General features: G+C 46.6%; 1 protein-coding gene and 2 pseudogenes across 1 annotated transcript; 1 reads left to right on the top strand and 2 right to left on the bottom strand.

The window, feature by feature from the left end:
• Positions 1 to 16,958: 16,958 nt before the first annotated feature.
• LOC149356434 (uncharacterized) lies at positions 16,959 to 27,023 on the bottom strand. The gene is made up of 6 exons (XM_089576342.1): positions 27,017 to 27,023; positions 25,704 to 25,778; positions 24,299 to 24,355; positions 21,116 to 21,207; positions 20,124 to 20,319; positions 16,959 to 17,119 (listed from the first exon to the last, which is right to left on the bottom strand). Exons 1-6 carry the CDS (start codon positions 27,021 to 27,023, stop codon positions 16,959 to 16,961), a joined length of 588 nt encoding a protein of 195 aa, XP_089432468.1.
• Positions 27,024 to 31,357: 4,334 nt separating this feature from the next.
• On the bottom strand, positions 31,358 to 34,204 carry LOC149356435 (uncharacterized; annotated as a pseudogene).
• Positions 34,205 to 41,071: 6,867 nt separating this feature from the next.
• Positions 41,072 to 42,099, top strand: LOC149356436 (uncharacterized; annotated as a pseudogene).
• Positions 42,100 to 72,089: the final 29,990 nt, after the last annotated feature.

The following is a 72,089-nucleotide window of genomic DNA, read 5'->3' on the forward strand; positions in this document are numbered from 1 at the left end:
TTGTCTACAAGGTATTTACTAAGGTAATCACTCATAGACACAGGACAACCTTCGAATTCAATCAACCAAGTGATCAGGCAGGCTTTCGTAAAGGATACTCAACAAGAGACCACATTCATGCAATCAATCAGGTGATAGAGAAATGGGCAGAATATAACCAACCCCAATATATAGCCTTCATTGACTACCAGACAGCAATTTACTCGGCGGAACCACAGCTGTCATGCAGGCATTGTGAAATCAGGGTGTAGAAGAGTGTTATGTGAAATTATTGGAAGATATTCATAACGACTGCAAAGCTACCATAGTTTTCCATAAGGTCAGCAGTAAAATTCCAATAAGGCAAGGTGTCAGCCAGGGAGACACGATTTCACCAATGCTATTCACCACCTGTTTACACGAGGTGTTCCGGGGCCTGAAATGGGAACAGTTGGGGACAAGAGTTACTGGAGATTACCTAAGTAATTTGTGATTCCCTGATGACATTGCCTGGCTAATCCACTCAGGATATGAACTGCAAAGCATGATGAATGAGTTATACAGGCAGAGCAGAATTGTGGGGCTAGAAATGAACATGCAGAAAACCAAAGTAATGCTCAACAGTCTAGCAAGGGAACAGCAGTTCACAATTGGTAGCGAGGTGCTAGAAGTAGTAAGAGGATATGTATACTTAGGGCAGATAGTGACCGCTGATCCAGATCATGAGAGGGAAATAACTAGAAAAATAAGAACGGGGTGGAGCGCATATGGCAGGTTCTCTCAGAGCGTGAAAGGCAGTTTGCCAAATCCCCCAAGAGAAAAGTCTAACACAGCTGTATCTTACTGGTACTCACCTATGGGGCAGAAATGTGGAGGCTAACAATGAGGGTTCAGCTTAATTCAAGGAGAACGCAGCGAGATATGGAAAGAAAAATGATAGGTGTAACGTTAAGAGACCGGAAGTGGGCGGAGTGGGTGAGGGAAAAACACGGGTTAATGACATCCTATTTGAAATCAAGAGGAAGAAATGGGCTCGGGCAGGGAATGTAAGGCGAAGGCAAGATAACCGCTGGTCCTTGAGGGTAACAGATTGGATTCCATGAGAAGGTAAATGTAACAGGGGGCGGCAGAAAATTAGGTGGGCGGATGAGATTAAGAAGTTTGCGGGGATACGGTGGCCACAATTGGCACAGGACAGGGTTAATTGGAGAGACATGGGAGATGCCTTTGCCCTGCAGTGGGTGTAGTCAGGCTGATGACGATGAATTTTAACTAATGTATGCAGCACTCTATGCATTACAGTTATATGTATCTGGCCTGCTACAGCCTAGAAATCTTCAATTACAAAATAGGGAAGTGGATAGCACAACTACAGCACAACGTGGCCATGAAAACAGATATGGCACAGCTGCAGGTAGTAGTCCTGGAAAGTGCAAGTTTCTCAGTCAGAGCCAATAAAACACTAAATTCATAGATGCCATCTCTCGTGTATGTCAACAGGCTATGACAGAAGCTCAGACCAGGAAGACTATCAAGAAGGAGTAGCACCCAGAGATGAGGGGCAAAGGAAGTACACAGCATGAGCAATGACTCACAACTGAATTTACTGCCAGAAACCTCATTGCAATCGTAATTACAATTGTAATCATGTAGGAAGGTTGATGCTTGCATTGCGCATGACACTGTTTTTAGCTGAGCGGTCGGGAGCTTGGCAGTCCCCTGCATCTGCTAGACATGGTGCCGAAAAACAAAGGCAGCATTGGAAAAATTCCCCTGTCCAGATGGACAAGTTACAACTACCCACAAGATTGTGGAGATGAGGCAGCTCGGTATGCAAGCTCTACTCCATTAATATTGGGTTGATGCAACAGCCGGCCTGGACAAAGTACACCTGCCTTGAAATCATAATGTGCGAAATTTACTGGTGCACTATATAATTTGCACAATCTAAATTAGGCTATGAAATCAAAAATTTTCGCCGCCGCGGTGGCTGAGTGGTTATGGTGCTCGGCTGCTGACCCGAAAGACGCGGGTTCGATCCCGGCCGCGGCGGTTGAATTTCTTTGGAGGAGAAATTCTAGAGGCCCGTGTACTGTGCGATGTCAGTGCACGTTAAAGAACCACAGGTGGTCGAAATTTCCGGAGCCCTTCACTACGGCGTCTCTCATAGCCTTAGTTGCTTTGGGACGTTAAACCCCATAAAACCAAACCAACCAAAAATTTTCACTAATACTGCCTTCCATTTACTTTCATTTACTTCGATAGCACCTTTATCTTCAGTCATGTAGCAAAGGAATGAGAAAAACACAACCGAGCATAGTTTACATTTGTTAAGCTGTGCTTGACATTGTGCTTTTTTCACTTACTAATGCCTGTCTTCCATTAGTCAATGAGTAGGCAAATGTGCTCGAGCTTATTAGGGGCCAAAAGGCCCTCACAACCTTGCACCTGTCTCCAGCATTCTTCAAAGAATGAGATAACTGGTGTATGCATGGAATGATCGCAATCCTATGCCACTTTTCTTCCAATGGACGCATTTCCTGATAGCTATTTTTTGGCAAGGCTTTTGCATACTGAGGTTAAAACAGATGTCAAAACATCAGCACCTTGAAGGCCGGCTACAAGTCACAAAAACCTTTCGTTTACAAAATATATGCACGAAGGCAACAGAGCTGCAGAGGCAAGACATGTTATCGTAGCAGTAGCTGCAGTACAAGCACCACTACTGTCAAAAATCTAAAAAAGTTGTACTGCTGTTTTTTGCCCACCTGTCTCACTGTTGCATTCGTGAGTATATTTGGCAGGTCAAAATTTCTGGCGGTTATCAGCCAGGCTTCAATTTTTTTTTCGTATGTTCTAACATTTTCGAGCACAAGCTTTGTAAAAAATGTAAAGGACAAATAAATGTGATCACGGTTAAAAGAATGCAGTGCGAAAAGACCAAAACAAACGAAGAAATGGACATCCGCCAGTCCTGTCCACTTTTTCATTTGTCCTTGTTTTTTCACACTGCATTCTTTAACCATGATCACTGACCAACAAGTCCCAACAGCCGCTTTGGTTGAAAAGAAATGTGGCATTTCAATTGTGGTCATTCCATACTTACACAAGTTATATTATTCTGTAAGAACTCTACTGCTATACACGAGGTCGAAGTGCCTTTCTGATGCCTACTCAGCTTATTGAGCACTTTTGGCCACTTTTTAACAAATGAAAGATGGGACCATGTAAGTGAAACGAGCGCAATGTCGAGCACGCTGCGACTTGTATAGATAAGTGCTATTGGTGCTCTGTATCTAACTTGTACTCGAAGGTGTATAACAAGAACAGCTGCTGCATCAGCCAGACATGAAAGGTGTACGAACTTAGTTCGTGGAACACTGGCCTCACGTGTCGCTGCTGATTGTAAGACATTCCTCTGTATTCCGAGTTTTCTAATACCACCATCATTTTTTGGCACCGCGACCATATCATACAAGAATATGACACCTACTGCATACCTAAAGAAAATATGTCTGTAAGCCAAGCATCAGCCGTTCTATGCAATAAGAAGTCTAAGTGAAAAAGATTCAATGTAAATTAGAGAAAGCCTTGCCATTTTTGTACTTCTGCTTCTATGACTGCTTGCTGGATTTTTTTCTTTAGTTGGAAGCATTCTTCCATCCCTTATCTCTACACACTATTCCTCTGCCAAATGACTGAGTAACCCAAATAGCAATTCCTAAGTAGGGAGGGGGCCTTCCACAGTGACCAAACAGGGGCCTTCAAGTTCTTGCAGCAATCAAAACATCCCTTTGTAACACTGGCCCTGAATGCACCACTATACTTTTGTGGCAGGCCAAATACTTATACAATTTTTGTTTCAAAACCACACAGAAATCCACAACTGCCATTATGAAAACAACCTAGTAATGTAACCATAAGCGTACCTGGCCAGATTGATCAGCATGGAAAGGCGCACAGCTTGTGTGCAGCTCCTAAAATGAAAGCAAATTCACATGATTAATTGCAATTTCCACAAAGACATTCTTGAAAAATCATGTTTTCGCACCTCTCAGCCTCATGCCTGCCTCATTGCTCCTGCAGCAATGAGGCAAATCTGAGCACAGCTTGGGGTGAGCAGGTGGTATCACATTACGCACCTGACTCTACGTGCATCAATCCATTTGTATGAGCTTGGTAAAAGATAATGGTGGGCGGATGAGATTAAGAAGTTTGTGGGGATACAGTGGCCGCAACTGGCAAAAGGCAGGGTTAATTGGAGAGACATGGGAGAGGCTTTGCCCTGCAGTGGGTGTAGTCAGGCTGCTGCTGCTGCTGCTGATCATGACAGCCTGAGCACACCTACAAAGTAAAACTGTGAACTCAACCCAGCAGCGCTTTACTGTGTTGAAAGAGAACAGGTACAATTGAATTGCTGCATTACCTTGTTATTATCATTAAAAAGTAGAGGGCTCTAAGGACTTTCTAATTTACATCGAAACGAATGGGTTACAGTGAACTTTCACGGATTACACTAAGAGGCACTGAAAATCCAACACAGCTGCCCAAGAGAATATTAGGCAGCCGCGCTAGCCTTCTTTTGCGCTATGCTACCTGATACCAGATTAAAATTCCAGAGCAATTTACTCATACTCTAGCACTGAAAACGTTATGTCCCAGACTAATGCAGCTGTCTTACTAAATGCAGAGAAGCTTTCAGTGTGGGTCATGTGTGCTGTGGCGTGAACACATGCACAGGATCACCTGCTACCATTCAAGTCCTCTGTGTACACAAATGCAGGTGCAATAGAAAACCCACATCACAAATTTGGCTAGTCTGGTCGGCCAAACATGGGCCAGCTGATAGCACGAAGCAGCAGGCGCGACACCTACCATCATCATCAGCCTGACTACGACCACTGCAGGGCAAAGGGCTCACCCATGTCTCCACATTAACCCTGTCCTTTGCTAGGTGTGGCCACCATATCCCCGTAAACTTCTTAATCTCATCCGCCCATCTAACTTTCTGCCACCCCCCTGCTATGCTTACATTCTTTTAGAATCCACTCCGTTACCCTTAAGGACCAGTGGTTATCTTGTCTTCGCATTACAAGCCCCGCCCAAGCCCATTTCTTCCTCTCAATTTCAAGTAGCATGTCATTAACCCGCGTTTGTTCCCTCACCCACTCCGCCCCATTTTGGTCTCTTAATGTTAGACTTATCATTTTTCTTTCCATAGCTCACTTTAATGTCCTTATCGTTTTGCACGTGTTTTTTTCTTTGTAATAAGTCATAAAGTATTATACACGGATTACCACATGGCATCCTCCTATGACCGCTAAATAATTTATAATCAAATTTCTTGAACGAAAACATCTTCGACGGAGGTCCGTCTGGTTGGGTTTTTGGGATAGTTGAGAGAAATAACTGACGCCAACCAATATTTTAATTTAGCCCAACGCTTCGGGACCAACTCGGTCCCTTCTTCAGGGGTGACTAAAGTGTGCCAGCAGCAGCGGGGTGTTTCCTTCGCTCTCCCTTTGTTAGCACGTGGCGGAGTCCACTAAGGTACGCAGAGGGGACCGTTCCTGGAGTCCTATTCATCGCCGGCTTTGTGAGCCGGATGTGCCATGACTCTACATGTCGCCTCTTGAACAGGTTTGGCTCCACGTCCAAGACGCTCACCTCCTCAAAGGCTATTGGATGGTCGGCGCGCTCGCAGTGTTCGGCGAGGAGGTTGGCTTCCGAATTCATTAGCCGGACGTCATTCTTGTGTTGCCTTATTCTTTGGGGCAGGTTTTTCGTCTCGCCGACGCATGAAGCCGGACACCTGGAAAACGGGATTTTATAAATGACACCAGGTTGTTTTTCTTTGGGGACGCGGTCTTTCAGTCGTGGCAAGAAGCGACTTATTGTTGAAGCAGGTTTGTGAGCAACATAGATTCCATATTTTCCCAGAATGCGTGCAAGTGCTTCGCTGGTTCCCCTCACGTAGGGAAGCACCACGCGCGCGCGTTTCGTTGTTTCATTGTTGGCTGTTATTCCCCCTGTCCTCTGAGCCTGACGGCGACCAACACGTTGAATGAAGCCATGTGTGTAGCCATTCCTTCGTAGGTCGGCGAGAACGGTGGCCTCTTCTGCACTTTTTTCTGCTTCTGAGGAGCAGATTGCATTTGACCTTCTCAGAAGAGAGGAGACGACGGATTCCTTGTGGCTAGTAGGGTGGTTGGAATTAAAATTTAGGTGGCGGCCGGTGTGGGTTGGCTTCCTATAGGCTCCGAACTTGAGATCTGCCCCTTCTCTTCTTATGAAGACTTCCAGGAATGGCAATGTGTTGTTCACTTTTCGTTCAATTGTAAACTTAATTGAAGGTTCGACTGAGTTGAGGTGTGCCAGGAATTTTTCTACCTGCGACGTCTTCAGAATGCAGAAGCAGTCGTCAATGTAACGAATGAAAACTTTTCGTTTTCCTTGAAAGGTCTTTTGTGCCTCCTATTCGATGGCCTCCATCGTCAGGTTGGCAGCAGTCACCGAGATCACGGCGCCCATGGCGGTGCCGCTGGTCTGCTTGTAAAATTCTCCTTTGAAGGAAAAAGCTGTACTGTTTACGCAAAACTCCAAAAGCTGGCAAAGTTCCTCTGGGCTCAGGCTCGTCCTTGTGGCTAGGCCAGCGTCCGCTTCGAGGGCTTCCTTCGCTTCGGAAACGGCAAAGGGCACAGGAACGCTGGTAAGGAGCGAGACCACGTCGAACGAAACCATGCACTTGTCCGCTTCCAGTTGAACGTGGGACAGACGCTTGACAAAGTGGCTGGAGTTTCGCACGTGCGTTGATGTTTTGCCTGTTAGGGGCGATAGGACACGGTGGAGGTAGGCTGAGAGTGCCTTAAGCGGTGAGGTGGTGAAGTCGACGATGGGGCGCAGCGGAACGCCAGGTTTATGGATTTTTGGTAGTCCGTAAAAGGCCGGTGCTGAGTCGTTCCAGCAGATCAAGCGTAAGTAGAGATGATTTGATTCCGGGTGGTGCTTGAAGATGCATGCTAGAAGTTTGTTCATTCTGGTCTGAAATTGGGAAGTTGGGTCCTTTCTTCGCAACTTCACCACCTCACCGCTTAAGGTACTCTCAGCCTACCTCCACCGCGTCCTATCGCCCCTAACAGGCAAAACATCAACGCACGTGCGAAACTCCAGCCACTTTCTCGAGCGTCTGTCCCACGTTCAACTGGAAGCAGACAAGTGCATGGTTTCGTTCGGCGTGGTCTCGCTCCTTACCAGCCTTCCTGTGCCCTTTGCCGTTTCCGCAGCGAAGGAAGCCCTCGAAGCGGACGCTGGCCTAGCCACAAGGACGAGTCTGAGCCCAGAGGAACTTTGCCAGCTTTTGGAGTTTTGCCTAAGCAGCACAGCTTTTTCCTTCAAAGGAGAATTTTACAAGCAGACCAGCGGCACTGCCATGAGCGCCGCGATCTCGGTGACTGCTGCCAACCTGACGATGAAGGCCATCGAAGAGGAGGCACTCAAGACCTTTCAAGGAAAACCAAAAGTTTTCCTTCGTTACAGTGACCACTGCTTCTGCATTCTGAAGACGTCGCAGGTCGAACATTTCCTTGCACACCTCAACTCAGTCGAACCTTCAATTCAGTTTACAATGGAACAAGAAGTGAACAACACATTGCCATTCCTGGACGTCTTCATAAGAAGAGAAGGGGCAGATCTAATGTTCGGTGTCTATAGGAAGCCAACCCACACCGTCCGCTACCTAAATTTTAATTTCAACCACCCTACTAGCCACAAGGAATCCGTCATCTCCTCTCTTCTGAGAAGGTCAAAGGCAATCTGCTCCTCGGAAGCAGAAAAAAGTGCAGAAGAGGCCACCGTTCTCGCCGACCTGCAAAGTAATGGCTACACACGCGGCTTCATTCAACGTGTTGGTCGCCGTCAGGCTCAGAGGACAGGGGGAACAAAAGCCAACAATGAAACAACGAAACGCGCGCGTGGTGCTTCCCTACGTGAGGGGAACCAGCGAAGCACTTGCACACATTCTGGGAAAATACGGAATCTACATTGCTCACAAACCTGTTTCAACAATAAGCCACTTCTTGCCACGACCGAAAGACCGCGTCTCCAAAGAAAAAAAACCTGGTGTCATTTACAAAACCCCGTGCTCCAGGTGTCCGGCTTCATACGTCGGCGAGACGAAAAACCTGCCCCAAAGAATAAGGCAACACAAGAATGACGTCCGGCTAATGAATTTGGAAGCCAACCCCCTCGCCGAACACTGCGAGCGCGCCGACCATCCAATAGCCTTCGAGGAGGTGAGCGTCTTGGCCGTGGAGCCAAACCTGTTCAAGAGGCGACATGTGGAGTCAATGCACATCCGGCTCACAAAGGCGGCGATGAATACAACTCCAGGAACGGTCCCCTCTGCATACGTTAGTGGACTCCGCCACGTGCTAACAAAGGGAGAGCGAAGGCAACACCCCGCTGCTGCTGGCACACTTTAGTCACCCCTGAAGAAGGGACCGAGTTGGTCCCGAAACGTTGGGCTAAATTAAAATATTGGTTGGCGTCAGTTTTTTATCTCAAACAAATTTCTTTCTCCTGCTGTATTTGTTTCGGTTTCAACAGCTGAATGATGGCTGTGACGTCAAAGCGAGGTTATTGGTCGCGTGAGGCATGAAAAACTGCAATAAAATTGGTACTTCTGGCTCTTAAGGAATGCTGGCGTCAGCGCTGTAGCGAATTAAAATGATGAAGCAGTGATTATAAGTGCGGTTTTTCCACGCCTCACGTGACCTATAACCTCTCTTTGATGTCATAGCCATAGTCAAATTGTTCACCGAAACAGGACGGCAGAAAAATTTGATTATAAATTATTTAGCGGTCGCACACGAATGCAGATGGTGATTCATGCATGGTAGTGTCTTCCGCATCATTATAGAGAAGAAAACATGCCACCAAGATTAGGTGTCTATACTCTTTTAAGCTGAACTCTTTTCATTACCCTCCACGTTTCTGTCCCAAAAGTGAGAAACATGCAGGCTAAAGAAATGATTTCAGCTTAAGTACCAAAGTGTCTCTAATCACACGATGAAGCGGAAAAACTCTCCACACTTGAACAGAGAACAAATAGGAATTCCAACAAAATTTCAGATTCTTGTACGGCTATCAAGCATTACTTAATATTGTAAACTGCACTTTCACACATACAGTACGCATGTATGCCAAGCTCACATTCAGTAACCCTGTTTTCTGGCTGTAATTATCACGGTCTGAGCTCAGTTACAGATTTAAAACCAGCCAAAAGAAGCAACACAGGAAAAGAGAAGAAAACAGGTTGGACTATCAATTAATTTTTTGTGAAGGAAAAGAAGGCTCGCATGAAGATGCGCACACACATGACCCACACCAGCGAAAGGCAGGTCAACAAATAACTGTCACTGATATACAAGCACGTCATCTAAAAGAGAAAATTCTTTCTGTTGAAGATTGACTAATGGCTTCGCTACTCATGCAGCCGTTGCCTTGGAGATATGCATGAAATACCTTACAGATTTGTTTCCCACTTCTATACACCACTGAAGTGTCACAGAAATCAGGCGTTCACCCTGACGGGTTATCTTATGATTTACACTCACGACATTGACACTGTAGTGCCAGATTAGAAGCTGCCTTCCCCCTAATGAGTTAGTGCTCACTCAGGAACACATTAAAGACACCTGCACATATCCCTGAAGTAGTTTCTTGCACAAGCTAGCGGAATGTGATAAACCACTTCTTGCAAGTCCTGAACCTAGTTTTATGAGATATCATACTGCTATCCCGGTTTTTAACAGCAGCGCAAAGGCCACCAACACAATGCTTGGCGCAAAAATTACATTTAAAAGTTTTCCCGCCACTCGATTTGAACTCGAAGTCTACACAAGGACTTCATGATAACCGTTTTGAGGTGATTGGCAGTTCAGCCTAGCCTCTGGAATCTGTGCCAAAAAAAAAACGGAGTCAACGCATCGCAATTTACTTCCGAAATCAGCCGGTGCTGATGACAATTGTATTTTTTTGCTTTCTCTGGCTTATAAAGCTCCACTTTCAGAAAAAGTGACGTCTTTGTGGTTAGAATGAGGAAATCCATCATCACAGGTCAACTTAAGTTTGCCATCAGTGTCCCTTTAATGCCTCAAAGTTGAACATTAGCTCCATCCATAGAGGAGGGCTGTGCATAAATTTCGACAACCAAAGATTCTTTAACATGCCCTGACATTGCATAACACACGAGCAAATATGCATTTCGCCTTGTCGAAACGAAGCCACCGCAATTCAATCCCGCGTCTATGGGCTCAGCAGCCGAACACCAATGCAGTAGGCCACAGCATCAGGTGAAAAACAAAAGAGAGCCCTTAATAGGCAACCTAACTTGCCAAAATCAACATAACGAGGGGTCACACAAGTACCAGTGGACTAGGAAAATAAAAGCTACTTGTGTCGGAAGATGTCTTCAGTGCTGACCTCAAAAGCCTGCTTGCTTGCTGGGCATCCTAGCACCAAGTGAAAGGCTGGCACAGCCATACTGGAGAGCTTGGAAGAGGCATTGCTGGTAAAGCTATGTGGAGCTTGCTGCAAGGTAAAAAGACACATTTAACAGCAGCGCAGTGCAAAAAATGGACTAGAATCAAGCATGTAAGGCAAAATGCAAGGCACAAAAAGGAGCCGGTCACAGAATAGAACACGACTGTTTAACCACATTTCGAAGTGGGCCTGGCAACAAGAAATTCATAACCACGGCAGTCATTCACAAGCTAGCCTCAGACGAGACATCGCTTGCATATCGATATCCAGCATCGTTTCTACAATACATGCCACCATTCAAAAGAACAGACCTCCACATAACGATATTTTCAGTAGAAGTCTGGTTTGCTTCAAATTCTGCATGCGTCCCTCAATTTGAAATCTGCATGATTAGCACTGATTTCACATTCTCACAGGTATGATGAATTAATAGTGCCAATTGCAGAAAAAGCACACTTTTTCCTTTAACAACAAATAAGGTATTGGAGAGGTACCTCAGCATATTTAAGTCAGCCAGATTTATTTGCGCCTTTGGTTATAACCAAGAAACAATCAAGTTTATTCTTCGTACATATTAAAGGGTCAATTACCCTTAAATTTCACTGCAACTTCGGGATTTAGGGCAAATGGAGCTAGGGCACCTGTGTGCATTTTGCAGTTGTTTGTACCATTTCAGCTCCCAGCCAAAGTATGAAAAAGCGAATGCCAAAATAGAGGCGAAAAACTTCAGAGCAATTTGTTTTTATCTCACCGTTCTGCTATTCAAGGCTAGACTACACTGGCTCGGCTATAAGTACGAACGCAGCTGGATCATACGGAGCTTCATACCTTAAATACACAATTTATAAAAGTACAAGTGAAATACAAGTGAAAGAGGAGGAAGCTCAATCCTAACGCATAAAGGTGAATCGCAGTCTATGTAGTTAAACTGCTCGAGTGCTGTTACTTCAATTACAGCGTAACATGCGGCGAGAATGTCAAGCCCGGGCCGAAGATCTATTGGCGGGCACATATTCCATTCTCGGCGAGAGAGGAATGGCAGTACGGCGGCAGTACGGCGCCGATATCGTGCACCCCGCGATCGGATCAGCTGTGCATATTTGCATGGCATAATGACCATGACCGTGTGACCACTGACACTACACGCGCATTCATGCCCGCGTGCCGCCAGCAAACAACCTTTCAGCGCTGCGTGCTGCCGCGATAGGCACTGCGTCTTCGCGTCTCTGTACTAGCTGTGTTGACGTGGCCAGTTGTGCGCAAAGGCTTTGAAATAATGTACAGGTTCAAAGAAAAATAACTTACCCCCAAGATGCGAGATGTCACCCGGGTAGTGGTCTCCCACCAGCTGCTCCGCCATGGAGGAAATGAGCCCCACCGTCAGCATAGCGTTTCCAGTGAAGGCGCGCAAAGGACGACGCGCTATCCGTCGAGCCCGCTGACGCACGCTATACACACAGGTTGACTCAGCACCTTACCACGTTTTCGTACATTGCACCAGCGAATTTCACTGCTGTCGGCACATCACGTATCGGAAGAGTGACAAATGGCCATGCCACCGATGGTTCATGCCCTCGGCACCACAAAGTAGGACCACGACAAACGTAACGCTGACCGCCATGCAGTCCCCAGACGCTGCGTTTGTTGGCTAGCGCTTCGGCCAGTTCCGGCTTCCTTCGGCCCGTTTAGAAAGGCATCGCCTCCAGGCATTCCTCCAGGTCGTCTCTTTCGGGCTCTATGCTTTTGGGCAGTGCGATAGCAAAGGACTAAAACCAAATGAAACTTTCGTTACAAAAATAATTAAGTTGTTGTGCACATATTAGCATTAAAAATTTGAGAAATTTGTGACGCGTGGACGCATGAATATGCGTGTCGGTACATGCGTGCGTGCGTGCGTGAGTGGGCATAGTCTAGCGCGTCAAATCCAAAGCCTATCCGGCATGCTGCATGGTTTCTGAGATAACCGCCGTGAGCTTCGCTTGTTTTCTCGTACTGCTGCTTGGCGGTCTCGCGCGCCGCTGTTACTGTGCTGGAATCGCAAAAGAACGATTACCGGTGTTTGCTTCCGGTGGGCGCGCTGTCATCCAAGAGTGGTAGCAGCTCCCAATTAAGCGATCCGTCGGGGCATATGTGTTATGGATGTCTGCTCGACAACGATATTGAGGTCAGCAGTGCGGTGCCGTCGTTTGATGAGTCGAACCTTTCGGCCTATTGCACTGCTAACTTCGTTGCAAAAATGCCTGGCTCATAAGCAGCGACAGTGGCCATTGTTTCTGTGGTGTGTTTCGATTAAAAGACGGCGCCCTTCTACAGTGTGGCTTCCTTAGTCGGCGGTGTGCTTATTGTGCCTGCGAGCGCTGCCTTCTTTTGCGATGTGAACGGTGACGGGACACTTACTGCCTGTGGCCAGAGCTTATAGCAAAAGCGAAGAGTGTTTTGTGTGAAGGTTTGACGAAGTGCGTGTGTCAGTCTGGACCGAAAAGAGGTGTCATACGAGATGCGACATGCAAAAGTGGTCCACCAGTCGGTTCAGCAGAAAGGAGTGCGGAGGTTTTTTACGTTACTTCAATCGAGAACTGCCCATGCAAATATTTCAACTCGTCTCTTGCCTAAACAGCATAGTAAAGAAGCTAAAGCAACAAAACTGCTGTTTCCATGCTGTATATTGATTCCGCACTCGTGAAGAGCTGGGAAATATGTAGCAGTTATTGGCGGAGTTACAGCCTATGAAGCACGTGCAGCTTCATGTAATTGCAGGTTAGGATATGCGCCTTACTTGGTATTGACTTTGTGACCAGACATAGACATCTGTCAACTAAAAGAAATTTTCTTGCTATAGGATTCTGCAGCATTATGTATGCTTCTGGACACTGAATACCGGGCGCGTCACCTCTCTCGAAAGCACTCAGATTTGTGTACTTATCAGTACTTTTGAGAAAAGAAAATTTTATCAGCTTCTTTTCTTTATTTTATAATTAGCTATACGGCATGTTGCAAAAAAAATGTTTTAAGGAAAAGTATTTCAGTTTAGAGTAGAACAGTTCAACAAAGTTGTTTTGGGCATTCTGATAACTTCAAGATGGTATCTGATGGTTGCATACAGACGCGCAAGTCAAACCTCAGAGGACATCAAACTTGACAGTACCGCTGAGCTTATCCTTTCATGCTTTTTATGTGTGTGTAGATCACCTGGGGAAGTTCAGTATTGGATGTTGGATTTCATAGTTTTGCTACAATTTTTATCTTCCTTTCTACACATGAAACATGACTGAACTTGATTACATTCCCCAAGCAAATACCTGACGCCTTACAAGCGTTCCTTACTGTGTACAGTTGTCCCAGTGCATTATATCCACTCATGTGCAGCACACTGTTGTGTTGCTCTTGGTCTCCGAATGTGACTCTCAGCAATATGATGGAATCATAGTCCATCCAGATGGTCTTTGTGATAGCGCAAATTTCAAAACAGATTGAAGAAGAATGAAGAGTGTGATACTTCGTCATGCATCATGCAATGCTGGTGCTAATCAGGCAACATGTGTGATATATATACTTGGCACATTTGAGATTCATTGGATTTGTTCTGGAGCCATACTGGGAATTAATTAATCGATCTGTGATTTGCCACTGAAATTGAGAGAGGGCACTAATTTCTGAACTTTTAACACCAACTGTGAATTCAAAACTGTATTTTCATGTAAGCTTACATGGCCTTTTTACGTGTATGTAAATTTATGCTAATGACTTTGGAAATTGCTTTGGAAATGGTTTTGGAAATTGCCTCGTAACATTCCTGTTACAGCTCACAATTCGCTTTCTGCACGTCTTGTTTGATTGAACCTGATTATATTCCTAAGCTTGTTTGTTGCACCTAACAAACACTGTTGCCCTTTCAGAGTTATTCCATTGATTGACTCCTTTCGAGTGCAAGCAACAAATGGTTGTGTTGGTTTTGATTTCAAAATATGGCTGTCTGCATGACGGGCAACAAAATAAGTGCTCTGGATGGCTTTCATCATGCATCTATAAGATATCTGTAAGTTTCAGAATTGGTTAAAGGAAGAACTGAAGGATGCTGTAAGAGTCATTAGCAGCTTGTTTTTTTACATTATTTTACAATGAACTTGCAATGATGACAAGTTCTTGCTCAGTGTGCATGTTGTCAGTCTCACTGAGTTAGCTCAGTATGCACAGAAGCACGCACAGCTTTGGCAAGCCCCCCTATCAGCACGCAGATGTCCACGCACAGAGAGTTGTCCACGAGAGTCCACGATTTTTTACACGCAAAGAGTGTGCGTGGACGTCTATCAGCTCACAGTACGTGCACATGTACACACAGGACGCACAGAATGCGCACAGGTAACGCACAATTTCTGCGCATTCGTGTGCAAAATGATAGTGATCGTACAAAAATCACTGTTCTCGTGCAAACTCACGCAGAGTTTTTTCAATAGGGTAGGCCTCTGTAATCTCACGCGTGCGCGGCAACGGATGCTGAAAAGAACGTTTCTTATTTGAACTGCGCCATGCTAAGCATTTGCGGGCATTGGAGGAGAGGCGGTAGGAACAGCCTCCCTTTTGTGCTTAACGGTGCACTATTGGGCGTGTTTTAACAAATCAACGCCTTCCAGTGTTAAGCTGCTGTTGCCGTTTAAATTCGCGCACTCTAAAGAGCTCAAGAGCGCAATAGTTTCGTCTTCTCAAGGAGAACATTACTTACAACTTACCACAAGGCCGAAAGTATTTTCCATCGGGAGAGGTGTATCTGCGGCTGTTGATTCCGAGAAGCCTCTGACCAGTTTAAGGTTCGAAGGTTTGTTTTATTTCTGCAACTGGGTGTTGCGAGGACAGCCAGGAAAAAAGCTGTACAGACAGCTTGAGAGCTCCTATCTTCCTCTCACAGTGCAGCATTGACCGCGGCGAAGTACGACATCAAAGAAAATGTAAGGAGAAAAAACACGTATGTTCGGTACAGAGAATGAGACGTGTACACATTCAGTGCGCAGTACATTGTGCTTGTAAAGGAAAAAAAGAACTACATTAGTCAAAAAGCCTATAAAGGCAAAGAGGGGCAGGAGAAAATAAAGGATAGCAAAACTGACAGGTGCGCTGAAAATGGTAATAGCAAGAAAAAAAAACTATGCGAACATTTGGGGCAATTCTTTCAGAGTAATAATGGATACTTCAAGATTCTTGTGGCAGTACAACTGGTTCAGAAGTGTCGGTAAGGTATACTGAAACATTGGTTTGCCATAGTTTGTGCGGCATTTCTTAACATTCCAAGGCTCTGCTGCGTGGGTATCATACACAGTTCTGCTTTGACAATAATCTTCGGAAGCCTAAAAGAGATGACTTTGGCCCTCACAAAAGTCAGAAGTATCGCAGTCATTCCGTACGTTCATCACATCACACTTCTCAAGAAGGTGGAGGGAAGATACGTTGTTTTTCTACCCTCGGTAAACTTGCACATTTGTACCTAGTGTTTCAGTGACTGGAGTAGTAAGTACCGTTTTTACGCCAGGTGTTTATTCTCTGAGAAATTACACACAGTACGTGAGCCAAGTTGACTATCGCTTAAGCACAGATACCGTTTTCGTGGGCAGAACACAGATCGACCAGGTAGGCAATTGCATGAACACACGCCTCAACGAGCATGAATATGCACACGTGTTTTCTCCACTGCGCCTAGTTTGCAGCGTGTCGAAGCTCGTAGACACGAGTGGTTTTTCGAGCCAAACCATTGCGCACTAGTGAGCCCACGACAGCATCAAGGCTTCGCCAGTGTGTCCAAGCTATCCACCTATCTCACTGTGGGATAATGGGTCATACTGCGGTCGTCTATACAAAAATTTGAAAGAAGTTTGAAAAAGCAGTCATCCTCCCACTCTGGCCCCAACCAAAGTCTAAGACGAGCCAAAATACAAGCACTTTCGAGACGCTGGCAGGCAAAGCGACCCCTCAAGTAAACATAACTCCTCCAACAGCCAAAATATGTGAGGCCACAGCGCCGAGGGCAACTTCGTTTTCGAAATTCGAATTACTCAGATAGATATTATCTAAGGCGAGCTACCCCTTTTGGAAAAAAAGGCAACGATGGGAATATTGGAAACCAGCATACATCACCTTGGTGGATTATGGTAATGGAAAATACGTTGGGACGCTGAATGGTGGGATGATTGGGCATGTTGGAATGATCGGGATTGCCAGCGTAATAAACAAATGATGACGACGTGAAAACAGTTGGTGTCGGTACGCTGGATGTTCAAAAGTTAAGCTTGTACACGTTGGTATATGACAGCCCCAAAAATTGACTGGAATCTTAGAATGGCAGTAGTCCTTCATTATTTTTGGCAATCTGAACATTGTCTGTAGCTGGCATGCACTGCTTATGTTAAAAAAAACACCATCGCGTGTGAATTACATTAAGTGAAGCCGCTTTATTCGGGGCTTCCAGATCCCTCTGGCTTCCTCTTAGTGCGCTTTCCAAGCCGGGCGGCTTCCACAAAGAAGCTGCGCAAGTACTTCCGGACGGCAGCCACTCGCGCTTCCGCTGGTTCTGCTGGTGCTGGATGCTTCTCGACAAACCTGGTGAAGTAGTCTGAAAGACAAATAAAAAATTTATATGCTTCTTTGTTTGTCTCAATGGTAATGCCAACATTACAGATTTAAAAACCTGTTGAATATTTAACTGGAACAAACTATTTAGAATTAAATACTTTAAGGAGTACAGTCACCAGCTTCACTTGCATGGTTTCTTTGCTGAGATTACTATACATGGACCATCGCACCATATTCACTGCAATTTAATTTATAGTCGAGCCTATTTGTAATGGCCGCTGTTACAACAAACACTTGCTTATTGGTGCTACCATCATTTATAGAGGGCGTCCACGCTGACTTTAGCCAAGGGTTAAAAAATAAAATATTTGAGGTAGGTCAGGGAAACTCCGTACGTACATCTACCTACCGGCTTGCGAATCATAGGCAATTTTTGTTTTGCAATTAATTAATTTACTTCTTTTGGCTCTCAGTGGCGAATAAAACTCGTTGCATTTGTGTTTGTCACCTTTCGCCATTTCATAGCTCACAATGCCCGGCGCGTTCACTGCACCTTGCGCCGTCACGCTTGCAGACTGGTACACGCGGGCGCCACAACCAACATTGACATATCTGCCTGCCGGCGCATTGAGGTGGTCGCGCCTTGCCAGCAGCTGATTTCTTTCACTCAAGCCACGGCTGATAGCAGCATAATAGTGGCGCGCGAATGCCCTAGTCACGTGATTTTTTTTCGTATTTCACGGGCTTTCTTTGGAGCTCGGAAAAAAGATACACGTGAGGTTTTCTTTATCGCAAATCAATGGAATGGGGATTTCTGAAGGTGCTCTCCGACTTTTCCATTCACATTTGCTGTCTAAAGTCAATATTTACGCTTTTATAAAAATTCTTAATTGCTAATTAATTCATTTCAAAAGGAGAAATTGCCTATGATGCGCAAGCCGGTTGGTAGGTGTATGTAAGTGGTTTCCCTGGCCTACCTTAAATATGTTATTTTTTAACCCTTGGCTAAAGTTCGCGTGGACACCCTGTATAAGAGCAATGGTACTGTGTCTCAGATAAAATGAACGACCGTGGCCGCACCACTCGGTTATGCCGTGCAAGGTGCCAACTCCACATCCCGGTGCGAAAAATCACACTTCCCGGAACTGCACGGAAAAATCACGTGTACAGACACATAGAAAATGAGCACTGGCAACAGAATGGCAAGGCGCCTTCAAAAACATTAACAACAAGCTAGTCAGCATTGTAAATAGCGCTAGGTTGGCTAATATCACTAGCTGAGAAGCTCGAAAGATGAAGCATATCAAGAAATAAACACTCGCCATAGTCCTACAAGAAAAAAACACAAAAGTGTTGACGTTTCAGCACTGCACAACTAAAGTGGCGCCGAGACATCAATGTTTATGTTCGTGTTTTTTCTTGTATGACTATGGAGTGTCTGTTTCTTGATATGCTGAACTTCCCTCGCCAGGTAGGTCGCTGTCGAACCCTCAACTATGCTCTAAAGACGAAACTACACAACTGCACTCTTTCTTAGCTGATCGGGAGAGACCTTATGATTACCGTCATGCCTGCCAGAGGTCCACGAGGAACAATGTAATATGCAACTTAGGCCCGAGGTTGAATACATGGCACACTCAATTGCCAAGGAGGTCACACTTAGACATGGCGTCTCTGGGAGCTGTCCAAATCAACTGATTCAAGACCCCTGGTGTCTGAATTTGCAAACATCCTATGACAGGCACTTTATGAGCATTGATCAGGACACCACCAGCAGTCCAAATTATCTTAACCGGAGAACTCACAAAATTTTACAGCACTCGAATTTCTGAGGTTTACTATTAGAAACAATGGTAGAGAGAGGGTGTGGTAGATGGTCCTTGGCGATCACAAAATGAACAAGGGAGGGGAAAACCTCAGGTTGCCTGAGCCAACGTTTCGACAAGAGGACTTGTCTTCGTCTAGGCAAAGCGTTCATCATTGGCAGGGATTAAATAGGGCCTTCTCTGCGAGGAGGAAGGCCCCGGGTGGGGGAAGGAAAGTGGTGTGAGAGGGGATGCGTGTCAGGAAGGGGAGGGAGGTGAATCTTGATTCGTTAAGCTGCTATAGTGGAAAAACTTCTATCCGGGAGGTGTGTAATGAACAAAGGCTTTGAAGCGACTGCGACGGGGGGGGGAGGCGCTGGGTGGACCTGTAAAACTCAGATAAGAGGATTAGTCAGCGTGGCACAGGGAAATGAGAACAAGGCAAACAAAATAGGCTGGCACTGGAGGGAGAAAGAAAGGGGGGGGGGGGGCATTTCTAAGGAAGGACAAGGCGGCAGGGGTGAGGAATGGCTCGAGTTCAGAGAAAGCCAAAAGGTGGGGGCGGAGGGGGTAACAGGAATGTCATGGTTTCCGAGCACTGATAGTAGGGGATTAGGGGAAATGATGTTTTGCTCTACTAGTTTGTTTTCGATTTCGTGACCCATACATGGCAATGACATTTTGTCTTTTGTTGCACTACCACTGTGGTAACCAATAAAGCATGTCTTCCACTGTGATGCAGGCTTCCATGAGACGAAGTATAGAATTCAGACTCTACGCCAAAAGCTGTGCCTTGTAGAAGAAGTAAGCAAGCCTAGCATTTTATAAAAACCCAGAGCATCAAAAAACGTTACACCTCTAGGGATGAGTGCAGCCCGTTTTTTCGCGTCGCTAACGTGGCTACTTTACTGGTATGATTAGGTCAATAGCCTAGTAGTGATCCTTGGTCTGATGTGCAGCACTGGATGGTCTTCACACTTCATGGCAATGTGCAGCCGACCGAATCAAGTTGTCAAAAATTGGAACACAAGGCCTCCATTGCTTCAGAGGTGTTTTTTGTGAACATTGGAAACTTTCTATGCTGACACTGCACGAAAGACGTGACACTGAAAGACTACAAATGTAATGAAAGAGAGCAAAACAAGGAAGCATATAACTGTATTTTGGTTCTGATACCGGAAAGCCGCGCTAGGTTTAACTTTTAAATATTAATACAGACTTTCAGTAACGTTTGCTTACTTGTCAATGCCTGCACTTTTTCAGGCGTTGCTGGCGCTTTTGATGAAGCGCCGGGCACAGTCCGGCAGGCCTGGCCGGTAAGGCTGCGCACGGCTGCCTCTTCCGGACTCCACAGCTGTTTGGCGATTTCCAGGCAGCACTTGCGGTCCGATGTGTTACGCATTATTTGTGCCCACTTCTCAAGCGGAATCCCAAACTTTGAAAAAAAGAAAAGAAAGAAAGAAAGTATTTATTTAGCATAAAACATGAAATACAAACACACAACTTCAGGGACCCAACAAAAATTGTTTAAGGGTCCCGACTAAAGACGTGACACTGAAAGACGTGACACTGAGCTGGGCATGTCTTGCACAGCGCATGCAAAAAAATATTCTTGCTACCAATTTCTCTTGAAACAGCACCTCAAAATCAGGCTTCGGGAAAAATACAACGTATACACTTCATAGCAGTAAGTATGTCTTCAGTCCTAGGCTTACCAAGCCTTGCTGAGAAAATCTTGTGATGACAAAAGGAACTGTATCATGCTCTGTGTTAATATTAAACTTCGGCAGGCATATCCATGTGCATTCATATATTTACTAAACTTAAGGCTGCGGAACTACTTTGAATAAACTATTCCTTGTATGAAGAATAACACAACTTACTACTACGATTTCTTGCAGGTCACTCGCGCTTATGTGGTTTCGAAATTAAAATGCATAACTGCAAAGCAAAACCCTATTATCTCATGTAAGTGCCGCACCCGTATACACCGCATCCTGTTTTGGAGCAGATAAGAAAAAAAAAGGATTTTTTTTTATTTCTGCATTGGCTGCACCTTCGAAATATACATTGGAAGTAAAAAATAACGTGCAGCCCTTACACAAGTTTATACGGTACTTTAAATAGATGTGAATGAGGAGCTATAAATATGCATCCGTTAATTGAAAATAAAATGCATTATTAATCACTTATGTATACCAAGTATAGTACCAACTGCTATTCATGATCACCTGCGCATTGGCTGCCTCCAAAAAGCTGGGTGATGGCCCAGATGAAATGCCGTCAAGGCTGTGGGCCACGCCACCTATGGATCCATGCTCCTCTGAAAAAATTCGGCATAAAGAACATGACTTCATGCACTATTCACGCTTCATGTACGCTACATGAACACAGAGATTAGATTATTTTTTGCCTCAGGGAGGGGGGTTGCAGACAAAACCCGTTCTGAATGTGTGATACTCAGTCTTGCCACTCCTCCACTTGATAAAATGTTAATACTTGCATAATCTGCAGAAAACATAGCCTGGTCCGAGCAGCACGAGCAAGTATATGAACACAATGTACAATGCAATACATTCAGTCACTGACTGGGCAGTAACAGCAAAGTAAAGAACTCTCGCTTCGGACAAAAGCCATAACATGCCAGTACTGCGGTAGAACCTCAATAATCTCATCCCCGTTGAATTCAGAAAGCTGGTATGGTCCTTGATAACACCCATGTCAGGCTAGGCTCCAGAGGCTTGATCCAGGCACTGGACAGCTCATCTAACCAAGTCCAGCTGCACGCTGTTTCGTATGCAGATTCGAATTTCCCACATGATGTGGCATTCTCTGGGTAGTGCATGAACACTCACCTATTCCCCAAAAAAGTGGTTGAAAACAAGTTCACGTTGGTGACACAGGCATGATTCAGCTCCACAAGGTGCCAAGTGCATATGCAAAGTGGCAGGTATGCACCGTCTACAGCTTGAGCGTGTCGCCAATAAGAACTGCATGAACCGCGCAAGCACAGTTCGTCCTCAGATAGTGTAGCCAGGAGCAGCAAAAGTGGAATGGTGTGCATGCTCAAGGCAGCAGCTTGGAAAGTACGAATTTAGTTGTTGCTGGTCTTTGCTTGTCTTTTTGACAGTGCCATCCTCCTGCTCTGGTGTCCATATCTGTACACCAAAACTGTGTACACACATTCCAGCGTGCCGAAACTGAGCGCTGGTCACGTGTTTTTCACTGTGCTGTGGAGGCTTCTTCACACATGACACCGCTGCTTGTGGAGACTTGGAGAACCTCTGCTTCCAGTAAAGCGTCCTGGTACAAAATATATTTCCAAGAACTTCTAGCCTTCAAAGCAACCAAGCAATAGTTTTATACCAAATAAATTACCTATCAAACAAGCTATTCAAAAAAGTTTTTTGAGGGAGACATTTCATAATCTGATCTTTGGATGATTTGGACATTTTCCCATTCTCTTGAAGTCCTAAATCGTGAGGTTTTTACTGCAGTGAGCTTGTAGAAAGAAATGCACAATGCAGCTCATTCCAGCTTAGCCATGGAGTATTGTCATGCACTGGTAGTCTAATTCTTTAGTCAATAATAAAAGTCAGTGCAATTAGAAGGCAAATGCGACTAATAATTGAGGGCAATGATTTTGAAAAGTTAATTAAAGGGTCAGTAGAGTCTAGCTTGGTCTAACCACGATGCTTTTTACAACTGAAGCAACGAGGCAGCACAGAGACAATTTTGTGGTTGGCCAATTGAAATGCTAGTGCAATTCATTTTTGCACGAGTCCATTCATACATGCAACAATGATTCAAAAATTTACAGTAAACTTAAGAACGTTATGGCAACAAACAAATGCTAGCCCACTTGCACTCGAACGCAACGAAGCAACACACTTGTCATATAAGTTGTGTAATGTGTTAAAGGAGAACGCGAGAGTAGAGGACATGATCACTTGCTTAGATGCTTCGCACTAAATCAGAAGGGACAGTTTTGAAGCTTTGGTGACCGCAACTACCGTTTCTAGCAATGCAAGAAAAGCAGCTCCAGTTGCGAAATGTTCTGCAGGGATTCATTGAAAGGTGCCGAGATCTAAACACTACTCTATGACAACAAATACCCGTTGCCAAGTTGCAACCAATACTGCAAAGAACCAGGCTCAAGCTCACTATCCTGCATCATGAAGGGACACTGAGGGTCAGCTACAGTGAAAGCTCATTAACTCAGACCTCATTAATTTGAATTTCAGCCCAGGTGCGGTGGCGTTTGGGCACACACGACGAACCAAGCAACGCTCCTGCGGGGCTGCGCCACCTCGTGGCGTGCACGCTGCAAGACCAAGTAAACAAGGGGGGGGGGGGAGGAGACACTCAGGTGACAGCAACTAGCTGCATGACCTCTCCGAGATTTTTAGCGGCTACTGCTTGTAATCGTTAATCTCAAAGGCTTCAGCAGCTTTGCTGCGTAGCCTTTGTTCTTGAGCGACGGATGACGCGACCAGCGGCGAGACAGAAAATCAGGTGCATCGCGGTGTCTCCAACACTGCAAATGTGAAACCCTGCTGCCATCAGCAAAACCGTGGCATGCACGAAACGAATGAATTGTACCATTTGCTGCGCATCTTTGTCTCAGTTTTGAAGTGCCCTTTGAGTTACACACCATGTAATTAGCCGCAGCCATAGCAGTCAGCCTATAGGTCATGCCACGGCGCAGTGATTTAGAAATGTCACCTGTTTGCAGTGATTGTCATGCCAAAATGCTTCAAGGGAAGACTGAAACTATGCCTGAAGTCGACAAAAGGACGTTATTGGACTAGGATGTTGCCAAAAAGCACGCTCATTGGTTTGACAGTTTGCTTCTTGGGCTCGGAAGGCAGGAAATTTAAGCAATGCAGGTGTGCCCGTTTGGCGACTTTCACTTTTCAGCCTAAACGTTTTGTGGCAAAACCTCTCAAACTCGCAAGTGTGAATTTGCAAATCCCCTCTCTTCAGTTGTGATGAAGAGTGGCGCCTCTTTGGTGCTGAAGACGAAGAATAAACCTTCCAATAAGTTCGGGCTTTAGAACAGTAGGTGTTGGCCGTTGCCTTTTGGGAAAAAAGATCATGCAGTGAAAAAAGGCGCTTTGTGCTCCAGCATGCCACAAAAAAAATTAAGAAGAGCATCATGTTCCCAACGTATTTTCATCATTGTTCTCGCCATACTATATATATTTTCGGCAAACTTCTCACATAAAAATGTGTTTGCGAGATGTTTGAATTGGCATACACTGTCTATTGAAAAAATGTGGTCGATATAGTGTTATTTTTTGAATGACCGTCATGATGTTTAAGTGATAACATTGCAGTACACATGTAAATACAGGCTGAACTTAACGAAAGCTGACCTTGGAGCATGACTGAACAAATAAAGTGTAACTCACGAACAGAATCTGCGAGCACTGCTCCATCAACATCTTCGGCAGGAAAAGCTGCCTTTTCTGTGATCAAGGAAAAGAAATGGTGAATCAGTCAACTGATAAACTGAACTATTTTAACTGTTAGAAACAACTCAGTCACAGGGGCAATCCTCCTAGCAAACCAAGGTGGCTCGCCTCCTTCCAAGAGGGGTTCATTTATATAAATACCGCTTAAATAATTTTCAACAGAAATCAACTGCACACGGTTCCTTACATAACTATAAATAAGCGTACAACTTTTTAAAATTTTAATGATATATGATAAAAATAATTCACTAGATTCTTCACCAGTCCTTCAACGTTACATGAGTGGTGCTTGCATCCCTCCTGATGAAGCAAAATAAGTGCTTTCTTTTTTACTTTCCCATTCATATTACTTTTCAACATTTTACTTCTGTACATGCAGGTAATGAAGTTTGAAATCGTTTGTCTTTCAGTACTGAGTATGCTGGTTGTTAATAATGAAGATATCATAAAGGTGCACGTCCTACTGTGGCATGCTGGCCACTTAAACATCTGAAAGAAAATTTTAGCACAGTCTTACAACAATGACAAGCTTCTGCAATGCAGCAGGATGGTTAATCAGAGGTTTCAATTATGCTCTACCCTGCTAACCACCGACTGCAATGCAAGGGCACACCTCTCACATGCAGAGAAGCAGTCTAGGTTTGGAGCAGGACTACTAGGAGCCAGATTGTTTGGCAACATTAAACTACGTTTGATCCCCAGAAGTGCCTTTGTTTACCTAATGGCCTTGAAATGCACTGCAGGTGGGCACAGTGCAAAGACATGATGAAACCAGCTTGTTTTTACTGAAATCAGTGGCAATGAGAGTAGTTTGAATTTCAGATTGGCAACCTCAGCATAGCATCGAACGAATGGAACATGCAGTATTTTAGGTGGAAAACAGTGGATTTCATGAATGAAATTTACGGACTGCATGCATATGACTAAAAGATGATGTTGGGAACTAACTGCAAGAATGGACACCAGAGTGTTGCAATCTAGGCTTCAACAGCATTTCGGTGGAAAAAGCAAATGTAATTAGAGCAGTACACAAACTGTAAACTATAACATTATGATCAAACAAGCCTGCCAAGAATCTGGCAGGTAATTTTGCATTTTAAAAAATGAAGCAGTTATTCTTTTAGGAATGGGACACTAGCAACAAAAGTCAACCTTCAGGACACACCTGTTTCAGTTCGTGACACCATTTCTGTGGATCTTGTGCCCTCTGCCACAGGTAACAACGGATTATGAAGCATCAGGTGGCTCTGACAGAGCTAATGTGCAAAAAAAGCCTGAATACATGTCACGATAGCATAACATTGCAGTAATTTAAGATACCTGAAAAACCAAAACCAATTACCTGCACTAATCGGTCCTGGCGTTATGAGCTCTCCAATCACTTCGCCGCCCCTCTGGCAGTCTCTGCGAGCTATTTCTGCAGTTTTGAAACAAAAAAAACAAAGAGCGTTACATTCTCTCAAAACAAAATTAAGCTGACACCTTTCACCAAGTAATGAACAAGACCTGATTCACTGATAATGCACAAGCAACAGTAAACAGAACTTGATTGCAACACAAAGGAGGCAAACTGCGGCTACAGTCAACATAACTAAGCAGCAGTCTACATAACAGGACCTGCAGCAGTCTCGCAGCCTGGCTGTGGGCAAAGCGATGGGAAGATGATGGTGCCTATTAGTCACTGAAGGCAAATGAGCACTGTGTCACTGTAATGTAGCAAGGACATCTGTTAAATGCTGCTTGACTTTTCATCTGCAGGCTACTGACAAAGCTTTCCTCAGACGATCAGTGCTATTGTCGTAGTGGGACTAGGGTACAGAAAATGAAGACATCGCGTTGGTAGACCGCAGAGTGAGATTAGCCAAAACCATCCAATTGGTTTCAAGTACACCATGTAATTTTGGTAGCTTGCTTTTTTTATAATGATAATGATACAGAAAGATGTTAGTAAACACAGATGACCACATAGTATTCCCCTACAACCACTTAATAAGTTATAATTGAATTTCTCACATGCTATTTCAGTTTTAACGTTGAATAACGTCACCATAGGCCACGTGTAGCATAAAAAAACGTTATATAATCACTGTTTTATCGTCTCAGTTCACTACAACGCTAAAGGCGGCCTGCCTCAAGATTCGTAATGAGAACGGATGAAAGAGCAGCGATTATGTTGCAATTGTTTCATGCCTCACGTGACCTATACTGACCTCTGATGTTGCAGCGCTGTAGAAACTTAAATTGGAACCGCATGAGAGAAGAAATTGAATTGTAAATTGTTTAGCGGACTCAGGTAAACACCACGTGGTGATCGATCCACAGTAATGTGTTAAGCGTCACTGCAAAGAAGAAAGCACGCAACCAAAATTTGGTACCTATATTTCTTTAAGAAGTCGGCACCTTCCCTCGCATGCTAAGGTTTTCTAAGCGTATATGCTTATTGGCCAAGTCTGCTGTCATTTTGAGAGGCGCTGGCATGCACATTATGTGTGTGACGGCAGACGACACAGCAGTCTGTGTGCCATAACTTTTGAGGCCCATATGTTAGGGTTGCTGCTCTTCTATGGTTCCGACGTCAAAGCACAGCTCAAAGTTGAGCAACTGAAACTAAAATTGCTCAGTATATTTTAAATAATGCAGTTATAAATTACTTACTGCACATGTATGAATTCTAGAGCATGTATCATACATACTGGAGCAATATGCAATGTTTGAAATAGAGGAAGCAGAAACCAAAAAATCTGGTCCACCCTTTCAGCTGTATTTGTGCTCTCACATTCTAACCTTAAAACCACTTAGAAAGCCTGCTTAAACAGCCAGTTTGCTAGAGCCAACAGTTTCTGCCTTATGGACATTAATGTTTATTCAGTTATTACTACATCTTAAAGTACTAGCCGCAAGTGGGATGCTCACACAACGCACTCAAGCAACACGGAAGAAAATAAAACAAAGCAGGTTATGTGCTGCTTTCATGCTCCACTTCAATATACCAATATAAGTACATGTCTGAGACACACCACAGAAGATATATATCTGCTTGCCGAAGTGATCAAAGCCTCAATACAAAATATTGGCTCCCAGACAAACCAATAAAAATCCCTGCCTCTCCCGTAACCGAGAGTAGAGTAAGCATGAAATGTTTACGGGCCTAATGTCATCTCGGTGGACACCCGAACCGCACCGTACAGGAAGGGAGGAACGCCACCACCCATTCAGCGCGATGCCTTGCCATTTGAACGCAAGGTTTTTTGAGGAAAGGAAATGGCGCAGTAATTCTCTGCCATCTCGGTGGACACCCGAACCGCACCGTAAAGGAAGGGAGGAACGCCACCACCCGTTCGGCGCGGTGCCTTGCCCTTTGAACGCAGCGCTTCTCCCGCGGGCCCCTGTGCGCCTGCGCGGCTTTTCTTCGATGCGCGAAGCCCCTAAGAGATGACGTATGGCAACGAAGTGTATCGTGGCATTTATGTGCTTTTCGCACGCGTTATTAGAAAGCAGAAATTATAATTCCGTGCATTATCAAACGCACAGCTCGACTGATATCTTGATAAACATTGAGAAGGCACTGGCAGCAGTTATTTTTTGTGACTCGTTTGGAGACCAACCAGCGCTTGCATGCCGGTCGCGTAGGAGGGCTTAGAGAGTCTCGTTAAATCTCGTTAAGTCTCGTACGGTGCCCGGATGTTCTGGTTTCAGAGCCCGGATGACTGGAATTTAGTGGATTTCAGTGCCCGGATGATGGCTCTCGGTCTTGGCGTGACGTCACCACACTGCCGACAACGGGAGCTAAAAGCATTTCATGCTTAATATTGTGCTTACCTATTTTGTCAAGCAGTGCATCTGTAAGGCGACTGTTCCTGAGCTGGAGCTCCTCATTTTCTTTCTTCAGCCGCCTTATCTTTTCTTCTTTCATTGCAAGCAAGCTTTTGAGTTGAAAAATCATGTCAGCTTCTTTTGTCCTGGCTGGTTCATCGAGCTAAAAAGGAATGTATATTATAATGAACTCAATACATACAGAAATGTATAAATAGCGAGGCCCTACCAATCTTTCATGCATTCAAAAAATAAAGCGGAATCCTCCTTTGTGCAGATGAGTTCCATGAATGCCTGCAACCAGCACATTAAACAATAGATGTAGTGCATGGTAGCAAGGCTGGGCAACTGAGAACAGCGTCATTTATACTAGGGGCCACCACTCCATTTCCGCTTACCGCATACTTTAATACACAAACGTGATGTTTGTAAACAAAAGCAGTGCTGCGCCCTGCAGAGACCCTTAGTGTAAACAAAAACGCAGCGGTGCATTTGAAACCAGCTAACTTGAGCAAATATTTTAACGCATGCGCTTTGCTTGTAGTTAGAAGCATTTATGTTTATGGCTGGAGAATAAATTTTGCACTTTTTCAATCTGTTCGGCAGATCAAATTACGAAACAGGGCACTGCATCGCCTTCCTTCTGAGCTGCTACTTGGAAACAAGTAACAGCGTAGCTTTGGAGGCTGTCTGTATTGACTGCTTAAATGAAACTGAGAAAGCACAAGGTAAAGAGAAACTAATTGACCTGTTCTCAACTTCCAGGCCGATAAAGCATACTCGATTGGTATTGCATATCTCAGATGAAAATTCAAAGTGGTTACAACAAAGTGGTTCATGCTCAGAACCACTTCAATGTAAGTGGTACCAGTTGGTCCGTCAAGTGGTTCCACTTGGTAACCACTTCAGTGTAAGTGGTCTCCAAAGTTGTTCCGCTTCGTAACCACTCCAGTGTGAGTGGTCGGCAAAGTGGTTTCACTTTGAAAACCACTTTGGAGAAAGTGGCATCAGATGGTGTGGCAAGTGTTCCTACTTGCTCCTGAAGTGGTCAGTATGACAACCACTTGGGGCCTAGGTGGTCCCAGCAAAAATCCACTTGGGGCTGATATGTTTCTATTTACATCAGCTAAGTGGTCAAGCTTAGGGTTTCTTCAGCCTGTTGCACATCCAGGCATCATACTCAAGCTCAGAGACCACCTGACTGAGGCGGCTCCACTTTTGCCTCAAAAACAAGGGCGTGGGGAACTGCTGGTCAAGTGGATATGCTAGTGGTCACAGCATGTCGAGCAAAAGCATTGCACTGAAGGAAATCCCCACCCCTGTATATTTCATTCTGAATCACCATTGTACCAGCTGTGTTTGTGTAATCACAAAGGGTATTGCATGTTGCACCACAGGCTATATATAGTGGCCCCACTGCACTGGCTAAATTGCTAATCTACGTGTAGAACAGAAAAAGTACCAATCCATTCGTGCAGTCCAAATATTCGAAAATGTCTGGTTTGGTTTTGTGTTTCAAAAAGATGAGTATTAAAATGCCAAGTCCAGGTGAATCTTAGTTTGGCATACCTCAGACAACCAATTTCGATTGCTTTTTATGAGATCAGTAAGAGGAATCGTTTCACTTTCGAATGTACCAAGAGGTTGAATCACAACCAATAATTCAAACCATATATAATTGACATTTTAATAATAGTAAACCAATATTCCAAGAAAAAATACTCGGCCACTCATAATGGGCATGTGTTAAGGCCTATGTGGAGCCTTTAAGAATCTATTTAATTTACTAATTTGCAGTGACAATTTTGCGGGTAAATGATGCTATTTCAAATCAATAAGCTCTGAAAGAACACCCAATCAATGAGGGGAATTATGATACAGCAATTTCTCGACATACTCGCTGTGGCAAAAGCATTCACTTGAATGCAAATAAAGCAAGCCTATTTAATCATGTTTTAAATCCTTTGCATGCCTTAGGAATCAGCGATTGCTTTCAATAGTAAGGTACAATCCAAGAACGAAGCGGTAAATGCCCCCCAAAGGAACTTCACCAATCAATAGCGTCCACTGATTCTTACGACGTTAATCCTTCGGAGTGGCAGAGAAAAGGCAAGCAACCATGGCTTCATCCGATCAGCCACAGCATCATGAAAATTGGTTGACGCCATTTCCTAGAGGGCCTCCTTTGTAGGGCATCTGCAACTTTGGTCTTGAGTTGTATCTGGCTGTAGTTAACCCGGCAATTGTTCAAAGCAAATGAATGGAGAGTTCTAATCTGATGCATTGCTTTCACATCACAAAGGCAGTTTTATGTGGTACATACATCAGGGACTTTATTCCAAACAAGTTATACTACACAAAGTACTAAAGCACAAGCAACAAAGAACATTATACAATATCTGGTACAAATAATCATTCCATAATTGTTTTTTTTAACAAAATACACAAAAAAACCTTTTCAAATGAAAAGTGCACACAAATACAATCATTAGCCCAAGACTGCCACATGGAAAGAGTAAATGTCGTAATGAAACCCCAGAAATATATTAAAAGACAAAATGTCAAGATAATTCTTGCAAAAATTTAAAGCCCATGTCCAAAATTTAAAATCTGCAATTTGCATACATCCCCTCTAAAACTGTGGCACAGCTACATTATAGAGCAACTCCAGCGTTTTTGGTACCTTCTCAGATTTTACTGCTACTTTCATGATGTGTTCTCGGCAGTTTTGTGGTTTTTGTGCAAAATTTTGCAGTGGGGTTCTTGTCCTGTTGCGGCGCAAATGAATATTTAAGGTTTCTATTGCATGACCTCAGTCAGGCAGATTTCTATGGGCAGCCATGCGTGTGATGTCACTGGACACAGGGACGTTGATCTTAGCTCTGCGTTTGTTAAATGACATAATTTCGACCTTGCTTTTGGTCATTTCAAACCAATAATGACCTAAGTGGTCACAAAGTTGCAGTTTATCTAGTCAACACGTACGATAGGTTTTGTGGAAATATCCATGCCATCATAGGCCTGTCTGTTTTGACGTTATCATTTACGTCTACTCGCTAATAGCAAAATGGTTTTTTGCCCGAGATAGAGTGTACTCCAAGAAATAGGCCCTGATTACGAAATCAAAATGTTCAAAGAATCCTGAAGTTGCCCTTTGAAATAAGTAAAACTGGTCACCTTGCTTTAAGACCATTCATACTTATTGCAGAATTCAGCAAATATAGCCTCATTGTTGATCTCCAAGTACATACATGGATGCATGGGCTCACAAAGTTTGTACAACAGCCATGTAGGGTGCTTGTGAGCGAGTTTCAAGTGACTTGCGTCTCCAAAGTCAACAACATCATAGCTGCATAACATAACATATACGCTGCAGCTTCCATCAGCTGCAGTCACAGACAGAATCCTCTCTGCCCTAAGCTAGACATCTCCCAGTTTCAGGGCTGTCGAATCCCGCTTTGATTGAGCCAGATACTGCATGCTGGGGATGGTGTGACCAGCAATTCTCACTCTATCATGCACGACAATCTGGTCAAAAGCATCAGAGGTCAGCCTTCTCACAAGCTCACAAAGATGCTCAGGTACCGCTTTAGGCTTTCCAAGGGTTCGCAAAGTACCTGGGTTTTATTGGATTTTTGTCAGATGCAGCTGAACTACTTCCGAGGCCATGCTCCTCAGCTCAAAAAATGTGCTTCAGAGTAAAACACGAGAAAAAGTCTGGAAAGCCACTCCATTCGATGATGATATAAGCTTCAGACGATGGCCCATGCTCGACTCATATGGAAAGCATGACAGTGCCCATAATGGCCCATGAAGCATATGCAGCAGTGTATGAACATTTGATGTCATCTGTGCTCCGCCATACAGGTATTCGGTCATCATGACGAACTCCGTGAGCCTCAAAGTGCTTATATTGACATCGTCAGCGGTCACAGAGGTTTTGCACAACATATATAGTGCTGAACTAAAAAGTTCCAAATGTTTATAGTATTCCTCAGGCAAGACATCCTTCAAACAAGGCAGGCAGTAGTAGAAAACCCAACATTGCCGCTCAGCTGCCTTCCAATATTTGCGGAGTTTCAGGGCACGTGGTTGCCTATTGAAACACTGTGGCGGCTTAAGACCGCAGAGTCGTTCACTGACTGTCGCGTGGGATCTCCAATGCAGTATGGTTCACCAAGACCTGAAAGCCACAGCTCAGTAAACTGGCGGGCAACGCCAATCATGGCACAGTGCTTATAGTCTGGAATAAAGCTCCACACTATATCAAATCCTGGTACATTAACAAGTGGTGAGGGACCTTTCACACCACGAACTGAGCGCTGGGTTGTTGCAGCTTACTTCATGTCTTTCAGCATACCCAGCTCATTGCGGTCCTCGACACCTGCACTGACCGGGTATTTTACGCACCCTGCAAAATAAATAATGCCACTAGTTAGCGTCTTAAAAATATCACAATTTACTTTTAGTTTACCATTGATGCAAACTCCTGGGTGAAGGCACCATGAGCAGCCTTAGTAGCCATTGAACTGCAGGACGTTCTGCATTGCAGCCCTTGCAGGGGCGTCTGCCACGCAGCTCATGCAGTACACCTAGAAGAGTTGGTGGGTCAACAGTGCATCAAATATGGAAAAGAATGAAAACACAGGAAAACAGTTACCTAGAAGCATCTAGCTGCTACCATCAGAGCTTATTGCATGCATTAATATTATTAGTACAATGTCAGGCAACGCCGATTTGGGCAGACCATCCAGAAGTATTGAAGCTGTCATGCAGATTGCATATAAGTTTTTGAACAATAACTGAGTTGCTTGAACAAATTCGGGAATTAACTACGGAGCTTGTACATGTTCTCAAACCTACGTGCAGCGAGGAATCACAGACAAGTGCCTTTTGCATTTCTAGAAAACAGTACTTCCATATATCGCAATAAATATGCAGAAAAGTTACCTTGGAGTTTACTGTTATATCCCTTGCTTTCCAATTGATGCCATCTTGAGCCAGTCTCTTCATTTCCGCACAGAAGGCTTCAAGAAGTAGCGTCATGTTTGGATGCTTACTGCCGTACCACAAAAGTGGCAGAACGATTGACCGCCATCGTAGGAAAGGTGGCAATTCATTGATGGTCAGCTCTACTGGCCAAATGGCATAGTTTGCTGATTTGAAAACACGGCTGCATCTGCGTTCAGCGAAACAGTCAAATCCTGCCGACCACAATTTAGTTTACCACGCTGCTTGCGATAACTTTCCCTATCAGTCAAATCTGATTTCCCTGTCTCCCTGGGAGAATTCAGGTTTTCAAGATATTCCGCCAGCTTTTCTCGTATTGTTTCGTCCGCGAGAACTGAGGCTAGAAGAGTCGCCAGCGGCGGGCCAACGAAGTAGCTTCCCTTCGAAATTAAATCTCTTCCGGAATACTGTTCCCCACACACGGAACACGTCGGCGAGATGCCCTGTCTGGCTTGCAAGTTGCCTGGTGTAGTTTCCAAGAACGCTTCACATGCTGGGCAGTAAAAATGAAAAGCAATGTCATCAGGAAAAGCACCTGCCAATTTCCGGAAAAGGTATTTGCTATCAGGAAGACAGCTTGTTCCTAAAAGCTTGTTTTGCAATTTCAGCAATCTTTCTATGCTTGTCCTTGGTAGACCTTCTTCAATAGCATAATCCATGATTAAAACTGGAGCGTCTCAAAACGAACAGCGAAGTTCCACTTCCTAGCGGGGTTAAAAATTCGACGAATTGTCTGCCGCAACCCATTTGCGAAGGGCCGGATGAAAGAGAATTCCCAGCGCAGTACCTTTCATCAGTACAATCCAGAGTTTTCACAGAATCGTCCGGTTCATCACAGAGACCATACGAGGCGGCAGTGCCAGAAGCCGAAGTCTGCGTGCTTGACACTGTCGCACTGGTGTGACTGGTGGCGTCCTCCTTCATAAGCCTATGCGCCGTCGACCTCGGAATGTCCTCATAATCCGCGGCATTGGGCTCTAGATACCGCTTCCGAGCCCTGTGCTTTTTTGCAGTGGCCATTTTTTGAAGCACCCTTCACAAACCCACGTCGTAAAAAAAAGAGAACAGAACCAGCAGTAAAAACAACCACAGATCAAGCCATAAGGCAATGAACAAAACACAAACTAGCCACACGCTCAATGTTGCGAATATAACTGGATTGGATTCGAGCGTCTCCCCCACTAAAAACATGGTAGTGGTATGACGATCGTTACTCATGGCGAAAGCTAGGCATTTTGCTGTTTGTTTTATTTCACACACTGCTTGGCAGAAATTTTTAGGCACTAATAAGTTTATAAAGCCGCTAAAGAGAACAAGAACGCGAGCAAAAACATATGCTGCAAAGCCTAATCCAACAATAGCCAAGCCAGCCGGCCAAGCTAGTCGATTTCCATGACCGTGATACCACGAGCCACCACACGCGAGTTGCACGTGTAGGAATTGTAAGTACGGTGTGATGCGAAACGTTGAAGCCACGCGTAGTTCCTGAAATGCACGCTCTGTTGCGATTCCTCAACGATCATGACCGAAAGGTGCATGCTGTTCCTGTCACAAAAATTAAAGACTTTGCTCCACCACATGCCAAGGATTTCGATGCGAAGCAGGTGTACTCGGCATTTTGGGCTGATCCACGTAATGAGATTTCCGGTCACTATTCTACGCAGATTTTGATGATGGCAGGTAAGTTGATTTTCATCTTGAGAACCATTCCTTTGATATGAACCTTCAACAAAATCTTGAACCTAACTACTACATCTATCTTATTTTTATAGAGACTGAAGAAGACCTGCGCAGAAAGCGGGAGGCAAAACGAATTCCCACGGCGAAAATTCCAGCCTCAGATTATGAGGTTGATGGGGGTGATTACGATGGAGTGTCCTCCGAAGCTACCAAGTCACGGAAGGGGAAGCAATTATCTCTTCATTCGAGATCGAGATTTTGCAGATTGTAGCACTCATTGTGTACTTTCAGGGACCAAAGAAACAGAAACAGGCTGCAAAAAACAGTGCATATGCCAGTATTCTGAAAGCACAGATAGAAAACTCCAAAAGAAAGAACAAGGAAGCCACCGACATTCGAGCTGTAAGTTGCATGTACTGCTACAAATTTTATAGTAATCTTCATTAATACTCAGTTTCCTTGCAGACCCGAAAGAAGCATATTCTATATGCATCAACATCTGACAGCAACACAGATGACGGCGTCGTGGCAGAATCCGGTCTAGTTCTGGCGAAACAAGATGCCAGACACTGGCGCCAGCGTTACAAAGAGAAATGTGCAGAAAATGCGAGCCTGAATGACGTCATCAAGTCACAGCTGACATTGATTGATTGCAAGCTCCTCACAAGTAGGTTTATCAAGGGTTTGCTCTATCTTTAATGATTTGGCTGAATTTGGCATTGCAGGCTATTAGCGCAGCCCCGCAGCCGCACACACATGTGTGTGTGCGTGCGTGCGCGCGCGTGTGCGCGTGTGTGCGTGCGTGCGCGTGCGCGCATGTGCGTGTGTGTGTGTGCCTGCGTGTGTGTGTGTGTGTGTGCGCGCGCGTGCGCGTGTGCGTGCATTTCTGTATTGAAAAGAGTGTTGCACTGATAATTGTGTACCAAGGTGAGTGTATAAGTGTGCTGTGTAATCAACCTTGTAGAAAATTTCTGTGTATATATTTGTATTCGGAACCCTTGTAAAAAGCAGCTGTGTGGCCAGTAATGTGCTTAGCAATTCGTTAATTGAATTAAGAATGTCTTGAAAATCACGCTCAATGAAATTGAGTGTTTGGATTCAGGCATGCCGGGCTCTGTAAACATGCAATATATTATTTTGTAAAAAAAAGAAGTGAAACTTTTTCACAAATATTTTACTAACGATATTCTAAGCCCCAGTATATAAGTCGTTAGTTCTGAAATATTTGTGAAATTTTCAAGTCAACATATGCACGTGTAAAAAAGAATTTTGTCATGCAGTTTTTATTATAACACCATAAAGTGCCAAGTGTACCTCTGATGGATTTGACCCACTCAGATTGTTAGTGAATTTATGAGTTACATTTTGTCAACCATATAAGCACATGCATGCAGTATCTGGTGCCCAGCATCGGCCATTCAAATGGAGCCATGGTTTGTGCCATCCCCAACAAGTTGGTACACATCCATAGGCTCCCACCGTGTTTTCTACATAGTAAAGTGTTGCCTGCCAGGCCCATCACGATAACCTCGATGGATACCGCCAAGCTATAGTGAACTAGAATACTTTCTAGTGGCGCGGCCGGCGGCTGCTGGGCCAGCTCGGGTGAAGCGAATTGACAGTGACGGCCGGCGGGGGCGCTGCTGCGCATCGCTACGTGGATGGGGCTTGCACTGGCATGGACAGCGAGAGGCCAGTAGGTCAGACATGTTCAGGCAGGAAGAGCTACGCACAGGTGGCAGCTGGGAATTCGAGAGGCGACTGAGAAGGGGCACGAGCTATTTCCAGGAAATGAGGTCACAGTCGCTGATAAGAGGCAGCAAGATCCGGAAGTTAGGAGGGAGTGGCAGAGTACCCTAGTGCTTATCGCTGGTGACTCAAACATGGGGCGCTGCAAAAGAGCTATTCTGGACCGGGTGAAGGGTGACAGGCGGGTAGCAGTCGGGGTGTTTCCAGGAAAGACAATGGACGATGTTCTGAGAGTGACTAAAAGTGAACTTTCCGAGAAGGCTGCTAGGCGTAACTTGGTAGTGGTAGCGGCGGGGCTAAATGATGTCCTGAATGGTAACGCCGCACAAGTAGGGAAAACATTAGGTGAGGGAGTTGACGGTATAAGGGCGATAGCACAGCAAGCGCAGATCGTGGTGTGTACAGTGCCGGAGGTACAAGGAAGGAATGGAATGGTTGCTAACAACGTTGTGAATCTTAATCGAGAGATAAGGACGTTAAGCCTCGAGAAAGGCTTTATATATGACGATATAAAGCAGATTGGAGACGGTGTCGATATTATTTTGCTTGGAGACATGAACGGCCACATCGAGGATCTGGATGGATACACAGATTGTAACGGGAAGTTAATGCTAGACTTGTGTGAGCGGCACAACCTAATTATTGTCAATAGAGAAACTAAATGTGAGGGACAAATCACGTGGGAATCCCGTAACAGGCAAACAACCATTGACTACTGTCTAATGTCGCAGGGCATCTATAGCAAGCTCGCAATAATGGCAATAGACGAAGAGGGGAAGGACAGCCTAGGAAGTGATCATAAACGTATTAGTCTACAGTTGGGAGCCCTAGTCAAAAGAGAAATGCAACGAAGTCCAAAAGACAACGCAAAATTAAACGATCAACAAATAGCGCTAATATCAGCCGATATAGAAGAAGTAATTGAGAAACGCCACATGGAAAATTGGGATTATAATCAGTTGGAACTGCTCATCGCTACAAAAATGAAACAAGTGAAAGGAGTTAACCGCTGGAGAGGAAAGAGGAAGCCACGAAGCTGGTGAAATATGGAAATTAAGGAGGCCATCGAACAACGACGGGTGGCTTCAAGGGAACACAGAGAAGCAAAGAGGGCGCAGTTATCTGTAGAGGAAATAGGCAAAAAATGGGAATCTTATCGACAAAAGAAACAGCAAGTTCAGGTCCTAGTCCAGGCTAAAATAAAGCAGTCCTCTGATAAATGGCTGGCTGGAGTTCGCGAGGCAAATAAAGGGGGGCCAAGAAAATTCTGGAACCATATAAGCTGGTTCGGAAAAACAAATAAAAGAAAGCAGGAACAGATTATAGATGCTGAGGGAAAATGTTTAGAGGGAGACGATGCTGTGGACTACATTACGTCATTTATCGCTGCGTCTTTTAGCAACGCCAATGGGGTAATCTCCCCAAGTGAGGCGGCAACACAGGACAGCACAAAAGAGAACAGCTTAGAACTGACTAGTCTTAACTGGGAAAAGGCGGAAGCGAATATTCCTAAAACCACATCCGCAGGGATAGACAAAATTCCAATTAAGCTGATTAATGAACTTGGCCCAAGAAGCAAGGAAGCGCTGATAAAAGCATTAGAGGCAGTCATAACAAATTAGCAAATTCCGCACATCTGGAGACAGAGTAAAATGAATTTGATTTATAAAGGGAAAGGAGATAAGATGAACATAAAATCCTTCCGTCCGATTACGATAACATCTGTTATGTACAGGCTGGCAATGCAGGCGGTGAAATTAAAAATGCAGTCATGGGTAGAAGGGAATAGGATACTCGCAGAACTTCAGAATGGGTTCAGAAGGGATAGGCGGTTAGATGATAGCCTGTTCGTGCTTACCCAATGCATAGAAATAGCTAAGGCAGAAAATAGACCTCTGTTTTTAGCCTTTCTGGACATAAGCGGTGCTTACGATAACGTGAACAGGGAACTCCTGTGAAGCATATTGAAAGATTTAGGTATTGGTGATGAGGTAATTGATTTTCTACAGGAAATCTACCGAGATAATGAAGTTGAAATTTCATGGGAAGGGAAAAAAAGTACCACAACTGTGGGGGTGCACAAAGGATTAAGGCGAGGTTGTCCTCTATCACCGCTGCTGGTCATGCTTTACGTGATAAATATGGAAAAAAGGCTAGAAGAAAGTAATCTGGGTTATAATCTATCGTACAGATTAGGCGGAAATGTAGTTGAGCAACGACTCCCGGGTTTAATGTATGCGGACGATATTGTACTGTTAGCAGATAGCCAGGATGATTTACAAACTTTGGTTAATTGCTGTGGAGACGAAGGAGACGCTCTAGGATTCAGTTTTAGCGCAACTAAATCAGGTGTGATGATTTTTAACGATTCAACTGATCAGGTGCTTACAATACAAGGCGACGAAATACCCAAAGTGGCCGGATACAAATACCTCGGGATATGGCTAAATGAAGGGCAGATATACACGGAAAAGCATGAACAGGCTCTTAGGGCAAAAGGACGAAGAGACGCCGGGATAATGAAACATAGGGCATTATGGGGGTACAACAAATATGAAGTACTAAGAGGTATTTGGAAAGGAAGAATGGTGCCGGGACTTACTTTCGGCAATGCGGTTTTGTGCTTAAGGGCAGAAGTTCAGTCGAGATTAGACATAAATCAGAGAGCTGTTGGAAGATTAGCACTAGGTGCCCACGGCAAAACCACAAACGAGACAGTACAAGGGGATATGGGCTGGGCATCGTTCGAAGCACGGGAAGCTAAGAGTAAAATACTATATGAAGAACGCCTGAGGAAATCGGATAATAACAGATGGGCAGCTAAGGTATTTAAATATTTATACAGAAAGAACGTTGACTCACAGTGGCGGAAAAGAACAAGAAAACTAACCAGTAAATATGCCGGTCATGAGGACGGAGAAAGAAAGCTTTAAACGACAGGTTAAAAACGCGGAAGTTAAAAATTAGATGAATTCAATGGAAAAGAAACATAGTGTAGAACTATATCGATTCTGGAAAAAGCAGATCAGGAAAGAATTTTTCTATGATAACTCAAGAGGCAGTGCCCTACTTTTTGAAGCTAGATCAGGGTGTCTTAGAACGCGCAGCAACAAAAAGAAATTTAACCAAGAAGATGACACATGTGCAGTGTGTGGTAGATCTGTGGAAACAATTGAACACCTCATAATCAAATGTGATGGTATCCATCCGCATGTCGATGCAGGCACAGTCACTCTTTCTGATGCCCTAAGGTTTAAAGATAAGAATGGTCTTGTAAATAAATCTGCAGTGGAAGTCAGCAAAAAGCGATTGGAGGATTGGTGGCTGAAAAGCAGAGATGTGGCATAAGGTCAGAATTGTAAGAAACCGTAGGCCAAGGTGATGGAGAATCTTAATGAGAATTGCCAACACAGTAAACAAAAAAAAATAATAAAGAAAGAAAAGCTGAGCATGGTGGCAATTGCCACCACCCCGTTTCAAAGGGGGCGCTCCTATCCATCCATCCATCCATCCATCCTAGCCTCCGCCGCGCACGTTGACAGGACATGGAAATGCGGTGTATGGATTTAGCTCGCTTTACGCGTGCGCTGTCACGCAGTTAATTTCCCTTTAGCGTTCGTATCTTGCTGTTAAGTAATGATAGCAGTGAGCAGGAACTATGTTGCACCCATGACAGAGAATTTAACGAAGCTATGGCGAAAAGAAGAACTGATTCCCGCTGTTTTGCGCCAGGCTGCCGCATCGGCTATCCGGGCGCGCCAAAAGCATCGTTGTTAGCCGCACCAATATATGTCCGATAGCTCCTGTTGAGTATCACTGCATTGGGAAAATTTCAGTTTTAGTTAGTTGCCAATAAAAAGTTACTTGTGATTTGATAGTGAACTTCATGCTACAGTTTCAAGTCGTATATCGATGGATAGCTTATATCGAGTACGATGGAACTATGCTAATTGCAGGTCCTAATTAAGTGCTGTTAGTTAATTATGACTAAAAAAGAAATTGGCGATAGAGCAGCAACTCATATTGTATAAAAGGTCTCAACGAGTAGAATCCAAAAAAAACAATAAAACCTCGCTAAACCATGCAAAACCGAGCTATCGCTCATCTACCTCGGTTGAACCAAGATTAAACCACTGCCACATTGTAGTTTAGCTAAATCTTGTATTAACGTAACACTTTGAATGGTTTTTAGTTGTACAGGCGCGGCCATAAGTAAACGGACACGCTATTGCGTTCGAAGTGCAATCACGCTTTCTCCATTGCTGATGAGGAAGCGTTGTTTGTCTACAAGAAAGCCCACCAACCTCCTCTACCAGCATTCGTGCACCACAGCTGGAAATTTAAATTAGGTGACGCGTGAAAAATATTCGAAGACAGTTGCGTGCTTCATTTACTTTTGTCCGCGCCTGTACATGCATTTCATTGTAAAATTGCTCTTGCAGGACCATTATTCAAGTCATGACATCACGCTTTCCAGCTGAAGCATTGCGTCCCAACTCTGCATCAGCCGAGAAGTTGAATTCTTTTCTGTCTTTTCTGTCAGAGTGGGAATGCCACATAAATGGGCAGCGGGACTTTCTAAGTCAGTCCACATAACTGGACTGCGGGTAACACTACGTAGTACCTTGTCGCTGTTGAAGTATTTGACTGAACGTATAGGTTTCAAGTATGTAATGACAAGCAGGGTGAGCCAAGACCCCGTGGATCATCTTTTTGGCATCGTCAGGCAAACATCGGGATGCAGTACTCATCCTACACCTCAGCAATTCATTGCTACAGTGAACTCTGTCAGCTTCGGCAACCTTGCGCACTCTGTGTCAAGAGGAAACTGCGAGCCCACTGTTCTAACTCTTGAATTCAGATGCTGTAAGACACTTGCACTGGGAGGGAGAAACTGATTGACAGATTTCTGGATGCCGGAAACTTGAACGCAGCCGACGCCCTGCTCACAAAAGCTGTGCCGGACCATTCTTCCGTTGTTGTGGCATCAAGCGACAGCAGGCTAACCTTTTACATTGCTGGTTACGTCACGCGCAAGTTCCTTCTAAAAACAGGTTGTGGTGTTTTAGTTAACCTTCTTTTGCTCACCAAGGAGGCAGCGGACAATTTTAACATCGCTGAGCTTGTCCGTTTAAAGGACAATGGTGGGTTCCTTTAACCTTCAGGCAAGCTGTTTAAATTTGTGGCTGACCTCGAAGAGTCATTCTCAGGGCTGCACTCTGAAAGCTTGCTTGATGTTTTGGACCTTGTTAATCAAAAGCAGCAAACCGGACTTGTTTGGATGCCCTGAGCACGCTCAAACCATAGCTGCAGAGAGAACTGCATTTTACCCAACAAATCGTCTGCATTTCTTCACGAAGAGCATTAATGGAGCCAGCGACAGCAGGCGGCAGGCATCTGTGTTGTATGCGTCTTTCTCTGTCCAAGTGCCGTTTTGCGCTACCTCACGTACCGCGTCAAAGCACCTTAAATTGAGAAGGTGTTGAACAAGTCAATGACACGGAAGTTGTGGATTGTTGCAAACAGGATTTTTTTCTTATCATTTCTGCCCTGAAGTCAGTTGCAACTTCATATGGTGTTCATGTGTACATACCTGTGACATCAATTTTGTAATTATTACTAAATCAAATACCACACTAAAACTCACATCATAGCGGTAAATAGATCATATTTACAAGCGCATTGATTTTTCTAAGCCATATATGACCTCAAAATGCAGCGTAAAATTTAGCTGAGACGGCTTACTTCTGAAAGTGTGCGAACAATAAATGGCTGTGGGTATACACTCTAAATGACATTGCTTTCGGGTTTTTATCTTCAAACGACAGTAATGGTCACGCAAATAACTTGCTCTTCATGTTATGCTGACCATTGGCATTCTGCGATGGCGTTTTGCGCCAGAAAATCACTCTGCAAGCCAGTGTTTAGCCGACGACGCGACAGTAAGAACGTGCATCCTTGCTTAGTTACGTGGTTTTCAGACACGCGTTTTAATCCTTAACATCCTTTAATCCACGTAACACTGTAACTAACAGGTGGAGAACCGCAAGAAGGAATAAATGAATGATTCTAATTAGTAAATGAGATGAAAAACGCAAGATAACAGACGAACTTTTCAAAACTCCGCGAATTCCTGTACCTATGAAAGGTTGCTGTGGCGCCACCTCATGGCGTCTGTTAGAAAATGTCTTGCCTGCGCCTCGTCGCTCGCGCCACTACGGAGTATTCTAGTACAGTATACACCAAGCCAACCACGTCCCTTCGTGTTCACTGAAGTGTCCAGCGTGGTTTCCATTCAGCCCATTATTGTGTACTGGATGTGCCATGCGGCCACCACAATTTCCACTGCAGCCACAACAATTTCTACTATATCCAGAATGGCCCAACGTCGACATTAGTGCATCCAGCATCTCTCCCATGCTCTCCACCAGCACCCAACATGAAAACCAGCATTTCCAATCGGCCCACCATTTCCTCCAACATAACCAGCGTAAAATCCAGCAAGACTTTTTTGGAATTTTCAACACGGACACGCCTCATAATAAGGAGACTAATAGTAGTAGTTAAAAAGTTAACTATTCAATACTGGTCAACCCGCCGACTAGTTCAAACGTCTTAGGTGTATTCTGATGCGCTGCAGAATTGATAGACTTACGTCCTCTAAGTCAAAAAGACTATTTTTAAAAATTACAGAACAATTCAGGTGCATCACCCAGTATAAAAAGGAGGAAATCTAGCCCCCGCTGATAACACATGTCAACTGCTAGCCCACAGCAAAATGGAGGTAATGTGGCAGCAATGACGTGCTGTAAGAAAAAAAATCTCGATAAATGAATGCAATCCTGTGACACCAAATGTACATTAAATGTTCTCATTTCGCTGTCTACCCACCTTGAGAGCCACGAGAAATTGCGTCGCTTTTTCTTCGTCAAGGTAGACATCCCCGAAAGCTCCCGTCACCAGTGGACGGCCGATCTCAATGTCGCTAAGGAAACAGGCCTGGACTCCTTTTTCGGGGCTGCAATCCGGCACAAATTCTTGTAACATGGATAGCGAAGCACAAATAAAAATTCCTCTCACCAAACGAGAGAAAAGCCACAGACTCCGAAGCACTACGAGAGCATGAGTGCTACATCTCCTCTAAGGATTGCCCAAAATGAAGCACATGGGCGGGAGAAAAATGACACCATCCAGGCTGGTCGCACCTAGCATCTTAATGGGCATGTTCTATTCTGAGCTGTATTTGAATAGTTCCCCAGCTCCCAGATAACAGGCACCAAAATCCTACGCTATGCTCCGTAAAATTGCAGTAATATGGATACATTTTTATACATTCGACTATACGGGTTCAAGGCAAATGTGTCCCTAACTCTGCCAAATTATGACCGTATGGTAAGTTTAGGCACTGATAAAAGACGCGCTAGCGTACAAGTGGGACCAGCATGGCACAAGCGCAATGGAAGTCGGCGGCCAGGGTGCTTTCTCCGCATTGCAAAAGTGCAAGGGGGCAAGCATCAATATTCTCAGTGCTTTTATTGGAGCCCGCGCAGCCTGTGAGCCTAGAGGCAGAGGGGATGAAAAGAACAGAAGAGGCGAAGCAGTCAGCTGCCAGGGCTGGTTCACCGCAATGCACACGGGGATCCATAAAAATATGGCGATGTTTTAACTGGAGCACTTGTAACCTGAAGGCCTGGAGATTCGGAACCCGTAGAGCAGAAGCGTAGAGGCAGCCAGCTGGCTGGGTGGGTTCTCTGAATGCATAAATGCACGTGCGAAAGCATAGAAAATGAGCCTACTCAGAGCACGCCATGGAGGAAGGAAAGAATTTGGTAGAGGCTGTTAGGTCACATTATTTGAAGTTAGACGTGAGTTCTCCCCCTCGTTTGATGGCGTCGTCTCCATGCTTGAGCATGCACAGCAGATAATGCAACAGACCATGCCGCTGCCCCAACGTGACTATTGCTGCGCCGTCGCCCAAACCCCTCGGTTGTACTTGTGAAAACACGTGACTAACGGCGCATTTGTGGCGCGCAGCTCGGACGGCGAAAGGAGGGGGTGAAGTTTTCCATACCTCCCAGCCGACACGAATTACAGAGCCTAGCGCCAGTTCTTCCTTCAATTACGTTCATAGCTGTTGTCGGGTGAATAACGGCGCATTATTCCCCATGTCAACGGATTGACGAAACAAGCGAGCGCGGAGGGTGTTCGCATGGAATCTGCATCACGCATGGACTGATCCAAAAATTACGAGGAACTTTAGCGGCTAAAGTGCTGAAAGGCGAAAGCCTGAGTGCTGCATTCTGCTGCGCGATTGTTGACTTCACATTTTGTTGGTGCATTAATTCACTGCCAATTAATGACGCTTAATGTTTGCCTTTAGGAGTGGAACGCGACAGCGTGTTGTAGCGCTGCCACGGAGTCCACGGAACGCCACCACCCGTTCGGCGCGATGCCTTGCCCTTTAAACGCAACGCTTTTTGAGGAAAGGAAATGGGGCGGTAATTCTCTGTCATCTCGGTGAACACCTGAACCGCACCGTACAGAAAGGGAGGAAGTGTGAGTTAAAGAAGAAAGAGGAGCCGTAATGAAGAAAATGAAAATTGTATTTGAGGAAAGGAAATTACCCATTAACTGTCTCACATATCTCAGTAGACACTAGTCGAAAATTGTATTTGAGGAAAGGAAGTTGCGAAGTAACTGTCTCACATATTTCGGTGGACACCCGTCAAAATTCGCGCGTGGTGACGTAACGACAATTTGGACCAATCTGAAACGCGGACAAATACGTCTTGCTCGTCAGTAAATTGGTTTTTGAGGAAAGGAAATGTATCTGTGTCTCATATCTCAGTGGACACCTAAACCTCGCCGTAACGGGAAGGGAGAAAGATGGGAGTGAACGAAGACACCGTATTCACTAGACGCACCTTTGTTCATTCAGAACCATCGTGCTGGGATGGGGGAGTGGTAGCGTGCTCGACTCGCACTCCGGAGACAGGGGTTCGATTCCCAAGCTCGGCCAATTTCTTACTCGTTTTTATTTATTTATCTGGTCTGACTAGAAAGGTTAATTAGACTAATTGGTTAAGTAAGCAATTAACTGAACTCAGTCAAACTTATTTGGAGCATCATTATACGATCTCTTTAATTGGTTGCATGGTTAGTAGCTGAAGTACAATTGGTCCGATTGAAATTCGCGCACTGTGACGTCACGACCGTTTCGACCAATTGAAAAGCGTGGCATTTCTGTCGACAGCTTCTGCTTACAACGATGAGGCATTAAAGGCTTCCGCCTTAAAATTGGGCTCGCAACGGCAGCTGGGCTGGTGTATCATTGTCCGCCTGCTCTGCGCGGTGTCGTGAGACGCGCGTTTGTGATTTCCGCACACCATTTCATTGCTCTTGTGGCATGTTAAAACTTGTTGCGCTGCTGGTAAACGATAGTAGCGGCAGCTCTGAGCCAGTGTAAGAAAGTTTGGTTTAAGGAGGTTTCATGTCCCACAGCGACTGTCTTTGAGGAACGCTGTAGTGAAGGCCTCCGGACACCACTTGAGGTTCTTTAAAGCTAGGTGCTCGAAATTTCCGCAGCCCTTCAATACAGCGTTCCCCATAGCCTGAGCTGCTTTGGGACGATAAAACCAATAAACCAAACCTTCTTACATTCTCTCAGCGCTGCAGCTACCCTCGTTTACCAGCAGTGCAATCAATGCAAGAAGAACCGAGAGCATATCTTCCATTCTTTTACTGACGCGCATACCCTTCCAGTTATTTTCAGTCTAAAGGGGATATATATTTCTAGGATACACCATTCCCTAAAATACAGATGTGTCGACGCACCAGAGGCGTTAAGTTTTCCTCAGACAAAGCAGTTAACATTTTCAGTACATCATGTCGAGCATAATTCACGCAATACATGTGCGATCATTCCGTGCATAGTGTTCCAGCGATACATGTGGATCGTTCTGTGCACAGTGAGTGCACGCAATGTAATGCGTGCACGATGTACCTTACTATCGTAGATAATTTCTACAAATTGTTTAGTGTAAACATGTGAAAGAAACCACTGTCACGCAATAGCTTTCACTGTCCATGCTAATATATGTGATCCCAACAGAATTCTGTTACCATGCAGTTGCACAAACAGGTGCTGCCACGATGTGCCGACTCGAATCATAGCACTGACTATATCATAATGCATGATCCACGGCGCCGAAATGAGCAGTGACTCCCGAGAAAGCGAGGGCAGATAGAGGTTCCCGTCCAAACGCCCAAAACCAAACACCGCCGTAGATGTCGCTTCGCGGACATGACTAACGCATGAGGGAACACGACGTCCTAAGGTTGTGTGACAGGCGCCGCAAAGAAGGCGACAGCGCCCGAGATAACGCGACTGACGGAGTTCGCGAAGCACGCAAACGATGCGCGGCGGTTGCAACGGCAGCGGGGATCAGAAATTTAAATGGGATTCAGGGAGAGAGAGATCTTTTCTCCTTTCCAAATCTTCTTGCTTAGATATCGCTCTCTTTCTTTTACAGACGCTAACGCCAATACCGCAATCAGTTACGTTCACAGCGTAAGAAAGACCAGTTACGGCTTCAGAGGAGATGTTTCCAACCAGCCGGGAGGGAAGTTTCTTCCGCTTTCCTCCCCCTGGCGAGGGCCTGTCCTAAGCTTTCCTTCCCCCACGAACCACGTGGAGTCTGAGGGCCTGGAGGAAGGCGACGGCAAATGTAAAGCGCTGAAGCAGTAGGTGGCCGCGCCAGTTTCGTCACAGCACACATGCATAAGAGGGATAAGCATTCTACAACGAGGACTCTAAGCAGGACTTACTTTGTTTGCTGGAGGTCAGAGTGCATGCGTTAGAAATTTATTTCCTCCTAAGGACAATGCATATGCGAAATAACCAACGAGGTTCTATTGCATATGTTTGAAAACCACGTTTGTGATATGCTTGAAAATATGCACGGCCTTCAATGCTCTATACCTGCCGCGGTGTTTCAGTGATGGCTCAGTGGTAAGGCGCTCGGCTAATGAGCCGGAGTACCTCGGTTCGAACTCGACCACGCCGGCAGCGTTCGGATGGAGGCGACAAGCGAAAGGCTTCTGTGCGCTGAGCGATGTCAGTGCACGTTAAAGATCCCCAGTTGGTCGAAATTAATCCGGAGTCCTCCACTACGGCACCTCTTTCTTCCTTTCTTCTTTCACTCCCTCCCTCATCCCTTCCCTTACGGCGCGGTTCGAGTGTCCACAGAGATATGTAAGGCAGTTACAGCGCCATCTGCTTACCTCAAAAGCCAATTTCAATGCTCCTGCTATGATCCCAAAGGTTTAAGTCACCGTGGTTTCAGTGCATGAATGCATTCGGTACGGTGTCAAAAGCAGTAAAGGACGAAAATGCTCATTTGAAGGAAAGGCGACACAGATGGCACATTCTCGATGGACACCTCAATCACGCCATCGGGGAATGTATGCATAGTGGGATACAACTTTAAAAATAAGCAGTTGCTAACACTGGGCTGCGGTCCACGGCGTCGTGTACTACTCCGCTGGCTAATCGTAAAGTCAAATGGGATCTGCTTTTTAATGTTTGCCTACATTAAACAAGCGACGTATCAAAACTCTAGAGATTGCCTTTTTTTTTGCTCTGCTAAGCTTCTTGTTTACGTAACAAGAAAAGTTTAAACAACGGACTTCTTTTTTGTCGCGGAGGCATCCAGTTCGGCGGTCGTTACAATGGCCGGAGCTTCGCAGCAGACAAGATGTTTCCAACAGTAGTAAAAGAGGGAAGAGAGAAGGAGGTGCCTTAGATGAAGACTCCTGACTAACTTTGACAACCAAAAGTACGGTAACTGATACCCAGTGACACTGTACACAGAACACGAGACTTTTGCACTCTGCCTCCATCAAAGTGTGGCGGCCGCAGCTGGTATTTCTAACAAAATGCGGCCGCATTTGGTCCCGCGTCGTCATGATCAGCAGCCGAGTTCAGTATACCAGTGAGCCACCACGGCGCTCACACAGTATCAAGGGTGAGTTTCAACAGTCGTTCATTGGAAAGTAGTATGCAGCCACGTTACGGCCTGCACCCTGTAACCAATAGTACAAGCGCTGCACGGAGAGAAGTCCGTGGCCATCGCTATTCGGACGGAGGTGTTTTTTTTTGTTTTCGACAGAGGCTCTCCAGGGAAAGTCACATGCTGTATAAACAGTTCTACGAAACGGGAACAAACGCGACTGTACTGAGGTCTTAATACAGTGTTTGCTGGGAGTAAACATTATATCTAAAATATCAAGAGCGTCCCAGTGTTAAAAAGGCAGTGGAGCACACAACACCAAGGAAACGAAAACACCGGCTAAAAGTAGCCCCGAACGCTTACGATTCTTTGACGGATTCTTCTGACCAGCTCGTGGAAGCCTCCTGGTCGTCCTTGCCGCTGAGAGTCCCGATCGAGGGTTCCTTCGTGCCAAGAGTGCTGCGAATTGTAACGTTGAAGGACGAGGAAGAATAAAGACAAATATGAAAAGTTGCAATGCATGCGCTGTCGCACAAAGCACCGAGGCTGGATTTAAGGAAGATAGCTGCAGTCGCCCCTTTTCAGCCTCAAGCAAGAAATTTAGTTTGGAAAAACCCCCGTTGGCCAACTGTGGGACTAAAGGGGGAGGAGAGCGCATCTCTCACTGAGGACGTTTCCGTATGATATGTATGAAAAATCCTATTTTTCTTTGGCGAAGTCCACGAACTACACTACGTCTTAATACGCTGTTTGCTGGGATTATCATGATTAAGGCGAAAGCCTTCCTTGGCTATGTCGACGACTAAACGTCCGCAAAAGGTGCCGGCAGGAGTAGCAGGGAACTATAAAGAGTAATGCCAGGCAAATAAATATGGTGCCAATCGGATCAAAAGTTAACTAATTAGAGCCAAAAAAGCGACCAAAAGTGGGCGTGGTCTGTGCGCGAGTGGCCCGAATTTTAATCGCAGGAAGTGTCCTACCACCTGTCGCCCCACGTGACCTACCACGTGACTGGCCCACGTGACCGCATAGGTGAGCGGAGGCAACGCGCGGCCCGAAATTTGAATGCCCAAAATAAATACCCAGGTGAAACCATGGGGGATTTGGAGTTAATCGAAATTTAATGAATAATGACAAATTATAGAAACGCCAGTAGTAACTGAAGATGAATTAAGATGCATTAGACTGAATTAAGGTGGATGAATATGGGTATAATGGCACTTGAGGATACATTGGAATGTATTAAAGGTGGATTAGATTAAATAAATTGTGAATTAGTTGTGAATTGAGTGGCATTTAAATGAATCAACTGTGAAATAACTGAATTAATTGTGCATTGTGTTAGAATTGTGAACTAAGTGTAACAGGTGCGAAATAATCGATTTAATTATTAATTAAATACGAATTTATTATAGATTAAAGTGCATTAACTGTGGTTTAAGGTGAATTATATGATTCGATTGCCAGACGTGACGTCACCATCGACATAGATGCAAAGAGGAGCAAATAGAGGCGGCGAGGAGGCGTCAATGCTTTCGTTTTTTCCGAAGGCGATTTCCGCAGTTCCCTCTAAAGTTTTTTTTTTTTTTAATATCAGGAGCGTCACAGAATTATAACGCCAGTGGCGCACACAACACGAAGGTAATGAAAACACTGGCTAAAAGTAGCCCGAGCGCTTACGATTCTTTCAACAATTCGTCCGAGCTGCTTGTGGAAGCCTGCTGCTCGGCCATGGCGTTGAGAATCGCGCTCAGTTGTTCCTTCGTGCCCAGAGCGCTGCGAATTGTAACGTTGCCGGAGGAGGAAAAAGGAGCAAAATGAAAAATTGTAATGTACGCTATCCTATTTTCTATCCTCTTTTTCTTTGGCGAAGTCCATGAACTACACTGCATCTTAATTAGCTGTTTGCTGGGAGGATCATCATTAAGGCGAAAGCCTTTCTTGGCTATGTCGACGATTTCATGTCCGAAAAAGGTCTTGGCAGCAGTAGCGAGCAACTATAAAGAGATATCCCCTAAAAAGTGGTCATAAACAAAGAGGGACGGTGTGAGGATGCCGGGCAAAAAAATTGGTGCCAATTGGATTAAGAGTTAATTAATTAGAGCCAAAAATACGACTAAATGTGGCGTGGTTGGGCGCGAGTGGCGCGAAATTTGAATCTCTGGGAAGTGTCGTACCCGGTGTCGCCCCCCCCCCGTGACTTACCATTTGATTGGCCCAAGTCATAGGAAAGCTTAGCGGAGCCAACGCGTGACGCGAAATTTGAATGTCCGAAATAAATACCGAGTTGAAACGATGGGGGCTTTGGAGTTAATCGAAGTCTAATCAATAATGACAAATTATATAAACGCCAGTAGTAACTGAGGATGAATTAAGATGCATTACAATGAATTAAGGTGGATTAATGTGGGTATAATGGCACTTGATGATACATTGGAATGTATTTAAGGTGAATTAGAGTAAATAAATTGTGAATTAGTTGTGAGTTAAGTGGAATTTAAATGAATCAAGTCGTAAATAACTGAATTAATCGTGGATTGTCTCAGAATTGTGAACCAAGTGTAATAAGTTTGAAATAATTGATTTATTTGTTAATTCAAAGCGAATTTATTATAGACTAAGGGGCATTAACGATGGTTTAAGGCGAATTATATGATTCGATTGCCAGACGTGACTTCACAATCGGCATAGATGCAACGAGGAGCAAATAGAGGCGGCGAGGAGGCGTCAATACTTTTGCTTTTCTCAAATGCGATCGCCGCAGTGCCCTCTCACGTTTTTTTTTAAACATCAGGAGCGTCACAGAATTACAACGGCAGTGGCGCACACAACACGAAGGTAATGAAAACACTGGCTAAAAGTAGCCCGAGCGCTTACGATTCTTTCAAGAATTCGTCCGAGCTGCTGGCTGAAGCCTGCTGGTCCTGCATGCTGTTCCAAGTCACGCTCAAAAGTTCCTTTGCTCCAAGAGCGCTGCGAATTGTAACATTGCCGGACGAGGAATAAAGACAAATATGAAATGTTGTAATGCATAAGCTGTCGCACAAAGCACCGAGGGTGGATTTAAGGAAGATAGCTGCAGTCGCCCCTTTCAAGCCTCAAGGAAGAAATTTAGTTTGGAAAAAACCACGTTTGCAAACTGCGGGAATAAAGGGGGAGAAGGGCGCATCTCTCAGCGAGGGCGTTTCAGTTTGATATGTACGAAAAATCCTATTTTTCTTTGGCGAAGTCCACGAACTACACTACGTATTAATACGCTCTTTGCTGGGATGATCATCATTAAGGCGAAAGCCTTACTTGGCTATGTCGACGACTTAGCGTCCGAAAAAAGTGCCGGCAGGAGTAGCAGGGAACTATAAAGAGTAATGCCAGGCAAGCAAAAAAATATGGTGCCAATTGGATCAATAGTTAACTAATTAGAGCCAAAAAGCGACCAAAAGTGGGCGTAGTCGGTGCACGAGTGGCCCGAATTTTAATCGCAGGAAGTGTCCTACCACCTGCCGCCCCACGTGACCTACCACGTGACTGGCCCACGTGACCGTATAGGTGGGCGGAGCCAACGCGCTGCCCGAAACTTGAATGTCCGAAATTAATACCCAGGTAACACGATGGGGGCTTTGGAGTTAATCAAAATCGAATGAATAATGACAAATTATAGAAACGCCAGTAGCAACTGAAGATGAAATAAGATGCTTTACACTGAATTAAGGTGGATTAATGTGGGTATAATGGCACTTGATGTCACATTGGAATGTATTAAAGGTGAATTATATTAAATAAATTGTGAATTAGTTGTGAATTAAGTGGCATTTAAATGAATCAAGTCTGAAATAACTGAATTAATTGTGTATTGTGTGAGAATTGTGAATCAAGTGTAATAGGTGTGAAATAAATCATTTATTTTTAATTAAATGCGAATTTACTATAGATTAAGGTGCATTAACTGTGGTTTAAGGTGAATTATATGATTCGATTGCCAGACGTGACGTCACCATCGACATAGATGCAAAGAGGAGCAAATAGAGGCGGCGAGGAGGCGTCAATGCTGTCGCTTTTTTCCAAGGCGATTTCCGCTGTGCCCTCTAAAGCTTTTTTTTTTAAATATCAGGAGCGTCACAGAATTACAACGGCAGTGGCGCACACAACACGAAGGTAACGGAAACACTGGCTGAAAGTAGCCCGAGCGCTTACGATTCTTTCAAGAATTCGTCAGAGCAGCTCGTGGCAGCCTCCTGCTCGGCCATGGCGCTGCGAGTCGCGGTCAGGGGTTCCTTCGTGCCCAGAGCGCTGCGAATTGTAACGTTGCCGGAAGAGGAAAAGAGGAGGAAAATGAAAAATTGTAATGTACGCTATCCTATTTTCTGTCCTATTTTTCTTTGGCAAAGTCCGTGAACTACACTGCATCTTAATTAGCTGTTTGCTGGGAAGATCATCATTAAGGCGAAAGCCTTTCTTGGCTATGTCGACGATTTCATGTCCGAAAAAGGTCTTGGCAGCAGTAGCGAGCAACTATAAAGAGATATCCCCTAAAAAGTGGTCATAAACAAAGAGGGACGGTGTGAGGATTCCAGGCGAAAAAAAATTGGTGCCAATTGGATTAAGAGTTAATTAATTAGAGCCAAAAATACGACTAAATGTGGGGTGGTTGGGCGCGAGTGGCGCGAAATTTGAATCTTTGGGAAGTGTCGTACCCGGTGTCGCCCCCCCCCCCCCGTGACTTACCATGTGATTGGCCCAAGTGATAGGAAAGCTTAGCGGAGCCAACGCGTGATGCGAAATTTGAATGTCCGAAATAAATACCGAGTTGAAACGATGGGGGATTTGGAGTTAATCAAAATCTAATCAATAATGACAAATTATAGAAACGCCAGTAGTAACTGAGGATGAATTAAGATGCATTACAATGAATTAAGTTGGATTAATGTGGGTATAATGGCACTTGATGATACATTGGAATGTATTTAAGGTGAATTAAAGTAAATAAATTGTGAATTAGTTGTGAGTTAAGTGCCATTTAAATGAATCAAGTCGTAAATAACTGAATTAATCGTGGATTGTGTCAGAATTGTGAACCAAGTATAATAAGTTTGAAATAATTGATTTATTTGTTAATTCAAAGCGAATTTATTATAGATTAAGGGGCATTAACTATGGTTTAAGGCGAATTATATGATTTGATTGCCAGACGTGACTTCACAATCGACATAGATGCAACGAGGAGCAAATAGCGGCGGCGAGGAGGCGTCAATGCTTTTGCTTTTTTCCAATGCGATCGCCGCAGTGCCCTCTAACGTTGTTTTGTTTTAAACATCAGGAGCGTCATAGAATTACAACGGCAGTGGCGCACACAACACGAAGGTGACGAAAACACTGGCTAAAAGTAGCCCGAGCGCTTACGACTCTTTCAAGAATTCGTCCGAGCTGCTCGGGGAAGCCTGCTGCTCGGCCATGGCGCTGCGAGTCGCACTCACGGGTTCCGTCGCTCCAAGAGTGCTGCGAATTGTAACGTTGCCGGAGGAGGAAAAAAGGAGCAAAATGAAAAATTGTAATGTACGCTATCTTATTTTCTTCCTATTTTTCTTTTGCGAAGTCCATGAACTACACTACATCTTAATTAGCTGTTTGCTGGGAAGATCATCATTAAGGCAAAACCCTTCCTTGGCTATGTCGACGATTTCATGTCCGAAAAAGGTCTTGGCAGCAGTAGCGAGCAAATATAAAGAGATATCGCATAAAAAGTGGTCACAAAAGAAGAGTGGTGGTGTGAGGATGCCGGGCCAAAAAAAATAGGCGCCAATTAGATTAAGAATTAATTAATTAGAGCCAAAAATGCGACTAAAAGTGGCGTGGTTGGACGCGAGTGGTGCGAAATTTGAATCTCCGTAAGTGTCGTACCCGGTGTCGCCCGCTCCCCCCGTAACTTACCATGTGATTGGGCCAAGTGACAGGAAATCTTGGCGGAGCCAACGCGCGGCGCGAAATTTGAATGTCCGAAATAAATACCGAGTTTAAACGATGGGGGCTTTGGAGTTAATCAAAATCTAATCAATGACAAATTATAGAAATGCCAGTAGTAAATGAGGATGAATTGAGCTGCACTATAATGAATTAAGGTGAATTAATCCTAAATTAAGGTGGACGCTGGTGCAATGTGACTTAATCATACATTCGAATGAATTAAGGGACCCGTACTGGCCCCAGTCTTGTTTAACATCGCTCGGCGTTCTTTGCCATGGCAACTGGCTAATATTCCGGATATCTTTTATTTCATTATGCGAACGATGTGACCGTTTGGTCAGTACACACGGACCTTATTCACGAAGAAGGCCTTCAGACCGCTCTGGACAAGACCTCTCAATAGTGCACCAAGATTGGTCTGGCGCTCTCGGTTGAAAAGACACACTTTATGTCCATCAGAAACCAGTGCGGTAGACGCCGCCTTTTGCTCACACCTATACAGCTGTCGTTGAAACCTTGAACGGCCAACTCCTTACTACAGCCTAGTCGATGCGAGTGATAGGTGTCGACCAGGACAGCTCTGCTTCTGCAGCACCCTGGATTCGATCTGCCCGACAGAATGCCGCGAGCACGCTGCACCTGTTCCGTCGAATTGCCCGGAAAACAGGTGGCGCATGCTTTAATATGGCTCGCACGTTAGTCCGCTCTCTTTTGCAGCCTCGGCTCGTTTATCAAGCTCAGTTCCAACGCCTTTCCCCAAGAGATTGGGACCGACTGGAAACAGTCAACAGAGAGGTCATGCGAGTTATCACTGGCCTTCCTTCCTTTACCCCTGTTCACACATTACAAGGGGAAGCTCAGCTGAATACGAATGATGATCTCGTGGAGCAGAGCCGTAATGCGCGCAGCTTGAAATTAACAGCAATCCCGGCGGCATCTGCCCTCGCAAGTTATTTTGCCCTACATATCCACTTCTTTACACGAAGCCTTGGGAACCTCCCCCGTATCAGCATACCCAGGTCACCGACAACTGAGCCCTACGTGTCACCGGCACAGCTCTTTGTTCAGTGAGAGAGCCTACGTGGACGCAAGCTCAGACGGTCACATATTCCATACCAGTCTCCTCTGTTCAGCTCTACCTAATTACGCCAGACATGTTTCTGCATCACAGAGGCGCCGCTTCCCATTGTGATAGCAGAGCTCGTTGCCATTCGTGACGGCTTTTCCGCTTTAAAAGACCTTCTATCTACTCCAGCGAACTGTCTTCTGCTCTATACCTACTCACCACAAGCAGTACGGGCTCTAGGGCGCGTATGCTCTCCCCTGGGCATTGTTCTCGATGTGTGCCTCATCGCGCAATCGTATCTATGCGCAGTCCGAGTGTTCTGGCCTCGACGCAATACGCAGGGAAGCGGACAGTGCGTCCCACCCACTGCAAGTGCCTTACTCGCTTCCTCTACTGAAACTATGCGCAGGAGACGACATCCTGCCTAACAAGGAATTTCTCCGCCGCTCCCCGAGTGCATTAATACCACCGCGTGAATTCAACCTTCCCGGCGATTTAACTCGTCGTGAGGAGATGGCGCCGAGGAGAAGACTCCGGGTGGGTGCTGTGCTGACGCCTGCCGTCAGGGCCAGCTGGACATCGCAGACCCCGCTTCTGAACTGCTTCTTCTGCCACGCTTCTGCTACAGACGCAACGTTCGTCCACTTACTTTAACTTGCCCACGACTTCGGGAGGCACGCAAGCGACACCTCGGCATTCAGGGTTTCCACCCCAGCCGACCACGACACACACTAATCTGACTCATGGGCCCCAGTACGCGCCTTGGTGGCATTTATAGCCGCCACCGGTTAGCATATGTGTATCTCACTCTGATGCCGCAGGGCGTATTTGCGCAAGTAAAAAAATAAAGGTGAATTTGAGCAAATTAATTGTGAATTAATTGTGACTTAAGTGGGATTTAAAAGAATTTAGTCCGAATTAAATTAATTAAGTGTGAATGAAATGGTTTAATTATATATTGTGTCAAAATTGTGAGTTTAGTGACTTAAGTGTGAATGAAATGAAATAATTGTTAATTAACATAGAATTATTTATAGAGTTAGGTGAATTGCCTGTGGTTTAAGGTTAATTATGTAATTCGATTATCAGACGCGACGTCACAATTGACATAGAGGCAAAGAGGAGCAGCTAGAGGTTGTAAGGAGGCGTCAATGCTTTCGCATTGCTCCAATGCGGTTTCCGCAGTGCCCCCTAACGCTTTCTTTTTTTTTAATATCAGGAGCGTCACAGCATTACAAAGGCAGTGGCGCAGAGAACACGAAGGAAACGACAACACTGGCTAAAAGTAGCCCAAGCGCTTACGATTCTTCCACGGACTCCTGCGAACTCCTCGCGGAAGCCTGCTGCACGTCCATGCTGTTGTGAGTCGCGCTCACGGGTTGCTTCGTGCCAAGACCGCTGCGAATAGTTATGTTGCAGGACGAGGAATAAGGGGGCAAATATGAAAAGTTCTAATGCACGCAATGTCGCACAAGGCTCCAAGGGCGGCTTTAAGGTGGTGTGCTGGAGTGGCCCCGTTGACCACTCAAGCAAGAATTTTACTTTGGAAAAAATCCCGTTGGCCAGCTATCAGACTAAAGTGGGCGTTCGGCGCATCGCTCAGCGATTACTTTTCTGTATGATATTTATGACAGATTCTATTTTTCTTTGGCGAAACGTATCGGCCTGCGTGCACATCCAGCGCAGCAGTTGATACGCACGGCATAAATATCATTAAGGAAATGGCTACGTTGCCAGCACCCGGGAGAATAGCCATAAAAAGAGGATGCCGGCAGGTTCGTCTTAATTGCTCGCTGGTGACACGTGACGGGCGCAGCAACGGTAAGGAGCACGATCACAGTGCTACGTTCCAACGGTACTGTGGGTCAGTGGATTAGCACTGCGTTTGTGGACACATAAGACCGCCATTCGAAGCACTCATCGAGAGGGACTTTTTTATATACGTGGAAAGCGAAAACAAGACAAATCAACATTTCTTTACACTGAGAGTGTGTTGCTTTTAGGGTAGCATTCTGAGATTCTTTGGGTTAGGTTAGATTGCCGCCTGATGGCAGCATTTTGAGTAGGGCATTCTACCGGCAGAACAGCTGGAAAAAGAGAATGCCGGCAGTGTCGTTTCAATGGTTGCGTGCCGCAATGTGATCCAAGTGGGGTCATGCTGCCGGCATAGTTCTCTGCAGGTTATTTGGCCGGCTGCCGGTACAGCAAGTCTTGTCCTATATTTAAAGCACAGTCTCAGGAAGCTTGACAATGATTAGGACAGCTAAGAGCTAGCATCAAATGAAAAAATTCACTCATGGATTACGATAAAAGGTAATGCGAAATATAAGCGCAGCTGTCGACGTATTTGAACGGTAGGTGATAGCATGACGAACATGCAATGTCGAATGGCGGCGGCGTTTGGCCTCGGAAAACATGTACTGCCAACCAGTTCAGAAGCGAACAAACCTCGCCCTTCACCCTCCCCTTTACATGGCACAAGGCAACCCTGAGGGGGCTGCCCTTACAGTGCGAAGGACAGCTTTTGTAGGGCTATCCGCTTCAGGGCGTCGGTAATTATCCGGCGCTGGTCAGCAGCAGCGGAGCTGGCCAGGAGAGTCTACAAGTATGACTTCGCCGTGATTTTGGAGAGAGGGTGTGGGAAGGTAGGGCACGTGAGGAGGACGTGCAATCTCCCGATTTTCTGCAGAGCCTACAGGAGACAAACTTATAGGGGTAGTGGATATGAAAGAGAATAGGGATGAGAGCAGTACTGGTTTAGAGTCGGCCCCAGTGGGAGGCCTTTGTTAGGGTTATGGAGGGAGCCGGCGGTGCGTAAACGCTCCGGGTATCTCTTTATCTCTGAAGGTAAGCAGACGCTCCAGGGGTAGCACAGGGGGTCCAACTCTAGCCCGGAAAGTGAGACCTCGGGTGAGGGAGTGCGCCACCTCGTTACCTGGAAAGCCTCCGTGTGCATGCCTCAACCAGAGCTGTAGCCGTAACTCGATCTTCCTTCTCCATCCTCTTCGCGCTCTCTTCTTTCCCGCCGTGCTTTCATCCGCTGCTGTGCTCCTCGTTCGCACTGCCGCTTACGCCGACGCAGCTCAACTCAGGAAGAAGTAGCGCTCTTAAATATTCCCAGCTATCCTACGGGCTCACCTTGACCAGGTGACCTGACCTTATATTCCCCAGTGCCCTTAGCTCATCCCCTGCCGTTACGACTTGATGCAGCGCAGTTGAGAGTGGAGAAAGCTCCTTGTAAAACGCGAAACCAAACGATGAGGAACAACGTCCTAAGTGCAAACAGTAGACGCTCGCTCAGCAGTTGCAGGCAGCAGCTGCCAATGGTCTGGGTGTCAAACGCACCACGAAAGAGGCCAAAGCGCGCCCGCAGCTTTAGCCTGACAGGCATTTGGGCCACGGGCTGCCGCTACTGCCAGCCATTGCAAACTGCCGCCGACTTACGTGCCAGTTCCAGGTTGCTGCCACCAATGGGCCTGGACGGAGCCGTCGAGCTGTGTTTGATTCACCGCGAGGACTGCGACGTCCGTTGAGAACGCGGGCGTGTGCACGAGGTGAAATCACGCGACAGCTGTATGTGACGAAGAAAAAGAAGCAAGCACAAGGCTCCAACAACACAAAATATGCCTTTTTTTTTAGGTTTTCAAGTGCGCAACCACGCAAGCGAGCTTTTCATGTACCATGGCAGCTTTTGTCTGGCCCCAGTGAAAGTGCTTTCTCTAGCGTTACTTGTTCTGGTGTCTTGCTGGTGTGAAAAAGATTGGTTGGTTGGCCTGAAATAAAAAGGACACATACCAACTACGGGGGAGTGGCCAAGGCAGGCGGTGAATTGCTGGAAAGAAGAGCGTTTAAAGGGGCAAAAGGTGCAGTAATAGGGTATAGGCTGGCAGACTGAGCGACGCAACGACAGGGACCTGCTAATTAGGAGATCGAAGACGGGACAATGGTTTTATGTGCAAATTCGAATACAACGCATTGATGTTTCAAGTTCGCACTGACTGAGAGCGGGGCGCTGAGAGAAAAAAAAAATCTTCAGAATGGGAGTCGCGCTGTTTCAAGCAGGAAATTTTGCGCAGCAGAGCGCACCCTCGTGACGCTTCGTCCACACAAAGAAGCGAAATGGAAAGAACAACGACAGTGGACACACGCAGACCCAGCTCATGAAAGAAAATTCGTAATAGGCGCCTCCTCAAAGAAGAGAAGCGGGTGCAGAACAACAGGTCTACCGTCTTAGGTTAGGCACGAAATGGGCACACAGATGGTGTTATTTACTGGAGAAACCGCCAAACCACATCTGTGAAGGTAGAAATTAAGCAGGGAAACCCGGCAACGCAAACGCGTGAAAGAGACCTCCAATCTGTACGAGCGCTAGTCTTTGCTGCTGCAAGAATGCAGAAGATGCTGACATCTGGGAGATTATGTATGAGCAGAGGCAACAAATTCCTAAAATATTGCATAGCTGCGAAACCTTACCGCAGCAGTATACCCACAGGCTGCAGGACAGCAATAATTGTGCCCCAGAGAGAGGCCCCTGCTAACGAATCTCCATCCTCATTTAAGTGAAAGCCCATGTGCCCCGGTACTCAAAGCAACCATACCGAATTTAGATGGAGCGGGATCAGGAACTTAAAGAGCCGTAATGACCGAGCCCCGCCACGGTGCCTCAGTGGTTATTGCGCGCGACTGCAGGCCCGACAAACGCGGGTCCGATCCCGTCCGTGGCCGCCGAATTTCGATGGAGGCGAAATTCTAGAGGCCCTTGCACTGTGCGATGTCAGTGCGCGTTAAAGAACTCCAGGGGGTCGAAATATCCTGAGCCCTTCACTACGGCGTCCCTCATAGCCTGAGTCGCTTAGGGACGTTAAACCCCAATAAATCAAAGAAACATAATGCCCGAGACTGTGTGTGTGTGTGTGTGCGTGTGCGTGTGCGCGTGTGTGTGTGTGTGTGTGTGTGTGTGTGGTTTGGTTTGGTTTGGTTTGGTTTATGGGGGTTTAACGTCCCAAAGCGACTAAGGCTATGAGAGACGCCGTAGTGGAGGGCTCCGGAAATTTCGACCACCTGGGGTTCTTTAACGTGCACTGACATCGCACAGTACACGGGCCTCGAATTTCTCCTCCAAAGAAATTCAGCCGCCGCGGCCGGGATCGAACCCGCGTCTTTCCGGACAGCAGCCGAGCACCATAGCCACTGAGCCACTGCGGCGGCTGTGTGCGTGTGTGCGTGTGTGCGTGTGTGCGTGCGTGTGTGCGTGTGTGCGTGCGTGTGTGTGTGTGTGTGTGTGTGTGTGTGTGTGTGTGCGTGCGTGTGCGTGCGTGTGTGTGTGTGTGTGTGTGTGTGTGTGTTCGCGCATATTGCCACCTATCATTGTAGTCGCCGTTCGTTAGCGCTCAATGCCGCAGGCATGGGGCGTTATCATTTTTGTTCGTGACGCGAGAAGCGACCGGACTAATCTCGACTGATCACAGCCATGAAGAACTGTGAAGAACTCTAGATTACTGTAGTTGATTTTGACTTGTTATCTCAAAGTTTCCTTTGTGGGTTTAAATTGAGCGATGCAGCTAATGGCGGGCATTCGTAGTTCGTCGACTGACCAGCATGTTTGTTGCGCACGCTGCTGCCGTGCTGTTTAGTTCTTTTGCGGGCGCAAGTCAGCCCAAATAAAGAGCTTCGTTTGCAAGTCTTGTTGCTGTCTTCGTGACCGCTGGATGCCATCACTACGACGTGACAATATACTGGTCTTTTGAAAATAATAATAATAATAATAACAATCTATATTCGACCATCATGAGAGACGTGATGACAGGGACCCCGGAGTAAAACGTGCCCATTGACAGCTTGACAGCGCCCTGGACACCCTACATTTTGGCAACAGCAATGAAGGCCGAAATTAACATTTATTACAATAAAAAAGGCAACACCACCAATCATGAAACAGCACTTCGATATGAAAACTACACAATCACAAGAAATAAAAAAACACCAACACAAAATTAGCACAGCTAACCTTGGACACTTTCTCATATTACTAGAGAAATATATAAACTAGCGAAACCAATAGCACTATCACAAAATATGTGTTCAAGAAGAAAAAAAACATTGAAAGAAGAGGAAGAAAAGTTATGTGTGAGCGAAGAATAGTTCCACTAAATGTTTTTGTGAGAAATCCCGCAAATGTAAGTTCTGTTCTAGAAGTTCGTTCAATATTCGTGGCAGCCTATTTTGCAGCCTGTTTTGCAGTGCAACAGTTGTTACACTGAAAAGGAACTGTAGCAGCTGAACGACGGCATCAAGACCCGAACAAGAGAGCGAGGGCATCAGAAAACGGACCTACACTTCAGCGTTGTCTACTTCTACCGATTGCGCACTCTTTCTTCTTCTACTTCCAATCCTTGTGTTACTGCCTCCTTTTATGGGTCATCGCTCCAATGCGGTGTTACCGTCAGATAGAACAGCGTGGAGAAAAAGCGTTCAAGAGTTACACCGCGAGTCTCACTTCACGGAATATACTACATGCAGCCGGAAAGTCAGTCGGGGGGTCGCTCGTAGTACGGCTTCATTCGCACCACATGCACAACGTCGCTGTGCTTGCTGCTGTGCGATTAATAAGCTGGCGAGGCTGGTGCAACTTCGTATACGTTACGTCGCTGGGGCGGCGGACAACAAGGTAAGGGCCGAAGTAGCGGCGCAGTAACTTTTCGGACAGCCCGCGGCGACGACCGGGCGTCCAGAGCCACACATAGTCTCCTGGGTTGTAGGTAACGTAGCGACGTCCAGGTTTGTAGCGGTCAGCATCGAGCTGCTGCTGACGGTGAATGCGGTGTCTGGCCAGTTGCCGCACTTCTTCCACGACGGCCGTTCCCTTGGCGAGGTGCTGAATTTCATTGGTGAAATTTGTCAGAAAAACCGTCGCACAGCCGTCATTCAGTTCCACAAGACAGCGCGCGATAGCCACTCCCTTCTCAAGCAACAGCGAAGGGTGACTGTCCGCAATACCTTCGTAGTCGTGAAACGAGTCGTTCCTCACTAACACCAGCACACTGGACCGTGGTGGCAGCATTACGTCGTCTTCGACAATACGCAGAGCGTTGACTCCTTGGTCTTATGTGTCAGTGTGCGCCACGGCTTGCTTTGTCGAAAGCGTGACTCGCGCCTCGTGTAGGTTGATCACAGCACCGTTTGCCTGTAGAAAGTCGATGCCCAGGATCAAATCTCTCGAACGCTCGCGCAAGACGACGAATTCACCGACGTAGATGAAACCGCGGATGCCGACTCGAGCTGTGCACCTTCCGGCCGGGCTAATGAGGTGACCTCCAGCCGTGCGAATGCTAGGGCCCAAACATGGCGTCAAAACTTTGCTCAGTTCCTGGGCGAGGACGTGGCTCATTACTGCATAGTCTGCACCAGTATCAAGTAAAGCGATCGCGTCAGTTCCGTCAAATGTCACACAAATCAGAAGTAGCGCGTCGGATGCTGTCGCTGCCTTGCCCCTGTGAGAAATAAGCGCGTATCGGTATATCGGCGGCGGAGGTTCTTCAGTTTTCCCGACAGCAGCGGCCTTGCCTCCGGAGACCGCTGGAATTAGTTTTCCCGGCGTGGACTGGGAGAACGCCGCTCAGGATAGCTGGCGTCTCGGTGAGGGCTTGGGGAACGGTAACGCAGCGGAAATGACGACCTAGAATCATAGCGACCGTATGTCCCAGGCCTCTTACGGGCCGACAGATGAGCTTCAATTTCGAGTGGTTGTTCGCCGTTCCGGGGGCAAGGGTCGTCGGGCGCGAAACCACGCAGACCCACTCGGCGGTAGGGGCAAGCCCTGTAAAGATGACCAGCCTCACCACAGTGGTAGCAGAGGGGCCGCCGGTCCGGTGCACTCTACACATCACACTTCCATGGCCACTGATAGACTGGCCGAGCAGGCACACGGGAAGGACCGGACTGCTGCACTGCTTGAGTCGCGGGATTCACGTCGTACCCTGGTGCTGGCGCCCGACAGAGGACAGATGCATAGGTAGGTCTGACCTCAGTCTGTCTAGGAATCTCAGACAGTTGTTGCTCCTGCACTGCTAGGCGCACCTCGTACCAGACGGCTTCAGACAAAGATGTTACAGACGGCGCGCTGGGAGGCAGCTGGCGGCTTGTAATTCCTCCCTGACGATCGACCTGATTAGATCACGTAAAACGGCCACATCACTCCCTAGTGGCATCGAAGAAACAGCGGGCCCAAGCGTGCTTACATCTCGATTGTATTGCCGGGCTCGTTGCAGGAGCGTCGTCTCCATGTTGGTCGCTTCAGTGAGGAATTCGGCAACAGTACGCGGTGGACTGCGCAAAAGACAGGCGAAAAGCTCCTGCTTGACCCCGCCCATGAGGTGGCGAAGCTTCGTCTGCTCCGTCATGAAAGGGTCAGCACGCCTGAAGAGGCGCGTCATGTCCTCCACATACATGCGGGCGCACTCCTTAGTCCGCTGGTTACGGGAGTGAAGCGCAGCTCCAGCTTACTCCCGGCGGTCTGCGTTGGGGAATGTAGCGAGGAGATTTGGGCGAAATGTCTCCCAGGTGGACAGGTCGTTCTCGTGGTTCTCGTACCATGTCCTAGCGGAGTCCTCGAGCGCAAAATACACGTTGTGGAGCTTACGGTCGTCGCTCCAGCCGATGTAGCGGGCGACCCGCTCGGAGGCCTCCAGCCAATCCTCAGCGTCTTCGAACACGTCACCGTGAAAGATGGCGGTGTTCGCGGTGGGTGGCAATGATCGGCGCCGGGGTCCTGGTGTCAGTGGCCATGTCAGTTGGACTCAGCGGTCGAGGCTGCGTCGTCCTTGTTGGCGGGGAAAGGGGCTCAAATTTAGGCAACTCTTCGCGGAGACGGCGGCTCGGTCGCTGGTGAACCGGTGTGAGGTCCGTAGTGACACTGTGCGGAGTGCGCTGGACGGGAAGTGCACCCCGCACCTCCACCAGATGTTTAACAGTTGTTACACTGAAAAGGAACTGCAGCGGCTGAACGAGGGCACCAAGACCCGAACAAGGGAACGAGGGCATCAGAAAACAGACCGACACTTCAGCGTCGTCCACTTCTACCGATTGCGCTCTATTTCTTCTTTTACTTCCAATCCACAGGTCAATATTGCCGCGAATCTTTGAAGCGTTTGTTTGTTGTGTTTATTTGTTCATGCTTCAGGGCTGCCGGCAGGCCGCTTTATCGCTTCGTTTGTGACGCAAGGCGCACCTAGAATTACCTCGATTGATGGCATCCGTACGGAGCCGATTCTAGTTTGCGCCAGAATGTTTTAGTAACTTACAAAACTTTATCTCAAGGTTCGTTATCAGCTTTAAAAAGAGTACGGCGGACAGCGGCAGGCATTCTGTTCAACGACCACCGAGCACGCTTGTTGCTACGCCGCCGCCGGGTGATTCAGTTCTTTGCGGACGCAAGTCAGAACGAATAAAGAGTTTCATTTCGAAGGCATTCTCGCTGTGTTCCTGTTCGCCGGACTGCAGTCACCACTACGTAACATCTGGTGGAGGTGCTGACCTGCTATCCAGCTATGCCCCTCACAATGGAATCTGGTGCACAGCCAATGCCCGTGTTGCTTCGCCAGCCCCGTGAGCCTCCGTCTTTCCGTGGAGAACCACACGAGGATGTAGAAGACTGGCTTGACATGTACGACCGTGTGGCAGCGCTGAATGCCTGGGACGACAGCAACAAGCTACGAAACGTTTATTTTGCGTTGGATGGCACTGCGAGAACGTGGTTTGAAAACCACGAATCTTCCCTGACGACCTGGGCGACCTTCAAGAAGCAGTTAGTGGGTACGTTCACTAGCGTCGTACGGAAGAAAAGAGCGGAGCTCGAGCTGCAGTCAAGAATTCAGCTCCGAGACGAGACCGTGACAGTTTATGTGGAAGAAATGAAGCGCCTTTTCACGCGCTAGAACCCTGACATGACTGAGGAAACGAAGCTCAACTTTCTGATGCGTGGCGTAAAGGAGGAAGTGTTCACAGGTTTGATTCGACATCCTCCAAAAACCGTCGCCGAGTTTTTGATTGAAGCTTCCACCATTGAAAAGACCCTTGACGCCAGGCCAGGACTCGTCACTACAATCGACCACTTCAAGTGCTCACGGCAAGCTCCCCAGCAGATACCCTTGCAAGCGGGGATAAGCTGCAAGGTTTGATACGCAAAATTGTTCGCGAAGAACTTCGCCGTCTACTGCTATCCCCAACACAGCAGACGCAGCAGACTCAGGTGGCGTCGCTCACGGACATCATCCGCGAAGAAGTACAACATGCACTTGGCTCCCCGTCACAGACGACACCAATGGAACTTGAAGCCATGAACTACGCCGCCGCACTACGCAGTCCTGTGCCCCGACGAGACCGACCAAGCCCTTTTCGACAGTCACCAGCTATACAAGAACGACGACCCCTTGCTCCCGCCCGCCCACCATACGAGCGAAGCAACGGAACTAGGAAATGGGACCAGGAGAGGACTTCCGACAACCGCCCACTCTGTTTCTATTGTGGTCATGCCGGGCACATACTTCGCCACTGCCCGTACAGACGCATCGGCCTGCGAGGTTTCGCCATCGACGCCCCACGACCGCTCCCCGGCCAGCGACCACGGGAAATCGACGACTACGTGCGCAGAGGGGAGAACGTGTCGTCAAGCCGTCTTTCCCGTTCGCCGTCGCCGTCCACCGCACGTTTTGCATCACCGGGCCGGAGCTACGCCGCTGCTGCCCGAGGAAGGTCCCCTAACCCACGTGGGGGAAACTAAACAAGGCAACCTGTGGAGGTCAGGTTGCTTGACGAGGAAACGACAAAGATCCTCCAGCGACCACGCCGTACATAGACGCCGCACCTAATAAGCCGACGACGCATGCAACAAAAGCCTAGAGCACGACGCGAACCACCTTCAAAACAACGCCGCCATCAAGAAACGTTTCGACCACACGCCCCACCCACGATTCACATACCCGATGAAGCCGTGACCCGACGCCGAAGACGACATGCAACGCCAGAGCCACGACATCCGACTTAGAAGTCGTTATCGACGGCCGGAAAGATACCGCTCTAGTCGACACAGAAGCAGATTATTCGGTTATGAATGGACCATTCGCTGCGCAGCTGAGGAAAGTGACGACCGCATGGGACGGCCCACAATTTCGCACCGCAGGGGGCCACCTCATTACGCCATCAGGACGATGCACAGCACGAGTGACACTCAAGGGACACACCTATCCCGCGACCTTTGTAGTGCTACGGCAATCTTCCCGCGAAGTGATCTTGGGCATGGATTTTCTTAATGAACATCAAGCGATCATCGACCTGCGATCCAAGATAATCACATTATCCTCGTACGAGGCCATCCCATCGATGAGAACTCCGGAACATCGCGTTGCGCTTAGTGCCCTGGAGGAACAAGTGAATGTCCGACATCGCGCAAGCGTCATCACCATAGGCGCCACGGAAGCGAATAACACTGAAGCCATTATCGAGGCGAACATGCAGTTGCTGCTTGACCGAGGAATCGGCATCGCAAGAGGCATCGCACATTTCCGCAAATGACAAGCCGAAGTACTGCTGACTAACTTCAGCGAAGAATACCGGCACGTTAGCAGAGGAACGACGATCGCATTCCTCGACGAAATATCCGATGTACGAGACTTCGCGCTCTCCGACCCATCAGTAGAATATTCGCCTGACCAAGAGAATTCGCCCACTTTCGACATAAACCCAGCCCTGCCCCGGAACAGACACGACCAGATCCGCAATCTCCTTCGAGGCTACAGCGAGTGCTTCTCGTCATCGCCGCAGGTCCGACAAACGCCGATTGCCAAGCATCGCATTATAACCGACCAGCACGACCGACCTCTCCGCCAGAGCCCCTACCGAGTGTCGCCGCGAGAACAACAAGCCATTCGGGACCAAGTGGCAGAAATGCTGCGCGACGAAGTTATTCAGCCTTCAAAGAGCCCCTGGGCGGCACCTGTTGTTCTAGTGAGAAAGAAAGACGGTGCACTTCGATTCTGCGTTGATTACCGGCGCTTGAACAGCATCACAAAAAAGGACGTCTGCCCCCCCCCCCCCCCCCTCGCATTGACGACACACTGGACCGGCTCTGCAACGCAAGGTATTTCTGATCGATGGACCTCAAGAGCGGCTACTGGCAAATTGAGGTCGATGAAAGAGATCGCGAGAAGACCCCATTCATCACTCCAGATGGCCTCTTCGAGTTCAAGGTGATGCCGTTTGGTCTCTGTTCCGCACCAGCGACATTTCAACGAGTAATGGATACAGTGCTGGCAGGCCTGAAGTGGCAGATTTGTTTGGTATATTTAGATGACGTCGTTGTCTTCCCCTCGAGCTTTGAGGAGCACCTGAAAAGGCTTCGAACAGTACTAGACGCAATCAAATCGTCCGGGCTAACCTTGAAAGCAGAGAAGTGCCACTTTGCCTATGAAGAGCTGCTGTTTCTAGGCCACATTGTTAGCAAGGAGGGAGAACGCCCAGACGCGCAGAAAACAGCTGCTATCGCAATGTTTCCGCCACCGGCCGATAAGAAAGCTGTGCGCAGATTCTTCGGACTGTGCGCCTATTACCGACGTTACGTCAAAAACTTTTCGCGCATCGCCGAGCCACTGACCCACCTGACAAAGGCAGATGTACCATTTAAATGGGAAGCGGCGCAAATAGAAGCCTTCAAGGAACTTCAGCGCCGTTTACAGACCCCACCGATCCTCGCGCACTTTGATGAAAACGCCGAGACTGAAATTCATACCGACGCAAGAAGTGTGGGCCTAGGCACTATCCTCGTTCAAAAAATTGACGGAGTGGAGAAGGTCATCGCGTACGCAAGCCGTTCGCTGTCTAAAGCCGAAGCCAATTATTCGACAACTGAGAACGAGTGCCTTGCCGTCATCTGGGCTACGTCGAAAATCCGCCCCTACCTGTACGGACGACCGTTCAATGTGGTCAGTGATCACCACGCACTGTGCTGGCTCGCCAGTTTGAAGGACCCCTAGGGCTGCCTCGCTCGATGGAGCCTACGGCTCCAGGAGTTTAATGTAACCGTCGTTTACAAGTCCGGACGCAAGCACTCTGACGCCGATTGCCTGTCACGAGCCCCTGTAGATGCACCACCGCCGGACGACGATGAGGACGCGTTCTTGGGACCCATCAGCTCCAGCTCTTTTGTACAACAGCAACACGCGGACCCCGACATAAAATGCCTCATCCAATACTTGGAAGGCAAGGTTTCTTCACCCCCCGCCTCGTTCAAGCGAGGATTGTCTTCGTTCTGTTCACACAGCGATGTCCTCGTGAAGAAGAATTTTGCAGCGAACAAGACAGTCTACCTCCTTGTTGTACCTGTAAATCTCCGCGGAGATGTTCTTCAGGCCTCACACGACGAGCCGACAGCTGGACATCTCGGGTTTTCTCGCACCCTCCGCCGCATTTAGGAGAAGTATTACTGGCCCCGACTGTCTGCCGATGTCGCACATTATGTGAAAACCTGCCGAGATTGTCAGCGACGAAAGACCCCTCCATCTCGACCAGCAGGATTTCTGAGCCCCATTGAACCCCCCTCAAGGCCTTTTCAGCAGATCGGCATGGACTTGCTTCGCCCGTTGCCGAAATCAACATCTGGAAATAAGTGGACCATTATAGCGACCGACTACCTGACCCGCTACGCCGAGGCAAAAGCTCTACCGAACGGAACAGCAGCAGAAGTCGCCAAATTTTTCGTGGAGAACATTCTTCTGCGGTACGGCGCCTCCGATGTGCTCATCACTGACAGAGGAACAGCATTCACGGCGGAACTAACGCAAGCCATCCTCCATTACAGCCAAACCAGCCACCAGCCACCTGCATACCACCCGCAGACCAACGGATGGACCGAGCGCCTCAACAAAACCATCACCGATATGCTCCCCATGTATGTCGATGCCGAACACAAGACCTGGGGCGTCACCTTGCCTTAAGTAGTCTTCTTCTACAACACCGCAGTGCAGTAGACCACCCAGATGACGCCTTTTAGGCTCGTCAAAGGCAGAGAGGCCACGACCACGCTGGACGCCATGCTGCCGAACGCTACCGAGGAAGATAACGTCGACGTCGCCGCCTACCTACAACGCACAGAAGAAGCCCGAAGACTTGCCCGATTAAGGATCAAAGACTAGCAGCGGACCGACTCCACACTCTACAACCTACGAAGACGCAACGCGGAATACAAGCCAGGAGACCGAGTCCGGGTTTGGACGCCCATTCGCCGCCGAGGTTTGAGCGAAAAGCTTTTGCGCCTCTATTTCAGACCGTACAAGGTTCTTCGTCGGCTAGGTGAATTGGAATGTGATGTCGTCCCTGACCAAATGACTGCATCCCAGCGACGCCGCGTACGACCCGAAGTAGTCCACGTCGTAAGCCTAAAGCCTTATCATGCACGCTAAAGGACGCCGTGTTTCCGCATTCAGTGTTTATTTTTGCACAATCCGTTTTTGATTGTTGATAGCCCTAGTATGTTCTAAAGCAACGAGTCGATGCTTCTTTGAGAGGGGAGTAAAGGTACGGACACACTGGCGGCAAAGCGCGCGCGGCACGCCGCCGGCGGCAAGCCGCTTGCCGCGAAACCTGCCGCGGCGGCGGGTTGATCTGCCGCGCAGCAAATAGGTCGAGGAGCCATTTTCGGCGGCTTGCCGCGTGCCGCGGAGCGGGGTGACCAATGAGGGGCGCCCAGCTTTGTCACGTGGGGAGCGTCTGTGTCGCCACCTCTTGTCTCCTACTGAAGTTACATGCCAGTGGCGGCGGCGGTGCCGCGCGCGCTCCTTCAGAATCGCGGACCCCGACCGGTTTGTCACGAAGGGAGCTTTGCGCGGCGGCGACTCTTTGCCGCCCCCTGTAGCCGTCCCTTTCGCGCCGGGGGTGGCGCCGCCAGCGGCGTGCGGCGCATTTTGCCGCTAGTGTGTTCGTACCTTAATGCCGCGAATCTTTGTAGCGTTTGTTTCTTGTGTTTATTTGTTCATGCTTCAAGGCTGCCGGCACGCCGCTTTATCGCTTCGTTTGTGACGCAAGGTGCGCCTAAAATTATCTCGATTGATTGCATCCGGACGGAGCCGATTCTAGTTGGCGCCAGAATGTTCTAGTAACTTCTAAAGCTTTATCTCGAAGGTTCGCTATCAGCTTTAAAAAGAGTACGGCAGACAGCGGCGGGCATTCTGTTCGACGACCGCCGCGCACGCTTGTTGCTACGCCGCCGCCGAGTGTGTCAGTTCTTTGCGGGCGCAAGTCAGCCCGAATAAAGAGTTTCGTTTCGAAGGCATTCTCGCTGTGTTCCTGTTCGCCGGACTGCAGTCACCACTACGTGACAATATATACCGTAGATAGTTCGGTGCATTTTTGTTTTCCATTGGTTCCTGCTTGTTGTTTCATACGTAGGAGTGTGATCGTCTAATTGTGCTAGCGTTTGAAGGAAGCGTGTGTGATTAGATAATTCTTTGAAAGCACTACACAGACAATGAGGAAACATGTTCGGTTTGGGAATTCTTTTATGATTCGGAAATAGTTCAGCGGTCTGGTAAGACCTACACGTTTTCAAGAAAGTGCAGAAAACCTTTTTGTAATACGTGTATGTTTTGCAAGTTTTTCTGAGTTGTAGCCCCCAGACCAAGCCACAATAATTTTTTTGGTTTATTAGGGTCTAACGTCCCAAAGCGACTCAGGCTATGAGGGACGCCGCAGTGAAGGGCTCTGGAAATTTCGACCACCTGGTGTTCTTTAACGCGCACTGAGATCGCACAGTACACGGGCCTGTAGAATTTCTCTTCCATCGAAATTCGGCCGCCACGGCCGGCATGGAACCCGCGTCTTTTGGGTCAGCAGCCGAGCGCCTTAACCACTGAGCCACCGCAGCAGGTCAAGGAACAATAATTAAGGCGTGATTTAAAAGGGAGTGATAAATTAAGATCATCGCAGATTTTGGGAGTACGTGACAATTGTGGTAGAGAAGACCGAAAATTTGAAATAATTTTGTGGCTATGTGTAATATGTGGGCCTCCCAAGACATGCTTTCGTTAAATATAACAGCTAATGTTTTGAACATTGCTACTACTTCTAAAGCACAGGACCTTAAATATATAGTTTTGCTTAAAATGACTAGTTTGTTTTAGAGCGGAAGATTACAACTTACGTCTTTGTGATATTAATTTTTAACGCGTTTAGCAGGGCCCATTGATCTAGTTGCTCTAACACGCGGTTTGGTCTATCTACCAACTCACCTATGTTGTCGCCAGGTGTGAATACACTAGTGTAATCCGCATAAATAACGAATTTTACGAGCGGTACAGCACAAACAATGTCATTAATGTAGGTATTGTAAAGAAAAGGACTAAGTATACGTCCTTGCGGAACGCCGGAGCAGACGGGCTGAATTTCAGTTGTGAAA

Source organism: Amblyomma mixtum, chromosome 3 (genome assembly GCF_055824585.1).
Source record: "Amblyomma mixtum isolate Tamu chromosome 3, ASM5582458v1, whole genome shotgun sequence".
NCBI lineage: Eukaryota > Metazoa > Arthropoda > Arachnida > Ixodida > Ixodidae > Amblyomma > Amblyomma mixtum.

Coding starts and splice junctions, on each gene's coding strand:
- LOC149356434 (XM_089576342.1), bottom strand. Junction 24,356..25,703: donor GCCAGGACCGATTAGTGCAG/GTAATTGGTTTT, acceptor CCTTGATCACAG/AAAAGGCAGCTTTTCCTGCC. Junction 17,120..20,123: donor AAAAGTGCAGGCATTGACAA/GTAAGCAAACGT, acceptor TTTGTCTTTCAG/ACTACTTCACCAGGTTTGTC.